The sequence below is a fragment of the Pinus tabuliformis genome, chromosome 3_1, assembly GCF_031772625.1.
Source record: "Pinus tabuliformis cultivar Carrire ecotype Pingquan chromosome 3_1, CPIR1, whole genome shotgun sequence".
Lineage (NCBI taxonomy): Eukaryota > Viridiplantae > Streptophyta > Pinopsida > Pinales > Pinaceae > Pinus > Pinus tabuliformis.
Window position 1 is genome coordinate 658,659,311 of NC_142301.1, and position 63,502 is coordinate 658,722,812.

Here is a 63,502-nt window from a genome sequence, read left to right on the forward strand (position 1 = left end):
ACGTATGTGAAGATTTTTATAGCTCCTGCATTGTGCTATATTCAAATCATTATTGCACTTCATTGCATTACCTGTGACAAGAAGTTAAAATAGATACGCATAATGGAGACCAGAAAGTGGATGTGCATAATTAGTCTGAAAATTTTTGTTGAGATAAGTTACTACAACATGGCTTGAATACGCATGTTTGGGATAGAATATGGTCAGTTCTCTCACATCACTTTATCTCTGCTGGAAGCCACCATGATGAGAAGATTCTTATGTATTCATTGACTCGCTAAGACAACTTCATGATCAAATTAATGGCTGGGAGCATCAAATCTAGCTGGAGAATTGTGTTTATGACATTTATAGTTGCAGCTGAAGGTGCAGGAGAGTTAACGGTTGTGCTGGTAAACATGCTCATCGTGTTGGTGAGCGAGATGCAGAGGCAAGGGCTTCTATTGTTGAGGGAAGAAACCAACAACTGCATTATTTGTTCAAAGAGGAGAGAAACTTTGTGTTCGAGTTGAAGGGAGAAGCATGGTTTTTTTTGTGCATACTTGGGTAAACATTTTTTTGGAGAAGTATTTTTTTTTTGGAATTTAAATTGATATACATATTGAGATTAGCCACCTCAATATGAAGTTATTTTGTTAGAATTGGCTATTCTAACAAATGACAGGTTCATGGAGTTCCAAGAATTTATTTGACAAAGATGCCCAAGATGTCAACTATGAAATGATGGGATAAAGGAGCAGCAACAACGTTTATGGTGGACAACAAAGTAGATGTTTGTTTGAATTAGTGTGGTTTGTGGAATAGACTCCCTAGCATGTTATAAACAAGTCCAGTTGTTGTAATGGTCATTGTATGTACCCCAGAAACTCCAAAATGTGGAATGAAATGTAAATTTTTTTAAAGGCATCTGAGAGTTCGTGGTGATATTAAAACCACTTTGTAATGGATTGCCTTTGTGGCTGGTTGGTGGTGAGCCAAAAACCATCCATAGAGCCTTAGTGGCTATATAATTTGCCCGAATGTGGCACATTTAAGTTCCGAATTTGCCCGGTGGTGGTAGTTTGGACTTGCCCGGAGGTGGCACATTTAAGTTCTGGATTTGCCCGGTGGTGGTAGATCAGACTTGCCCGGTGGTGGCATAGCCTTAATGGCTACAGGATTTTCCCGATGGTGGTAGATCGGACTTGCCCGGTGGTGGCATATTGAAGTTGGCAAATTTGCTCGGTGGTGGTAGATCGGACTTGCCCGGTGGTGGCATATTGAAATTGGCAGATTTTCCCGGTGGTGGTAGATCGAACGTGCCCGGTGGTGGCATATTGCGTGAGTGGCTAACGTGTACACGAGAGCTTTGTGCTCATAAGAGCAGGTGGACTGCAGTAACACCTAGATCACGGTCTCAGATATTGGTGTGTCTGAGCATAAGAGGGTTGGTGCACTTTTCTATCTGACAGTTGCGTCGAAAGGCGCAATTAGCGCAACTGTTTGCGATTGTTATTTGGACATGAATATTTGGCTTAGAAAGGCACTGATCTCTCTTTGTTTTTGGGAAGTTTTGCACATGCAATTCCCCCGATGGTGGTGGATTTGTAGGTACATATATGCAGTGATAATGGTCGACATAATCATGTATGCACAAGGACTAGCGGTTGCAACGGTTGGTACCCATACATTCCGGTGGATGGTTGCTCTTTTATGGACGTCGACATATTTTTTTTTATGTTTGACCACATCCAGACTTTGTGAATCACTATCATGACAAGTAGTCATTAAGGGGGGAGTTAGAAATAATTAATTCCTACTTGTCTATGGTTGTAATTCTCCATTTGAGGAGTTTGTTCCTACATAATAGGAATTTAGTTTCTCCTAGTTTAATGTGTGGTTGAGAGAATCTCTCAACCACACTACTGTATGTCTAAGATATAATTCCTATCTTGAGACTATTGATTGTATAAATATGTGTGTAATTTCCTCATTCAGATTATAGAGAATATATTTCTGTGTACAATTTTATCTAAAGTCCCATCAAAAGGTTTATTAGGGCCATCCTTAAGTCAATTGCAGATTCCCCGAATATTCGGGAATCCAACGGACATGGGCGTGGTCAATTTTTTGACTGTGCCCATGTCCGTCAAATTCCCGAATATTCGGGAAATCTGCAATCGGCTTAAACTCACCAGTTTATTAGTGCATCACATAATATCCTCAATGGAACTCAACTTGTCTGATATTGTATTTTCTTTGTCACTGGATGATATAGATCTCCCGAGAGCAAGGATAGTGTCGACCTCCAATTTTCCAATTTTCTATTAAAGTATATCTGGCCACATTAATAATAATTGAAATTAAAAATCAAAACATTTATTAAGAAACAACATAACTTAAAAACTGTGTTGGGCAAGGATGCGAGTAGTGCATGTATCTAATGTGTCTCAACTCTTCTCTTTTAGAAGGAAGGAATGACACTGTAGAGATTTTTGTACGAGGAGGGGCTCTCATTAAATTGTCCTCCCTGTATCTAAACAAATTATGAAGTGAACACGTGGACTATGGCACCCTTGCCTATAGATTTCAAAGGATGTAATATTAGAAAACGTAAAACCATACATGAGAGGATTAGATTACCGTTCAGATGATTCTCCGGGTATTGAGCTCACCATCATTTTCTTCAATCTAGAAAACTTCTTTGTGGGTTTCTTCCAATTTTTTTATTAATTAAGAAATTATTGAGAGAGAAAAAATGCATTTTAAACACAAATATATAGAGGAAAATGCACATCACTATTCAAAAGTGAAATTGTGCATTTTCGCAGTTCCAATTTTCATCCTTTGCTCAAATCACTCCCGAAATTGAACATTAAAGAATCTATAATAGGAACAAATGAAAATTTATCTTTTTATCTTGTCATAGAGCCAAAGAATCCATAGCATTTTAACTTGTTGTCAGTTTACTTGTATTCTGGTTAGCCTGTGATTGAAATGGGGCTTTTAGCCAAATTACATATGGTTGGTTTTAGTTTCATTAGAATATTTGATCTTTTGCTTTTATGGATTTTTTGAAGGTCTTTTTTGATAGTAGGATTTTTCATCTGAAGTTGAGATTAAGTAATAATGCACCTTTTAGTTATTTTTCGACACCAAGTTGTGTTTAGTTGAAATTTCTATTGATACTGTGTTTTTATTCTTTAATATGCAGTTCTTCCTAGGTTATTTTTAATTTACAAAGATCAAATAGATTGTTTTTTTTTTTTTTCTTCTTTCTTTCTAATAGTGCACCTTGAGGGGTTGCACCACATAGAACATATTTCCATTGAATTAGGTGTTAAGTATCTTAGTCACCATTCATACCATCCCACATAGTATTCAACTTGTTGGGGTAGTTTATGGGGATGCATTATTACATAGCATTACTTTTTTAATTTATAATAATTACATCCATAGTTAGAACTTGTGAGTCTATCCAAATTGTGTCAATTTGGTTGATTCAATTCAATGCAACAGTGCAAGAGTCAAATTTTTGGCATATTTTTGTGGCTTCAATTCAATGAAAAACACATGAATTGATTATATATAGAATTCTCTCATTTATGATGGTTAAAAAAATGCATTGGTTTACTGAATTTCCATGGATTATGGGGATTCTATTATGTAGCATATCTCTCAAAAACAAATCAATGCCCAAAGCTACGCATGATTCCCAAAAGGTTAGTTTGGAAATATAAGAAATATGCAAGCCCCTCTATCGAGCAGTGAGTTTCGCTAGTTCACAAAGAGAAAGTTGAATCAAGCAAAGCTATACCAACCTTCCTAGCCCAATCACAAAGCTCACCTCAACTTAAATCCCTATTATTAGTTGGACTAATTGCGCAAGATGAATCCATCAAAGCGATACCATCCTTCCTACCCCAATCACAGAGGTCACTTCAATCTAAAGCCCTACTATTAGCTGGACTAATTTCACTTATAAGAACAAGGAAGGATGACCCTAATACATGGAGAAATTACCAGATTACTCAAAGGATATTAGGACCGAGGAACATCCTTAGCACCTTGAAATTGCTACAACTCATGCATTCAAATCAAAAGTTCGAGTTGCCTTCGATACCATGAAAGAGTTGTTTAAACCTGCTTAAGCAGCCTTACCTTCCAACTACTAGCCTTTATTTTAAGCTTTTATGTGAGTAAGGTTGGAGTCCCCTACTACCCTGGCTAATTATCGTGAGTAAAGGTAAGCTCACATTATTTGTAATTTTTAACAGCAGTGCCATAGGTATCCATAGTATTAGCTTGGAAGATGGAATACTAGAGTCTATTTAATCGACATACTAACTAGTGGCTTGATTAGGTTAGAAATAGAGAATCAAGCATAAAATCATGACTAATCAATGGTTGATTTATGTTCTAGTTTGGCTCTTTCTCCCATTTGGGTCTCATTCGCATGAGCTTGGTTTTGGTTTTCTTTGGTGTACTATATATATCCATTCATTGGTTCCTTTCCTCTATTCTTGTTCAAACCAAGGAATAAAGTGGAGCTAAATAAGAAAATGAAAGTATAGAATTAATAACAACACTCGTTGAGGAAAGGCCCACTCAACCCAAACCCAAATTATAAATAACAGTCATTCAACAAAGGCTCTCTCAACCCCAAACCCGCAAGAGTTCGCCTAACCCCAAACCTCACCAATAACAGTCGTTCAACAAAGCCTTGCTTAACCCCAAACCCGCAGAGTTCGCCTTTTCCATCTGATGCTAAGTGTTAGGGCTAATCCTGATAGGATAATAAACAATATTACACACAATATTCATACAAAATAATAGAAAACAAGGTTACACAAAATCTTCATACAGAATAATAGAAAAGAAGATATTTCAAGTATTTATATATTTTATTTATTTATTTTCTTGGGTTTGAAGGTCAGTATTGTCATTCAGTAGTTGCTTGCTTGTGGCTAGATCTACAACTCTACTTTGTTCATTCAACTTGCTAAGCTAGAGGGTTGTACATACCTGAATCTTCTCTTTGCCTAGTCGTGATGTTGCAACTTTCTCTAACTCCAAAATAAGTCAAACACCTTGCTATTATTACTCTTAATAGCATAAAAATAATCTAATCCAAACAAAAATTTGTAGATGGCAGGAAAATATGGTTAGTATCATACGTAGGTCTTAAACGTGTCACAAAAATATTATATTATATAATGTTTAGATCTTCTAGAAACTTAAGTTAGGATGCATGTAATTAGACATTTATTGTCTATACTTTAATGTTAATATTGAAACAACAATAATCCACATGAATATTTAGATGACCGTCTCTTTTATTTATCTAAGTTTTGCTATAAAGAATACCATTTAAATTTTCTTTGGCCTCGATATGAGGTCAAATAAAATAATAAATTTTTTTATTGGTTAAAATGAAAAATCTTATTTATTTGATTTGTTAAAGGGAAAAATCATTTTATTAATATAATTTTTTTTTGGTTAAATGGGAAAAAAGATGGTAGGTTTCCCTGTCAAGCTAATGTGCGCTGAAAGTGATAACTATAGTCCTTGCAACCCCGAAGGGGCAGTGTCACGCCCCCAATTCTTTTTTCGTTTAATTGAGCGGGTGTGACATCGCCTAAGTTATTAATATGTTCCATCGTTAATAAACTTTACGAACTATGCCTTAACAATAAATAACCATCATGAATTTATATTATTAATGTGTGGAAACCATTAACAATATACAATAATAAAATCAACTCGACAATATAATAATAATCAATCTTTTTATTATATGTGCAAAGTTACAAAACCGGGAGGGCGCCCGCTCGTGCAAGAGTGCACGGCGGTCTTGCCAAAACTCCACCGAATACAAGTTTACAACATATAACATATACACCCTTTGTGTTGTCGAGCGGGCGGGCGCGCTCGTGCACGAACCCACCGCCAACACACAACAAGATATAGTAACACAAGAACGCACCAACTCGGCGTTGGGCGGGCGAGCGCACCGTGCACGACCCTCACCCACGCCACAACCCAATCCAAGTGCGATACCCGTATGTGCCACCGGATCCTCTACATGACCCTCGCCTGGCTCGGCGGGCTCATCCACCCGAGCTGTGGTAAACTGTGCCTTCTCCAAGTGCGCTCTACCTTGTGCAATGAGGAGCGATGTCCGATCGGTTGTTCGATGCTCAAATGAACCGCAGGTCGCCCATGTTTATATGCACACTCCTTGTGTGTTGTCTCCTGGCCGACGCTACAAATGTTTAACTATTCGCCACCATTCGCTCCATCAACCGTCGTCTTGCCCAACGTATGACTTGCCCTTGGTCGGCTTTTAAGACATAAGGCGAGCTGCCTTATAAGTAGGCGAACGTCATCCATTATTACGCGCGCATTATCACTTATGCTCTCGGCGTTCCATGGAGTGCTCACACCAACACTTAGTCAATTTCGTGAATCGGAGGAGCGCGCGCCCGTGCACGACCGCAGGGCGTTACATCCTCCCCCACCAGAAGTCATTGTCGTCCCGACAATTCCTGCTCTCCTTCTCAACTTCCTGTCGTACTTCACGATCTTGTTCTTCCATCTCCAAAGTGAATCCTCCGTCTCCCAGCTGTCCTCCTCCGGTGCATCCTTCCATCTGCAAAGAAATTCTTGTCGCATGTGGCAACCAACTCCCGTAGTTCTGAGACTCAAAATCTTCTCCAACTCTAGTCCTGGTCTGTCCACAATCCCGGCTGGTCCTCTCATCGGTTCAACCCTCTCTGGATGGTCTGAATCAAGTCTACATCTCTTCAACTGACTCACATGAAAAACTGGGTGTTTCATGTTCATATGGCGTGGAAGCTCCAGCTCGTAAGCAACTTCCCCCACTCTCTTCTTCACTCGGAATGGTCCCTCATATTTCCGTGTCAGTTTACTCGTCGTCCCCTTGGTTGGCTGAAACTGCTCCCCGGTAATCCTGAGAAACACCATATCTCCCACACTGAAGTGTGCCTCCCGTCTTCCATGATCAGCATACTTTTTCATCCTCCTTGCATCATCGTGCGAGCGTAACCGTGCTAACTCCAAGGTCTCCTCCCAAGCCTTCATGAATCTCTTCGCATGAGGACTTCTCAAGAAGCCTCCCGTCACTACGGTATACGGTGCAACCGGCATCTGTCCATTCACCAACTCAAATGGACTATACCCCGTCGCAGAACTCTTTTGAATATTGTAGCTAAACTGAGCAATATCCAAGAGTTCATGCCAATTCTTCTGATCAGCCGTCACATAATGTCGCAAGTAGTCCTCTAGCAATGCGTTGATCCTCTCGGTTTGCCCATCTGTCTGTGGATGGTAACTCGAACTCATTAACAACTCTGTCTCGACCAACTTGAACAATGTGGTCCAAAATCTCCCTGTAAAACGCGGATCTCTATCTGACACAATACTCAACGACATACCCCAATACTTCACTATGTTCTTAAAGAACAACTCCGCAGTCCGCTCGGCTCCACAAGGTATCTTTGTAGGAACAAAGAGAGCATACTTGGAAAAACGATCAACCACGACCATAATCCCATTATACCAATGAACCTGTGGTAACTGAGTGATGAAGTCCATCGAGACACTCATCCGTGGCCTCTCTGGAATCGGTAAAGGCTGCAACAGTCCTCCTTGTCTCTGAGTATCCGATTTGTCCTGCTGACAAATGATGCACGTATGTACATACTCCTCCACATCCTCTCTCATCTTCTCCCAAAAGAATCCTCTCTCCAACGATGCCAAAGAACGACGCTGCCCTGGGTGGCCAGCCCACGGAGAATCATGGCACTCCTTCGAAAGGTGTCTCCTGAGTCCGGATGACTTTGGAACATAGAGTCGGTTTCCAAAGAACAAAAACCCATCTCGTAAAAAGAACTTTCGTGTCTTCCCCTCCTTTATCTGCTTCACTATATTCTGCGCCAAAGTATCGGTTTCAACACTTCCCTTGATCTTGAACTTTCGGTTTAGTGAAATCAGTCACTCAACCATCTCATCATCATCATGTCATGAGTCCCTTCACCATAGCTCCTCCACCAAAGTGTCCATCAAGACTATCTCTGGGTCTCGGCCATGAGAAGTCCACCCAAAATATCACAAGTGTGTGCCCTCCTCATCTGTCCATGAGTCATGCCGGGCACTTAGCCAATTCATGTGGCTAAGCATGACTCATTCTTCCACAACGATCATAAAGTTCCACCCTTGTCCCGGGTCCTTGCACCTTCCATCATAAGGTCACAAGTAACCCCAACAAGCTTTCCAACAACTGACAATCGATAAGGTGCTTTAGCCGGGGGTTGCTTTCCTGGCTCAAGCTCAATGCTGTGGTCCACTACACGCCTTGGTGGAAGTTTCTTCGGAAGCTCATCAGGCATCAAATCCGCATACTTGGTAAGCACATCAGATATCTCAGCTGGAACAGGCGTCCCCACTCCATCACCTTCAACATCCTTGAACATCACTGCATATGTCTCCATATTTGAATCCTTCATAGCCTTCTCCAAACTTAGTGCCGAAACATGCTGCACCTTGACTTCCCTCCTTTGCCTATGAGTGGGCAAAGTCCAAGTTTGTGACTGTCCAACCAGCACCACCTCATCACAGAAGGGGACAACAATAGCCTTGTTGCCCTTCAAGAAATCCTGTCCGAGTATCATATCAAAGTCGTTCATCTCCATCACCGTGAAGTCCAACTGACCTTTCCAGTCTTTTATCTGCACAGGTACATCGTGTACCAAACCCGCCACCTTAGCTCTAGAGTTCACTGCCTTGACCTCCATATTCGATGGGGTGATCGTCAGCCCAGCCTCTTTTGCCAACCGTGTCGTCATAAAGTTATGTGTGGCACCCGTGTCCACCAGAGCTTGAATGGTCTTGCCATGAACCATCAAGTCTACGAAACCCAGACTGTTCATCCATGATTTCTCCATAACCTTATCAGCTTCACCTGTCATGAGCAACCCTGCTCTATCAGGCTTCACCATTTCACCTTCGTCACGAGCAACCTTTGCTCTGATACCAACTGTCACGCCCCCAATTCTTTTTTCGTTTAATTGAGCGGGTGCGGCACCGCCTAAGTTATTAAGATGTTCCATCGTTAATAAACTTTACGAACTACGCCTTAACAATTCATAACCATCATGAATTCATATTATTAATGTGCAGAAACCATTAACAATATACGATAATAAAATCAACTCAACAATATAATAATAATCAATCTTTTTATTATATGCGCGAAGTTACAAAACTGGGAGGGCGCCTGCCCGTGCAAGAGCGCACGGCGGTCTTGCCAAAACTCCACCGAATACAAGTTTACAACATATAACATATACACCCTTTGTGTCATCGGGCGGGCGGGCGCGCCCGTGCACGAACCCACCGCTGGTCTTGCCAAAAATCCATCGAATACAAGTTTACAACATATAACATATACACCCTTTGTGTCATCGGGCGGGCGGGTGCGCCCGTGCACGAACCCACCGCCAACACACAACAAGATATAGTAACACAAGAACGCACCAACTCGGCGTTGGGCGGGCGGGCGCACCGTGCACGACCCTCGCCCACGCCACAACCCAATCCAAGTGCGATACCCGTATGCGCCACCGGATCCTCTACACGACCCTCGCCTAGCTCGGCGGGCTCATCCACCCGAGCTGCAGTAAACTGCGCCTTCTCCAAGTGCGCTCTACCTTGTGCGACGAAGAGCGATGTCCGATCGGTTGTTCGATGCTCAAATGAACCACAGGTCACCCATGTTTATATGCACACTCCTTGTGCGTTGTCTCCTGGCCGACGCTACAAATGTTTAACTATTCGCCACCATTCGCTCCATCAACCGTTGGCTTGCCCAACGTATGACTTGCACTTGGTTGACTTTTAAGACATAAGGCGAGCTGCCTTATAAGTAGGCGAGCATCCTCCATTATTACGTGCGCATTATCACTTATGCTCTTGGCTTTCCATGGAGCGCTTGCACCAACACTTAGTCAATTTCGTGAATCGGAGGAGCGCGCGCCCGTTCACGACCGCAGGGCGTTACAGGCAGGGACTAATAAGAATTCCATGTTAGACGTCAAACTTTGATATAAATTGATTGATTATAATATATAAAATGCTAGAACATACTCGATATTAATCCGGGTGAAGAAAAATTCTAGATGTCAATGAGGTTAATTTGGTCACCCTATTTGGAATTGGATGTTTCGCTAATCTTTATGCGATATATTTTATGAGAGCCTTGATATACTTTAAAGCTGTAAATAAATGAGGCAAGTAATATAATATGGTATTATTAATATCTAATTTTAAGGTCACAATTAGGTTAGAGACCAAATTGGTGTATAAGATTTCCTTGTTTATGGAATAAGGGATCCACTTCCACGCAACGATTTGACTAGTAAGTTTACGCAGATATACATACTCTATTCCCTCTAGTTTTTGAACTTGTGACCTATTAGGAAGAAACATGTTCTCTTAACCATTAGGCCCACTTAAACTGTATACTTAATTTTTATTAATTTTTTTGAATTTTTATTTAGTAATTAAAAAAAAAATTACAAGAATTATTTTAAATAATATTTATAATAAAATTAAATAATATATAAGTTAATTAAAATGTATTTTTAGTTATTAAAAATAACTTAAGTTTTAAATAGGAATTTGATATGAGCACATCAGTTATGCCAAACTTCAATGTAACATTAATTGAAAATAATTACATTGAAGGTGTTCTTCCACTGGCTTGGCTTGGATAGATCTCGCAAATCACATCTTTAGATGTTTGTCCTTCTCAATCCAATCCACTTTTACTATGTGGCTCCTATGGTCATCAGACGTTCGATTCTCTGCGTGCGTTGATACTTTTCCCACCCACATTCTGCACAACGTCGAAATAATCCATGGACAACGTCACCCCATCACTGCGTCCAACCAGAATCTACTATGGAAAATTTTAGGGGTTAATATTCGTCTGGTGGGCTCATTTTCCATGATTTTTCTTAAAAAAAAGATTCGCCAATTTCCAACAACTCTTGTTAGTATGAAAAAAACCATTGTATTTCCATGCAAGCAGTTGTAAAGCTTCATGACATTTGTTTTAGGGATATCAACACTGCTCTTTTTAAATTATCTTCTTCACATGGGATCAAAATTTGTGAGATACTCATCGAGGTTTCAATCTTTTTGTAATGTGAGTTCATGATGTTGGTTGGATAATCTCACTCCATTATTACAAAATTGTATCCTTATGGTCTTGAAAGGTGGCTAGTGTCAATTATAGATGTTCTCATCATTAAAGAAAACATGTTCTAAGGGTTCTCCTTAGATAAGAAATATGAAATATATTAATATCCATAATTTGTAGGGGGAGGTCCTAGTAATTATTCTTCCATGCTCATGCCCTTGCAATGATAAAGCTATTCATCATATGGGGAAATATATGCACGAAAAATATTGTATATTTCAATAGTTAGAGTAGCCATCACAAAAATAATGAACTGTACATATGTGATGCATGTATTTGTAGAGGTGCTAGACTATCATACTTCAACAAGAAGTATGGATACATTTGCATAGAGAGGGGATAAATGATTGTTTGAATATAATCAACACCATTTTTGGAGGTTTTATCAATGAGAATACCAAATGCACACTCTATAACAACTTATAAGTCCTTAACAAATGCTATGTCACCTATATTTGAAAATACGGCGTCAAAATCATGAGTAGACTAACAATTGTGAAACTATTCTCATTGAGGTAAGGTATGGTGAATGTTAGGTTTCAGTAAGCAATCCCCAGACGAGGATCACCATCCCTTTTTTGGCGGGAGTCCCCTGGTTCTGCGGGGCTTCAAATGCCCAAAAGCCAAGATCGGCGTTGACGTCGGGGTTCTCAAAATGGCACTCTGAGCAGTTGAAATCCTGCAACTCGAAGCTTCTCTACTACTCACGTTCCTTAACCGACTTGAAATACACAACTTAAGATGAGGAGCTATGCTTTGGATCCAAATTATTTTTGAAAATATCTTTTACTATTGAGTTTTTAGAAATCTTGTAGCCTTGCAACTCGAACCTTCGTTTACCAGATTTGGATTACAAAAAACATGACTACGAGATTTACTTCTCACATCAATTCTTTTCTTCACAAACACTTCCTATGTCAAGCGTGCTTAATCAAATCTTAGGGCCTTGTGACTATAATATTTAAGAGTTTTCTTTATTGCGACTTTTTCCACTTTTCGGTGTCGGACTCAGGCAGAAAAATTTGAGGTGAAATCTTGATCTGTGTTATTTAAGCTAGTTTTTTTTACTGTGTATATGGATTCAACATCCTAAAAAATCCCTAGGGCACTTCGATTGTGCATGGGTTAACCATCAAGCTTGTGATTTCAATAAATTCTTTTCCAGATTTTAGAGAAATTAGACCGGAAAAACCCACTGGAAAAACTTTAAAATACTTTCACTAGCGACAACTCGATAACCTTTGTCTACTCCTTCTTTCGCTTAACCAACCTGAATTACAAAAAGTGGAACTAGAAGCTTTGCTCTGGACACAAGTTCTTGATCTTACCTAACTCTTCCATTGTCCAGCCAGAGAAAATATTACAGCCTCACACCGTGAACATTTTTCTGCTCCTCCTTTCACTAAATTGACTTCAATTACTCAAGATAAGATGAGAATATTTTCTATGGACACAAGATCTTAATCAAGCTCTTCTGCTAGCAAGCTCGTGAAAATCTTATTGGAAAATTTGATATACCTTGTGCACATCCATTTATCAATGAGCTTTATTCATGACAAGATCATCTTTCCAAATCTTTTATTCCTTCCGTATACCTTTATATATTTAAAAACAATTGCTAATATATAAAAAATTAAAAAATTAATCTTAATTACGATTTAAAAAAAAATGTTTTCTCCATAGTTAAATTGACTATGTTGTCAAGGATGACACGTTTTCACTGTCAAACCCTATAAGGTATAATTTGTGAAATTCCAAATACGATTGAAAGTCTGCATACATGTAATATAATATAATATCTTTATAAAAATTAAGAAATATTTTTATTTTTATTTTTATTTTTAATATGTGATAGGTTTTTTTTATGGTTTTAAAAAACTAAAATACATTTAAAAACAATTGCTCATATATAAAAAATTAATATTAATCACGATTTAAAAAATGTTCTCTCCATCGATAGAAGTTAAATTGACTATGTTGTCAAGGATGACACGTTTTCACTTTCAAACTCTATATGGTATAATTTGTGAAATTCCAAATGCGATTCAAAGTCTCGCATACATGTGATATAATATAATATCTCTATAAAAATTATATATATATATATATATATATATTTTTTAATTTTTAATATGTGATAGGTTTTTTTATGGTTTAAAAAACTAAAATAAAAATTATTTTTAAAGGTTAGTTTAAGTATTTTGTATATAATATTTTCTAAACATTATATGGTTTGGTTCAAAGATTTTGGTCGATTATAAATATTTTTGATTAAATTTATTTAAAATTGGTTTTTTCTTTTCAATATGGATTTAACACTTTTAGAAATTCCTATCACCATACAAATTGTGAAAAATTTATAATTCAAACTTTAGTTAAAATTCATATTTCTAATTTATCTTTCCAACCCATCCGAACCAAATTCTACACAAATGAGACTAAAAATACAACCAAAAAACTTCCCATCCTATAACTAATAACAGAAAAATAGATAACCAATAACACGAAATAAAAAAATGCATATACATCGTCAAATTTTTTTGATAAGGATGTCTGGTAGTGTATGCCCCACCCAGCATTTGCTGAGATAGAATTTACGTGATCTTCAAGCAAGAAACTTAAAAGTTCACGTCTTTGGTATATAAATATTAGAAGCGTAGTTCTACGTCCAGGGCAAAGCTCTCATCATGAGGACTTATATGCGTGACTTCTTCATCAACGTGCCTACTTATCTTCCCACTTAAGAGAAATGTTGGAGCTATTATCACTCCACCATTCCTCTCGGTTCACTCGAACCTGCCAATAAAGAGACCGAGCCTGACACAAAATCGCTACTTTCACCAACAATTTCCTCTGAAATTGAAATCGTAGAAGCACGATGATCCTCATGTTTGATAGCCTCTTTCAGCTCTGCAACTACCTCACTCACGCTCGGGCTACCCGACGGTTCATCGTGAACACATCTCATCGGTACTTTGGCAACACCAGTGATAAACATCATGTCGTAACCTCCATCCAACTTCTTGTCAATGATTCCTGCTATTTTGCCAGGATTATCATTGTCCATTACGTAAGTTGTCACCTATAGATACGCCGATAATTATTGTTAGTCTTGGAGAAATGCACTATAGGAATTCCTATAAATATTTATTGATGGTAAAATTACTTACCCATCTAATGATGTTCAGTTGCTCTACAGGTAGTTTTAAATCTATGGGTTGTCTACCACATATGACCTCCAGCAAAACCACTCTAAAACTATACACATCACTCTTCTCCGTCAACATTTGAGTTTTGAAATACCTGTCAAGTGTCTCACAAAAAATTAGGGAAGTACAATGGAAAAGCAAAATGAAATTGTCTCTACTCATATAATGCCATGAATTTCTTAGCATCAGAGCATTGCAAACAGGTGCAACCTATATATGTCCAACATACTCTGGATCCAGGTATCCTGCAGTTCCTTTTACGGCAGTCGTAACATGAGTGGCCTCCACATCATCAGTCATCTTTGAAAGGCCGAAATCTGCTACTTTTCCATTCAAATCACTGTCTAAAAGGATGTTGGCGGTCTTGATATCCCTGTGAACTATTTTTGGGGTGCAACCGACGTGCAGGTATTCCAGTCCTTTGAATAGAAACCACAGGTGTATAACTGAGATATGCCGTTTCTCATTATTTGTCCTTTGTAATATTAAGTAGAAATCTAGAAATTTAGGGCTATTTTATTATTCTCGATACTTTACAACGCGCATTTAGATAAAAAGAATCAATGTGCATCAAATTAACTAAGAGAAAGAGTAACCTTGTGCTGCATCTAAAGCTATTTTGAGCCTGGTTCTCCAATTTCGTTGGGAACAATGTGCATTAGGACCTGGAAAAGAATGCGTGTTTATTACCTTGGCTATTTTATCAACTCAAATAAATATATATCTCTCAGCAGAAGCATTTACCATAAAGGTTATCCCTTAGGGAGCCTCCTGACATGTACTCGTAGATAAGCATAACTTCTCTTGATTCGTTACAATAGCCCATTAAAGAGACCAAATTTCTATGATTGATTCTCGAAAGAAGATCAACCTGTTCATCAAATAACCGCTCGCGTGAATTTTACAATACATAGATTACTCATAAATGGATTTAAACTATGATTCTGTGGTAACACATTTTTGGATTGAATCCAAATTGAACCATATTGTTGGGGATTATCTGGTAAAATCCCAAAAACAAACAAACTGAACACACAGAGGGAATGCTCTGTTTCCTTCTCTCCACAGGATCTTTTGCACAGGGAAGTTTAAAAAAATTTATTGAGAACAGAGTATTACACACCCATAAAAGATTTGTATTCATTAAAACATAATTCCTGATACAAACTTCATCCTTTTCACTCAGAGGGATTCACCAAAATTACATTTCAACCAACAAAAAAAACTGTCTCCTCTTGAGATTTTACAATGCTGTGTGTAAAAATCTCATTTACATTTACTGCTGTGAAAACCTTTTACAGCTGTAAAATTTCTTACATTACATTCACTGTGAGGTGAAAAACCATTTCTTTACTCACAATTTACACTGTTGTGTAAATTTTCTCATGCGCTACTGCGTGCTTCCTTTACCTTGCTTTCTAACGAACCACCACAATTTCTCTGCAATGCTGTGCATTACCAAGAGAACTCTGTCTCTGCTAGGAAAAATCAACACACTGTTGTGTGCTCACAACACACTGCTGTGTGCTCCCTCTTGCTATCTCTCAACGAACTTCCCTTACATTCACACTGCTTGTGCAATTCTTTTCTCCCCTTGAAGCGCTATCGCAGATTCCTTGGAAATACATTACATTGTTTATGCAATGAACAACATAAAACCTTTTTATCACACTGCTGCGTGTATTTCATTTCATGATCTACAAATCAAGACAGGGCAATACATTACCATCGCGCTGCTGCGCAGTCCATATGCATTTCAGAATGAACAACTAAAAACTTCCTTTACGCTGCTGTGTATTCCAAAAGCTATATTGTATTCACGCTGTTTTTTTTCGTTTTGCACTGCTATGCATTCTACCTCTTTCACGCTGCACCTGTTCTATATATTCTGCCTTCGCACTGCTGTGCGGGTCTTCTTCCTTTTTTTTTTATTGCAATGCATATACAATGGATAAAAAAATATAACATGTGAATACGGATTTTCTATGGCCATACCTTTCGCTGATAGAAAAATAATAAAATTAAAATCCTCACCAACAAATTTACGAACCGCTGTAAAATCATTAAATTGCCTCGCTGAATATACTGCGGTCAAACACAAAGCTTTTACGACACATCAAGTTCATTTGCTGGCAGCTTGGTTGCAATCGACAGTGGATAATGATGAACTCAATCGGGCGGTTGTGAAGGATATCGAAAGCCCTTACTTGACCAAGCTTTACGTTCCGATGGAGCAGTGGTTTTGCAAACGTACAGAGGACGCGTGGAGAAATCTTATTGCATCGGGCTTGTGTGTACGGAAACAGCTTCACAACAAAAGGCGGTCCGATGAGTGTCATGTGGTTTTGCTGAAGTGGTTTTCCTGTTGCCGTCACTGTCCCAATCCGCGTCCGCAGACTCTGCCTGCAGTTGGAATTAATATTCCAACACTCCCCCTTAATTTCAACTACTGGGTGTTTAGTCATACCCAAACACTTCATCAAAAATTCAAAACTTTTATGATCCAATGGTTTGGTCAGTGTATCTGCTACCTTCTCCTTCTCTGCTCTCATGGAAGTTTTAACTTCATACCTCTCCCCTATAAGAAGATCCATATGATAGAGTTCTACCAGGGTCTTCATCAAATCTTCAATCTCTTCCTCTGTCATATTGACAAGGGTGTTGGCAATGAAGCCCATCTCAGAGGTCTTGGCAAGAGTTACATATCGAACTCTATATTCTTTAAACAGATCTTCAAGGAACTTTAATTCCTTTCTCCCATTCATGGGTTCTGTCCATTTCTTATCTTTAACTCCATCTTCTAAATAAACAGGGTCATCAACATGACTAGATAAAGCAAACAAAGAATTCATACCTTCATTTGTTGCCTCTTGTTCATTTCTCCTCAAGGGTGTCTCTTGCTGCCCTTGCGTTGGCACTGCTGTTTGGGGATGTACTTCAGCCATCTCCTCATCATCTTCATTATGAGTCAAACAGTTTTTATCATTCACTGTTTTCTCTAAGCTTTCATCACAAGCTTTCTCCTCAATGAACTGAGGTTTTGCTGTCTTCACTTTCTCCATGCCTTGATAGGCTGTCTTGAGAGTTTCCCATGCTTCTTTGGATGTCTTAGCTGCTGCTATCCTTGGAAACACACTCTCATCCACTGCTCGATACAAGAAGTAGAGGGCCTTAGCATCCTCCTTCTTATAGTTCTTCAACAGCTCTTTCTCTGCCTGAGTTAAGCTATTAAACTCATCATCATTTGCTGGTTTTTCAAAACCATCTTCAACAAATTCCCATAAATCTTCTGAGAAAAGAAAAGCTCTCATAACTATTGCCCAATAGTCATAGTTTTTCCCATTGAGTAGTGGGAGATGAGTATTAAAAATACACATGCTAGTGCTGGTGCTGGCCATTCCTTGCACTTCTTAACTATGCTTTAAAATGCATGACTGTGTATTAAAATAACTCACTGTCTTCAACAGTAACACATAAAACTTGAGAAATACCTGGATCCTTTTGTTGAGTCTTCACACTGTTGGAGAAGCTGCTGGAGCAAAGAAACATTCCTTCAGCTTCTTTGACACCTTCAAAGAGCCTAGACTAGCTCTGATACCACTGTTGGGGATTTTTATGGTAAAATCCCAAAAACAAACAAACTAAACACACATAGGCAATGCTCTGTTTCCTTCTCTCCACGGGATCTTTTTCACAGGGAAGCTTAAATTTTTTCTTGAGAACAGAGTATTACACACCCATAAAAGATTTGTATTCATTAAAACATAATGCCTGATACAAACTTCATCTTCTTTCACTCAGAGGGATTCACCAAAATTACATTTCAACCAACAAAAAGAAACTTTGTCTCCTCTTGAGATTTTACACTGTTGTGTGTAAAAATCTCATTTACATTTACTGTTGTGAAAACCTTTTACATATACTACTGTAAAAACAATTCTTACATACTCTGTAAAATTTCATACATTACATTCACTGTGAGGTGAAAAACCATTTCTTTACTCACAGCATTTACACTGCTGTGTAAATTTTCTCATGCGCTGCTGCGTGCTTCCCTTACCTTGCTTTCTCAACGAACCACCACAATTTCTCTGCACTGCTGTGCATTACCAAGAGAACTCTGTCTCTGCTAGGAAAAATCAACACACTGCTGTGTGCTCCCTCTTGCTATCTCTCAACAAACTTCCCTTACATTTTCACTGCTTGTGTAATTCTTTTCTCCCCTTGACGTGCTATCACAGATTCCTTGGAAATACATTACATTGTTTATGCAATGAACAACATAAAACATTTTTATCACACTCCTGCGTGTATTTCATTTCATGATCTACAAATCAACACAGGGCAATACATTACCATCGCGCTGCTGCGCAGTCCATATGCATTTCAGAATGAACAACTAAAAACTTCCTTTACGCTGCTGTGTATTCCAAAAGCTATATTGTATTCATGCTGTTTTTTTTCGTTTTGCACTGTTGTGCATTCTACCTCTTTCACGCTGCACCTGTTCTATATATTCTACCTTCGCACTGCTGTGCGGGTCTTCTTCCTTTTTTTTTATTGCAATGCATATACAATGCATAAAAAAATATAACATGTGAATACGACTTTTCTATGGCCATACCTCTCGCTGATAGAAAAATAATAAAATTAAAATCCTCACCAACAAATTTACGAACCGCTGTAAAATCATTAAATTGCCTCGCTGACAATACTGCGGTCAAACACAAAGCTTTTACGGCACGTCAAGTTCATTTGCTGGCAGCTTGGTTGCAATCGACGGTGGATAATGATGAACTCAATCGGGCGGTTGTGAAGGATATCGGAAGCCCTTACTTGACCAAGCTTTACGTTCCGATGGAGCAGTGGTTTTGCAAACGTACAGAGGACGCGTGGAGAAATCTTATTGCATCGGGCTTGTGTGTACGGAAACAACTTCACAGCAAAAGGCGGTCCGATGAGTGTCAGGTGGTTTTGCTGAAGTGGTTTTCCTGTTGCCGTCGCTGTCCCAGTCCGCGTCCGCAAACTCTGCCTGCAGTTGGAATTAATATTCCAACACTCCCCCTTAATTTCAACTGCTGGGCGTTTAGTCATACCCAAACACTTCATCAAAAATTCAAAACTTTTCTGATCCAATGGTTTGGTCAGTATATCTGCTACCTTCTCCTTCTCTGCTCTCATGGGAGTTTTAACTTCATATCTCTCCCCTATAAGAAGATCCATATGATAGAGTTCTACCAGGGTCTTCATCAAATCTTCAATCTCTTCCTCTGTCATATTGACAAGGGTGTTGGCAGTGAAGCCCATCTCAGAGATCTTGGCAAGAGTTACATATCGAACTCTATATTCTTTAAACAGATCTTCAAGGAACTTTAATTCCTTTCTCCCATTCATGGGTTCTATCCATTTCTTATCTTTAACTCCATCTTCTAAATAAACAGGGTCATCAACATGACTAGATAAAGAAAACAAAGAATTCATACCTTCATTTGTTGCCTCTTGTTCATTTCTCCTCAAGGGTGTCTCTTGGTGCCCTTGCGTTGGCACTGCTGTTTGGGGATGTACTTCAGCCATCTCCTCATCATCTTCATTATGACTCAAACAATTTTTATCATTCACTGTTTTCTCTAAGCTTTCATCAAAAGCTTTCTCCTCAATGAACTGAGGTTTTGTTGTCTTCACTTTCTCCATGCCTTGATAGGCTGTCTTGAGAGTTTCCCATGCTTCTCTGGATGTCTTAGCTGCTGCTATCCTTGGAAACACACTCTCATCCACTGCTCGATACAAGAAGTAGAGGGCCTTAGCATCCTCCTTCTTATAGTTCTTCAACAGCTCTTTCTCTGCCTGAGTTAAGCTATTAAACTCATCATCATTTGCTGGTTTTTCAAAACCATCTTCAACAAATTCCCATAAATCTTCTGAGAAAAGAAAAGCTCTCATAACTATTGCCCAATAGTCATAGTTTTTCCCATTGAGTAGTGGGAGCTGAGTATTAAAAATACCCATGCTAGTGCTGGTGCTGGCCATTCCTTGCACTTCTTAACTATGCTTTAAAATGCTTGACTGTGTATTAAAATAACTCACTGTCTTCAACAGTAACACAGAAAACTTGAGAAATACCTGGATCCTTTTGCTGAGTCTTCACGCTGCTGGAGAAGCTGCTGCAGCAAAGAAACCTTCCTTCAGCTTCTTTGATGCCTTCAAAGAGCCTGGACTAGCTCTGATACCACTGTTGGGGATTTTTCTGGTAAAATCCCAAAAACAAACAAACTGAACACACAGAGGCAATGCTCTGTTTCCTTCTCTCCACAGGATCTTTTGCACAGGGAAGCTTAAATTTTTTTCTTGAGAACAGAGTATTACACATCCATAAAAGATTTGTATTCATTAAAACATAATGCCTAATACAAACTTCATCTTCTTTCACTCAGAGGGATTCACCAAAATTACATTTCAACCAACAAAAAAAAACTCTGTCTCCTCTTGAGATTTTACACTGCTGTGTGTAAAAATCTCATTTACATTTACTGCTGTGAAAACCTTTTACATATACTACTGTAAAAACAATTCTTACATACGCTGTAAAATTTCTTACATTACATTCACTGTGAGGTGAAAAACCATTTCTTTACTCACACCATTTACACTGCTGTGTAAATTTTCTCATGCGCTGCTGCGTGCTTCCCTTACCTTGCTTTCTCAACGAACCACCACAATTTCTCTGCACTGCTGTGCATTACCAAGAGAACTCTGTCTCTGCTAGGAAAAATCAACACACTGCTGTGTGCTCCCTCTTGCTATCTCTCAATGAACTTCCCTTATATTCGCACTGCTTGTGCAATTCTTTTCTCCCCTTGATGCGCTATCGTAGATTCCTTGGAAATACATTACATTGTTTATGCAATGAACAACATAAAACCTTTTTATCACACTGATGCGTGTATTTCATTTCATGATCTACAAATCAACACAGGGCAATACATTACCATCACGCTGCTGCGCAGTCCATATGCATTTCAGAATGAACAACTAAAAACTTCCTTCACGTTGTTGTGTATTCCAAAAGCTATATTGTATTCACGCTGTTTTTTTTCGTTTTGCACTACTGTGCATTCTACCTCTTTCACGCTGCACCTGTTCTATATATTCTGCATTCGCACTGTTATGCGGGTCTTCTTCCTTTTTTTTTATTGCAATGCTTATACAATGCATAAAAAAATATAACATGTGAATACGACTTTTCTATGGCCATACCTCTCGCTGATAGAAAAATAATAAAATTAAAATCCTCACCAACAAATTTACGAACCACTGTAAAATCATTAAATTGCCTCACTGACAATATTGCGGTCAAACACAAAGCTTTTACGGCACATCAAGTTCATTTGCTGGCAACTTGGTTGCAATCGACGGTGGATAATGATGAACTCAATCGTGCGGTTGTGAAGGATATCAGAAGCCCTTACTTGACCAAGCTTTCCGTTCCGATGGAGCAGTGGTTTTGCAAACGTACAGAGGACGCGTGGAAAATCTTATTGCATCGGGCTTGTGTGTACGGAAAGAGCTTCACAGCAAAAGGCGGTCCGATGAGTGTCAGGTGGTTTTGCTAAAGTGGTTTTCCTGTTGCTGTCGTTGTCCCGATCCGCGTCCGCAAACTCTGCATGCAGTTGGAATTAATATTCCAACACATATTACATGATTGAAGATATATTTGAAAATCACCTCATTTAGGAACTCTTTAACTCCTTGTCACGAGGACTGCGAGAGCACTTTGACGGCGATGTATTTTCCTTGGGGCAATTTACCCAAAAACACCGATCCAAATCCCCCTCGCCCGATCTCTTGGCTAAAGGTCTGTGTGGCCGCTATCATCTCATCTAGAGTGAAGGCTTGGGATTTCGTTGAACTTGGCACCATAACCATCGAATAATCTGTAATCAATGAAGGGAAAATAAAGTTATTGAGAATCACAACATCACTAATCAATCAATCAATCTAACCTAATATAAGCTAATTTCATTTACAGGGATGAATACCATTATGTATCGTACTATAATATATTTAATATTATTAGTATTTATTAACCTTGGTACAAGAAAGATCTCGGTTCCATATCCTGCCCCCTTCTTTTGTCAGCAACACCCTGTTCTTTACTCCTGAATTTGTTGTAATACACAGCAATTGCCGCTACCATTGCTGAAGCGATGATTAGAATACCGCCGACTATCGTTACGAGCAAAACGTTCCCTTCGTTCTTATTTGTAGTATGCAGAATGCATTTCCCCTTATGCATAGGTAAGTAGGAGTTTCCACAGTAACTGCAGTAGACCAAAGATAGAGATTATCCATGAACGTCCTCCAGTACGATTAATGAGAATCTGAGCTGGATTGATTATTGTCGTAATTTCGATGACATTTCTTTTATACAAAGTAGGAAAGAAAAATTGAAATCTCTAATGATTTATGTCAAAACATAAGGAATATAAAATACGATATGGTTACCTGAATTTCAATGAACCATTAAGAATTTGGATAGGAATTACACCACTAAAATTATTATTATTTATATTCCTGTGAAAATAAACACTGCGATATTTACTACTTCGATCGTTTCTAATTGTGAATAAAATTGTGGAAATAAATTTGGAATAAAATGTGTCAAAAATTAAATAGAATCAGAAGAAAAATGGCAACGTACAACTCTTTTAGGTTTTTCAGATCGTATAACCAGTAAGGAAGAGTGCCGCTCAAGTTGTTGTTTTGTAGATATCTACATAATTAGCAAAGTAATTTTGGTTTTATGAAAATGTATATGCTCACTAAAAATAGACAAATTGAAAGTTGAATGTTGAAAAAACAAACAAACTGAAAATTGAAATGTTGAGAAGAAACTTACAATCTCTCCAACTTGGTTAAACTGGAGAAATTTGGTAGATTCCCCATAAAAGAGTTATTATCAGAGACCTGCCATTTCAACACAAATGATGTTGCACATATATTATGATTTGATATATAATATTCAGACACAAATTGTGTTCCCCTCCATTAACCGCATCCAGAATTCTTTTGAGTCCAACTAGGCTTAAAATATGGTTAATTTCTTCTTACACATTAATTAATGTGGTCAACTGTCCAATATCATTAGGCACCAATCCTGTAAGGTTCTTCCCTAACAGATTGCTGGCAACAAGTTTTAGTCAATATAAAATTTCACGATTGAATCTGGACAGTCATACGATTTCAACTCGAAACATATCGAAGAAATTAACTTACATTTCCAAAATTCTTATGGGCATAGTAGTACAACTCTCACATGCAATTCCATTCCACGGGACCATAAAGCAAGGATCAGAAATCCAACCTTTCATGCCAAACCTGTTTTTGATAGACTCAAGCGCTTTTACTGCATCATCAAAAGAACTTGGTTAGAAATTGGATCATAATATCAACGATTCCAGTCTCAAAACATTAGGAAGGTAACTTACGATCTTGTGCATATGTTGCAGGTTCGGTGTCAACTACTTTGTAAGTCTCAAAAGCGTTGATTATAGGATTACTAGTAGTGGCACTTGTGTTGACCAAAGTAAAATAGCAGTCATCTATTTGATTATTAATGAATGTTCGTTCCAAGGTAGAATAATTGCTCAATGAAGTAATTTCTTCAGACCGTATTTCGCTGTTTATTTCCACGTAAAAAGATCTCGATTGAGAGATATTTAGCTTCTCGATCTCTGCAAAATATAAGACCAGTAATAATTTATGACCGTTGGTCGATCCTACTGTGAATTGAAAACCAAATTCCGTAATAACCGCTGTCGTTTGCATCACAACAAATGGAGGATGTTCGCTGGTATTATTTGTTGAAATGGGCTCTTTACACCTTGCAAACTGTAAAGAATAATTATTAGAAATACTGACATATGATTTATATGTCCAGATCCGTTCAAGCTCGTCTTCAGGATACCTGTTTAATCCATACGAGACCATTCAACTCATCATTACTTGGAAGAAGAAAAAGAGTATGTTAAAAGTGATTTTTCTTTCTTTGTCAGAATTCGGTGATCTAAGTAGTCAGAATATTTGGTGCTTTCGAAACACCCATGTATCTGGGTCTAACGCGTAAAACTGTTGGGACAAATTTTTTCGACCCACGTAACATTGGATTATCCTAAATTCACGCTACTTTTAAAATTTTGGTTCTATTTATAACCAATTTTTTGAATCTCTTTTAGCCCCATTTTATTTGAAAATGGAATTTGTTTGCTATAAAATAAGCCAATTCGAAAAATATCTCAAAATGGTGAACATTACTGCATCAAAATTATCTCTCGTATTGAAATTCATTCAGCCTTATAGTATTGGTGGTATAGAGATATATTTTTTTTAGAAGTTTATAACGGGTAGGATAATGGATTACAATGAACATTGGCATGACTAACTGGTTAATTATGACTCGAAGTTTATATATATTTATATAGAGGAGGCTTAATGTTATCATTTTTGAATAGAAAGGATGGGAGGCGCATGAGGACATTAACAAGACAGTAGCTTGCTTGTTACGAGACCGTAGCCAATTTAACGAAATTGGGCCGAGCCAATGAAGGGAAGTAAGAGAAGTAAAGGTGGCAGAAAATTCAAGCTTAGAGAATTATGGCAATTATTTTCAGTAGATTTTTTTTTATGGTGTTTATGTTGGTAGAGCATGTGGTTGTGGAGTAGTTATTTATATTAAGGTTGATAAACTCTATTATTTCGGTGGGAGGTGGGAAAGGCTGTAATAGTAAAACAAAAATTATAGCTTTGTGGGGGAGTATTGAAAGTGGCCAAATAATTAACAATTAATCAGATATAAATCTAGTGTATCTAGATTGGGTTAAGCTACCAAATGAATTCAATCCTCCAATTTCAATCAATTAGATGAATGGCATCAAAACTCTGACAAGGCACTTTCAGCCGGCACTATCAACTACTCGTAAAAGCAAACGCGAATGAAAGGTTTTTTTGTTGTGATCTGGAAAGTGATAGCAATTGAAACGATTTTTATGCAACAGAAATAGGAGTATCAAGGTTTTTTAAAAATATTTCAATTTTGAACTATCTGTTTTGTACAGTAAAGGATGTCAAACTCAAAGATACAATTACAGATATTTTCAGATAAAGTTTTAATATTACGAAAAACTTGGATAAATTATATAATCCAAGATGGAAAGATAGAAAATGTCCCACATACTACCTTTTTATTAATGAAACAAGTAGCGTTTTATACCACTACTTCTTTAATTAGAGGTAAATATATACAGTTGGAAATATTCACCTAACCGTAGAATTTCCGCCAACATCATATCTCCATACTGACATCAACATCGTTCCTGGCTTAGCGTGTTCATACATGCCTGGTTGGAGCGTCCTCAGTTCAATAGCAGAGATAAAGGGATCATCGACGTCCGAGGTTCTGATCAAACAGATGTACAGCACTATGCCAGAACTAACAAATATTGTTTCATTATAAAGTGCTTTAACTGGATTTGAGATCGCTATGTTTCCCATAGCTAACAGATCCAGTGTCTCAATAGAGAAAGCGAACCTTGGAAATTGTCCGGATCCACTGTAATTTCCAAACTGAAACCACAATCTTAAGAGGTAAGGTATATTAGGGGTCACAGACAACTGATAGCAGCTTTTGTTCAGAGGCTTTGGGAAATATCGTAGAGTATACAACTCCTTGTAAGAACCTGTTGAAGCCCCGAAAATAGGGTCGACAACAAGGGGGATACCCACCCGGTCCGGACCTTGGCTGGCAGCTCCTTATCCGTTTGGTATAGCAGGTCCGACTGGGGATAATGGGACCAGTTTCCCAATCTAAGGGTGTGTGTGTGTGTGCAGAGTTGGATGTTGCTGATCTAAGAATACTTAAAGCTAATCTAATTCAAACTTTTAAACTAACTCTATGCTATTGTAATCTAGTGAAAAACAACACATCTAATCTATGCTAACCAGGGGTGTATTTCTTCTATTATGTGATCTAAAAAGATTTCAAACAATAACTGGTAATAAAGATCATTCTGCTATCATAAGAATGGAAATCAATTAAGATAAACCACTTTGCATAAAAAGTTAGGCAAAACAGTTGTGAACAGCATATCACATAATTAGTTATTCATATATCAGACGTAAATAAATGGCTCCACCATACAAAAGTGCCAAATGGTAACTCACACATTCATGTAATAACATATAAACAACTAAAAACTGTATATCACTTTAAGAATATAAGCAGAAATGGTCAAGAGATAAAAGTACCATTTATGATTGGTTCTACTCATAAGCTTCAAGAAACAATGATTTATCTCTCCTTGCTCTAACATCTACTAAGAGTACAGAAGTGCAACATCAGTAGCAGATATAAAATGCAAACATTAATAAACCTTGATCCATCCATTCATCAAAACCCCCTCCGAGGGTGCAAAAGTGCATGTTCTGAGGACAAGTTTTTTGACAAATTTCTGGACCCTTCTCCAAATGCATGAGAAGGGTTTAAATACTGCTAACTAATTAAATTAATTACATAAATTTAGGATATGGTTTAAATGACTGCCCTTCTTTTAAAGCAAAACTATTTCTAAAAACTGAATCTAATTCCTAACTATTTCTGTATTTGCTCCTTAGTGCTGCGAGCATGCAACATTCGCCTGGGAAGAGTCGGTTGGTTGCCTTATGCTTTTGTTTGAGTTACGCAAATAGAAATGGCAAGCGCTGGCACCACTTTTCAGTACACTAGAAGATATTTTTGAGAATCATCTTCTGGTTGGGCGAATTTACTGCGTATATACTTGGCAACAACCTAAATTTCCCTCAAACAGCTTCTGCTTTTGCTATTTCGGTTTCCGGACTTGCGAATGACTAAGAAAGTTAGGGACTTTGCTTTCTGAACAAGTTTCTTAGCGATGCGCAATTAGCGCGCATCGAAAACTGCCTCTGTTCTTTGATCCGGGCTTTTCTGGTGCGTTTTCCGCCTTTAGCGCTTTTTCCTTCACTAGGTAGAAGTTTCAAGATTTTTCGTAAACATGCTGCTTTTGTGAGCTTTCTAACCCTGAATGTAGAATCACCTATTGACCTCAGCATCTGTTGAGTGATACTCTGGAATCTGTGGTTCTGTTGCATGCGACATTTGTTTATGAAGGCATCTCTTCTCTATTCTCCGAGCATTGACGCTTTCCCCTTTTCCTTAGATGTTTCCCACTCATTGCTTCATATTGTTTCCTATTTTTCATTCCTGCAGTTCACGCAAAGGAAAAGAGTAATGATAATAAATACTGATACGAAAGCTCTAACCTCTATGAATGTATAAAATCATGACACCCATCGTGAACTGACTCTTCGAAAAACACAAAACTGTCCTTCATTAACACTTCGACGTACGATCATTAATTTCCTTTAAGGCGTGTGCCCAATTTTTGGTTTACGGACAGCTTTTCTTGAATGCTGAGCTGAGGAAATTCGCGATGGGTGATAGCAGCATCGCGTCATCGCATTACCTAGATGTGTCATCGCAATTTTTTTTAGATCAGATTATCGCAGATCGCGTTTATCGCAGATCGCGATGAGCCGTTAAATCATTATGTGCTGCTTATGCGATATTGCAATATGCGATGTCGCATATCGACCGTCAGATATTTCTTAAGATTTTTATTTAGGAGCACTTCTTAATGATGCGATGAATTTTGCATTTTTCGCAGTTTTTTATTATGCTCATAAGGGAATGCTTTATCTTCTCCGCGCGATGCGATATAAATTCAAGGAGTATAATACAAAAAGTTTTACAAAATGTTTTTTGAATTTTTATTAAGGGTCCCCATTTGCTTAGTGTTATTGCTAATACTAAACAAAGAGGGGGATTGTTGGTGGCCACAACAATGGCGATTCACCTGGAAGAACCAATTATCTCTGTTTGTTTTCTATTGAATTTTAACTTCCAAAACAGAAAAATTTTCATAAGTCTAAATTTCGTTATGGACAGAGAGAGTACATTATGCTTTACCCTATTAATGATATTTTGTTTCAACCTTTTTCTATTCTAATCGCTTGCTTCCTCAGGCTTTGTCCTTGTATTTACATCAGCCATTACCTGGTCTTGTAAAGGTAAAATAAAGTCTTCTCTGTGTGCCGGCTTCAAAATATGCTTATTTGTCGTAGGTAGAGCCTCTGCTGCCAGCAGGCGTCCATAGCCTCGACAGGGTTATCTGTTACCCAGCAATGATCCTTTATCCTGCTTAAGGCTATCTACAACATTCGAAGAAAAATCCACATTGACACTTTTTCCTTTTTTATTCTCAAAGAACAATGTCTTGGTTTGGTAGCCAAATTATGACACAGTCATTCACTTGATTTACACTTTCGCTGAACAAGTTGGCTCATGATGAGACCCCTTGCCTTTTGATTTCAACGATTTTGAGTCATTGCCCTGTTTTGATGGACAGTGTTTGGCAAAGTCAACGAGTTATAATATCAATGATCATGATAAGCCGGCTCGTGATGAGACCTCTTATTGTTTGAGATATAGTGCTTCTTGGATTGTTCCTCTGAATGCTACGATTTTCTTTAACAGGGAGGAAATCATCGTTTTCCTTAAGAAAGCTCTCAACGACAATAATAGAGTTTGAAAACAGTAGTTTTACATAGAATCTTTATTTTATTATTGATACCTTTCATTGTGCTGATATAAAACAACTTTTCGCCAAAGGTTGCTTTCATCAATTTTTTTGAAGTTGAAACTAGTATCATATCTAGGCCAAAGTTTTTAACTCTATCTGTTTATAATAAAGATCAGATTTATGAAATTTTTTGTTATTTATACAAGCGAAAAGCTCAAAATCTGAAAGAGAATTGGTGTCTTTTCCATGAATACCTGTAATAACCATTTACAACTGGTTTTATTATGAAAAAGAAGAGAAAAACTATTTTACAAAAAAAAAAAAAAAAAAATAGAAGAATGATCTTCTATGGAAAGTATATTTTGAGAATTTCTCCATTAACATGCAAAGAATCCCTTCTACCTGCTAAATCCTGTAACACGAACATTGATGGGCCTATGACTTCAACAATCTGAAAAGGACCAAGCCACATCTTTTGAAATTTTGTATGTTTGCCCTTTTCTTCATGAGCCTTATCCCATTTCAAAACTAAATCTCCCATCTGAAAAAATTTTCTGGTCATTATGCTTGAATCAAAAGAGGATTTTATTAGCACTTGGTGATGAGCATGGGTTTTCTTATCTTGTTCTCGTTGTTCTTCTAATTTAATTATTTCCATTTGTCTTAGTTGTATGGATGAAGTAGATACTTCATCGATGTATTGTACTAAAGACAAAGAGGGGATGACTAAGTGAGTTGGAAGAACCACTTCCTTCCCATAAACTAAATTAAAGGGAGAAGTGTCGATTGAAGCTTTCTTCGTTATTCTGTCTGCCCATAAAGCATTTACCAAAGCTTTGTGCCAATTCTTTTAGTTCTGGTCAACTGTTCTTTTAATAATCCTCATTAGGTTTTTATTTGTTGATTCATCTAACCCATTACCTTGCGGATAGTAGTTGGCCGAATATTTCAGTTTGAACCCTCTTTTAAGTGCAAACTCAGTCATTGCATTTCCAGAAAAGTATGATGCATTATCAAACATTAAAGCCGTTGGCAATCCAAACCCAGTGATTATAAATTGATCTATGAATTCAATAATATTTTCAGAGTTAGCTGTCTTGAGAGGAACTGATTCTACCCATTTAGTAAAATAATCTGTTGCCGTGAGGATGTATCTATGCTGCTTAGAAGAGTGAGGAACGATCTCACCTATTATGTCCAAGCCCCACTGACTAAATGGTTACTCGATGTTTACCGGCTACAGTGGCAGGGACGGCTTCTTTTGTCTTCCAGCAGTTGTTTGGCAGACTTGAAATTTCCCTACGTAACTGTGTGAGTCTTTGAATAGCCTAGGCCAGTAATATCCTGCACATAAGATCTTACGTGCAGTAGCATCTCGAGCATAGTTTCCGCCTGCTGGTCCGTCGTAGAGTTCCTCCAAAACTTTTTCAGCTTCAGTTTTCTCAAGACATCTAAGAAGAACAGAATCATAATTCTTTCTAAAAAGAACATCATTTATGAGCTAATATTGTTTAGCTTTCAATCTCAGAGCTCTTTTCTTAGTGTGATCTAGGTGTGATGGAGCATAAATGTTCTTAAGATAATAAATGATGTCGGCATATAATGACTCTGCATCGTTTAGGCTTACCTCACACAGTTGTACCTGTTCAGATGAATTTTCAGAAATCTGCGATGCTCCGGCCAACATTTTGCAGAAGCCTTGACCTCTTACAATGTTTGCTGGCTTGATCTCAAGGTCGTATTCCTGTAAAGCAGTGATCCAATTTGCTCTTTTCTCATCCAGATCCTTCTGTACTAGAAGATTTCTTACCGCTGGGAACAGTACTATGATCTTAGTATGGGTTTTAAGTAAGAAAGGTCTGAAATATTTGACTGCTTTGAAAATAGCATAGGCCTGTTTCTCCACGTGTGAATAATTGAGTTCAGCACCTTGTAAATTTGAGCTAAAAAATGCAATTGGAGCTTCCGCTTTTTCTTGATTTTCTTGAGTTAGAATTGCAGCATATGACTTCTCTGAGGAAAATGTGTATAAGATAAAAGATTATGAGAAATTCGGGGTTGCTAAAGATGGAGCATTAATAATAGCTTGTTTGATCAGGTTGAATGCTTCATGTTCATCTTGACCTCATTTAAAATTTGAATTCTTTTTAATCATGGTTTGCAAAGGAGACACAATTCGTGAAAAATCTGGGACAAATCTCTTTACAAAATTGATTTGACCAAGGAAAGATTGCATGGCTTTTTTATTATGAGGTAGGGATATTTCAGAAATTTCTTTGATTCTGTCAGGCTCAATGTGAATACCAGATTTTGACACTATGAATCTTAGAAGTTTTCCTTCACTTAATCCGGAAAAAGATTTCTTTGGGTTAAGTGAAATCCCATACCTCAAACATCGTTGAAAGATCTGTTTTAAGTCTCTGAGATGGTCGCTTCGCTTCTTGGAGTACACTGTTATATCATCCAAATAAATTACTACGGATTTATTGACTAATCCCTTGAATGTGATGTCCATGGCTCTCTGAAATGTAGCACCGGCATTGATCAAACCAAATGGCATCTTCTGATATGCGTATGTGCCCCATTTAGTTCTGAATGTGGTTTTCAACTGATCATCGGGATGTACCAGCACTTGATTATATCCTGAAAATCCATCTAAGAAAGACATCAGTTCTGAGCCTGCTACTGCCTGAAATATTTGTTCCATAGGTGGGAGAGGAAAATTGTCTTTTTGACAAGCTTTGTTGAGATTCCGAAAATCGATACAAATTCTAATATCTCCGTTTTTCTTTCTAATGGGTACCATATTGGAAACCCATTTGGAATGTCTGACGGGGAAAATTATTCTGGCTTTTAATAACTTATTTAGCTCGGTTTTTATCTGATTTTCTAAATTGGGGTGGATCTTTCTCAATTTATGTTGGACAGGTTTTTCGTTGTCAATCATAGGAATAGTATGTTGAATGATAGAAGTGTCGTATGTTTTCAGCTCATCGTAATTCCAGGCAAAAACATTTTTATACTGTCTTAAAAGACGAATATACGCTAGTTTTTCTTCAGGGGCTAAGCCAATGCCTAGATTAATGTTTTGTGGTTTATCATCGGTCCCTAGGTTTACTAATTCGTAGTTCAGAGTTGAACTGTAGAGCTTTGAATTGGCAGACCTTTTAAACCGATTTTTCAAATCGTATAAGTCTTCTAACTTAACAACCGATTTAGGTATAGCATTATCAGTGCCATTTTTTTGTATTTGTCGATCGTGATGGTCTTCGTCAATTATCTGATTGGAGTAGGATCCTTCGGAAGTGAGGAAATTTACAATATCAGGATCGTCGTTGAATACTCTCCAATTTGTAATGTTGTCAGGGATGGATGGTCTAAAGATTAATTCTATTGAGAATCTATCTGGACTAAACTCTTCAGAGGGAATAAGCCTAGAGGCTACGTTAGACAAAAGGTCTACACTTGCATTTTGGAGTCTCGGGATTGAAGAAATATTGAATGCTATGAAATGCCCAGTCAGATCTTGTACTAAAGATTGATAGTGTTTTAAATGACTTGATAGGCAATGAATAGTGTTATGTACCTATTTGACGACAATCTCAGAGTCTCCGAAGACTTGAAGATACTTGACGTTCAACCTGATTGCTTTGTATAGGCCTTGCACCAAGGCCTCATATTCTGCTGTATTGTTTGTGCAATCGAATTCGAGTCTGCATGTAACCATGGTCTTATTTCCTTCTGGACTAATCAGAATGCATCCTGCTCCTGCTCCTTCATTAGATTTAGAGCCATCAAAATATAATTTCCAAAACAAAGATGTATTTACAGGTTTATCTACAAAATTAACAAACTTTGAATTATCATTTTGGGAAAAAATTTCGACTTGGGACAAAACTAAATTTTCTAAGTAAGGTGATGGATGAGCATTGAAATTGCCGAGAAAAGAATCTACCGAGTAATTGGCTATGATACTGCTGTTATACGCTATTGCTTCATTTTCTCCCTCCAATTCCGTTACTATGTACTTCTGGTGTAATTCTCGTTCAACCTTTATTTGATTCGGTTTACCATTGTAGGGTAACCACATGTGTGACCAGTCGGTTGAAAAGTATCCATGGAGTTTCTCGGACCAATCCCTGCTAAGAATCAAGCCATAAAATTCTAGGATATCAGCCACTAGAATGTCAATAACCTAACATACCTTCGGGTTGGATGACAATCTTATGGTTACTTGATTAAGTTCACCAATCACTTCGACTTGAGATCGATCAAGCTGAACTATTCGCACTGCGGATTTTTGTGGTTGAACATTTAACTTGGCAGATATTGATCTGGGTAAAATATTCGTTGAAGCACCAGAATCTACCAAACAATTGTGCACATTTTTATTGAAAATTTCATAAGTGAGAAGAAAAGGGGGAGTGTGAGACCTTGATATTCCTCCAATTAAGGCGATGTCATTTGGATCAATCTTATTGATCGTGTTGGTTGGAGGTATTCCCATGTTGTGGGAAGCTACAACTATAGGCAAAGATGTAATAGGCATGGCATGTAATTCTTTCATCATTATCTTCTGTTGATGTTTCAATTTGCTCAATTCGTAAAGGGTAATATTAGCCCTAGTCTTTTTCATGTCGTCAATAATATTGTATTCCATTTCATCCGTCACAATTAGTGTTTTTGATGGAGTTGTTTGATCTGATTGGACCGGGCTAGGTTGAGTCGCTTTAGTGGTCGTTTTTTTTGTTGCGACTTTCTCTTTTATTGCAGAGCTTGCGCTTTTCTGCTTAGGGGTAGTTTGGGGAGGATCAAGTTGATTTTTGCTTTGTGTGCTAACCGGAAATGCTTCTTTATCTTCTTCTTGTGGGAGGATGAAATCCCACATTCCTTGTAATTCCACAACTTCTTCGTCATCAGTTTGTCCTTCAGTGGTACTTTCTTCTTCTTCCTCTTCTTCGGATTCAACATTTGAAATAGCGTTGGGTGGCTTCACATCGATTGAATGACCTCTTCTAAAAGCTCTGTAGGGCTTTTTTGAAGAAGTTTCTGCTACTTGTTTTTTTATGTCAATCATCTCATTGGACATGGTTTTTAATACTTTATGTAATCCTTCCAAATCGAAAGGGTCTTTCGTTGTTTCTTCTTGGAGTCTTCATTGAAGGTGACTTTTTTAGACTTGCGTTCCTCTATCGCAGATCTCTTTCCAGGGCTATTACGCGTTTCTCTACTGCTATCGCCTCTGTCAAGTTTTCAACTAAGGTTGTCTTATTTGCCCTATCCACGAAGATTGCTAAGTTTGATGGGTTGGGAAGCAGTGGGAATTTCGCTGAGGATCTTATTGAACCGTAAATTGAAATCTTTGATGGGTTCTCTAGCCTCGGCTTTAAGATTGGATAGGTCATTGATTAACGTTGCCGTTGATCTGTCATCACCAAACTTGGTAAGGAATTGACTTTGGAAAATGTCCCAACTTGTGATAGACCTAGAGGGTAATGAAAAGTACCATGACCCGGCTGTTCCTTGCATTGTATAGGGAAAACGCCGAACAAAAACATCTTCGTTAGTAACTCCGTTGAGATTGACAGAAAGCATGAAATTGTTTATGTGTTCTTCTGCTAGCATGCCTGCTTCTGGATTGAATTTGGGTAGCCATTTCTCAGGATGGGCTGGTATTTGACTCAAGGGTGGAGGCACTAAAACTGCCCCATGATTGTTCCATGAAGATTGGGCCATCGTTGAGTTGCTAGTGAATGAAAGTGTAGGAGATGATCCCTGTGGCTAGGAAGATGAGGACACTATGATCGTAGATGGTTGAAGAGGGGTTGTGGGAGTTCCAGTAAGCGGATGGATGATGGTTTGGAATGAAGATGTGGGTGGCTGACTTCGCGGTGAGGGAGTTGAAATGGACGATGTAGATGAAAGAGTCTCACTGTCAGAATCTTGTGGTGTTTTCCTTGCTCTTTTCCTAGTGGGGAGAGGGAATTCAGTTGGCTGGATGCCAAATTTTTCACTTTTTAATCTGGTCAGGGGATGAGTAGGATTGTACTGCGAAGTCACGCTGCTTTGAGATTTATCAGACCTCTGGGTAGAAATGGAAAATCCCTGGAGTTTGTGAATCAAAGTTTGAACTTCAGGGGGTTCAATGGTAGATTGGTCTGAAATATTAGGGTGTGTAGCAGTGGTTAATACTCGAGCGACTTCTAACTCTGGATTTAAACGTATTGGGGAAGTCGGGGGAGTTGATGAGGGCGATTTACTCTCAGAATGGTATTTAGATTTTGATTTAGGTGCCATTCATAGTTCAGGCCCTCCTTCTAGCGCCAAATATGTTGAAGCCCCAAAAATCGGGTAGACAACAAGGGGGATACCCACCCGGTCCGGACCTTGGTTGGCAGCTCCTTATCCGTTTGGTATAGCGAGTCCGACTCGGGATAATGGGACCAGTTTCCCAATTCAAGGGTGTGTGTGTGTGTGCAGAGTTGGATGTTGCTGATCTAAGAATACTTAAAGCTAATCTAATTCAAACTTTTAAACTAACTCTATGCTATTGTAATCTAGTGAAAAACGGCACATCTAATCTATGCTAATCCGGGGTGTATTTCTTCTATTATGCGATCTAAAACGATTTCAAACAATAACTGGTAATAAAGATCATTCAGCTATCATAAGAATGGAAATCAATTAAGATAAACCACTTTGCATAAAAAGTTAGGCAAAACAGTTATGAACAACATATCGCATAATTAGTTATTCATATATCAGACGTAAATAAATGGCTCCACCGTACAAAAGTGCCAAATGGTAACTCACACATTCATGTAATAACATATAAACAACTAAAAACTGTATATCACTTTAAGAATATAAGCAGAAATGGTTAAGAGATAAAAGTACCATTTATGACTGGTTCTACTCATAAGCTTCAAGCAAAATACAATCCACACACTAAACTTACTCTCACTCTACTCAATCCTTGCCTAAATCTTTCCTCTCTGGCCTGATTCTAAAAATTAGTGGCCTCTGTTCCTAATCTGACCATAGGCTTACAATTCCCTCATGAATCCTCTCTTTCTATCTCTCTGTCTCGAATCCATCTTCAGAAAAGAAAGGGAATTACATATATGTCCTATCTAACAGTTTCCTTCACAATTGAAGTGATAGACTACATATTTATAAATCAAATCCTATCCTAATCTGAACAATTCTAACTACTTGGCTTGATCTCCACGCACGGAGGATCACTTGCCACTTATCCTCTAATTTCCATAGTATTTGTAACAATATAACTACTTAAATACTTTACAATTAATAAAATTAAACAACCAAGTCTTCCTCCAAACTTTCATTAGCCACAACATGTGACCACACCATCACATTGCTAGCTAGGTCTAGATGCTCCTGCATCAGACTTCCAAGGTTAAAAATACTCATGATCTCCTGATCATGTGCTTCTGATCTGTGTCCTCCTGGATCCCATACTTTGTTCAGTAGTCTGTTCTTGGTTATTGTTGTTGTTTTTTGTTCTTTAGGTCTCCATACTTTATGCTATATTGCCTCATTATCTATGCTCTCACTGTCTGCTACTGTCTTTTCCATATATCTTATTGCTTTTTGCTCATCATCATAATTTATGTCAGAATTCCACACTTTAATTTGAAACTTACCATTACCTTCACCTATTCCATTCTTTCCAGCCAATCTTCCTTCTTTCTTTTGTCCTCTATTTAGTTTATTGGAATGTTGTTGTATGAGTCTCCACAACTCATCAATTTCTTTGTCCACTTCACTTCTCAGATGATGAATACTATTCTCCTGCAACTGATTGTGTTCCTCAATAAGAACATCATAATCCCTATGCCAATATTTTTCCATATACATTTCTGAAATGTACAAATGCCTTCTCCATTGACCCCCTGCAACAATTTCAGTTCTTTCTTCTGGTTTCTCATTCATGTCTTCACCACATTTTACTTCAACTTCCAGTATACTTGTAATTCCACATTTTTTCTGAAAACTAAGAGTTATTCCCGCTTGCTTAGGTACTTGGAATACCTCTTCTTCTAGTAGCTTAATTTCCACACACTTAATGATTATGGCATTATATTTGTCTGCTTCTGAAATGTCATATTCAGCCTCTTCTTCATCAATAACTCCCTGTTGCACAATAGTTTTCTTGTTACTATCATCTCTTGAACTCATCTCTATTTCAATAATTCCATACTGTAAATTCAACATCATTCCATATTTTTGAGACATTCTGATCTCATCCTTCCTCACTTCGATCTGATCTTCAGAATCAACTCCTTGTTTCAGATTGACTTCACATTGCCTTGTTCCTGCACATAAATTTTTACCAGAATCAATCAATTCATCAAACACAAATGCTTACCCTGTTTCTTCATTATTCCAACATTTCTGACAACTTATTTTCCATATTTTTCATCCATGACAACTTCATTCTCATTCAGTTATAGTCTACAAATGGAAACTTCCATTTCTGCCTCTGCTTCTCTGAGGTTTTCCATCAACCACTTTACCTGGCTTCCTCTTCAAGACCCAACCTTGTCTTTGGTTTTTCTCTAGCAACATTTCTAACACATCGAGTTTTTCTCTTATCTCGGCCATTTCCTTGTCAAGCTTTACTTGACTCATCTGTTTCCTATGGATTGTTTGAGCACCTTTCTCATCCATCTTGCAGCCTTCTTCTGAACCTTCCATATGACTTTCCATAGCCATCTTCTCTTCTATGTGAGCTCTACACCTGCAACCAATCAACTTCCTTCTAAGTTGATCTTCTCACCAAGCTTCTCCTCTGCCTCGTCTCCAAGTCCTCTTTCCTTAGAACTTGCACTGATCAATCTTACTCTCTCTCTCTCTGGTTGCTCCACTCACTACTCTTAAGGACTCCTTTATTCTTATCTATTCCAAGCCTCAGCTGGAATGAGGTTCTGCTACAATCTCTAAGAAGTTCCCAAAAGTTCTTCTACAATCTTACTGCTGTAGTCCTGTGCCCAACATTTCCATTCATTCAACTGCTGTAACTTTCATACCTTTTGTATCATAACTTTCATAAGCAAGAAATCCTTCTCGCACGACACTTCTTCCCTTTTCCTGCTCTGATACCAAAAATGATGCAACCATAAGGCTGCTACACCCTCACACCTTATAGGGACTATTTCATCCTTAAAAGCCTTTAAATTTCATGCCCACATATATATATCGGAAGCGTAGTCTTGGTGCTTTTTCTTTAAAATCGGGACCATTTAAACTATCAGGACTCCACAACACTATCAGAAATGTTTATTGAGGCTTTAAACCTTTAAACCGTGGACTTACACTTTATCGAAGCCATTACACTATCAGGAGCATATAAATATGCGTTTAGCCTTTAAAACCCCGCTTTTACCATAAAAACCCGAGAAAATACATATATTGGAAAATAACAGAAACAAAGGAAATACAAAGTAAAATCCCGCCAGAACCCTTGGGCCGGATCTCAAATTTTATAAGCCCGCTTCTATAAATATCGGCGGGTCCGTCCTTTGGAATATCGCCTTCCTATTGCGTGCTTCGATCACTGATCCCCGATCGGCTGATATCCACCGTCTGATTCTTCATCAATCTAACGGTCCACATTTACTCCTGGATTTAAACTGACACCAATTCTACACCGTCGATTTGCGCGTAGCGAATCCGACGGTACATATCATATTTCGGCCGAACAATTAACTTGGGGTTTAACCGCCCAATAAACAATTTTCTCTCTCTCGTCCTTCCACGTGTCGAATGTTTAATGGAATTGACCGTCTATCCTTCAAAACAGCTTACGACTTTTCACTTGCCCAAAAACCGCTTCACTGTTACAAAACCACTTCTGCGATCCAACGGTCACGATTGATGGCGATCCAATGAAATCGCAACATCCACTTGGTTGACTCCTCCTGCTCCAATGCAAAAATCCGATCAGTCTTTCGGACCTGATATGGATATAAGCCATCCTTTATAAAGTTTCAAGTCCGGATTTCAGATCTGACTGTGTTTTGCGCCCATTTTTAGTGTAATTCGAGTTTTTAGCTTGTGAGACCAAAACCATGTAAAAAGACTTTGCCGAACCGTATCAAACAATGATATTTAAAATAATGCCCCCAACTTCCATCAAACATACGTTTAGGAGTTAAAACATAATAAAACTAAGGAATAATCACCCGGTCTGAATGTAAAGAATCTGAAAGCATACAAGGCTTTCTGCAAACCCGATAATCAATCATAAACACAACAATGTCATTCACTCAACATGAAAGGATTACAGAGTCTCGCCTTGTCCTGATTACAGGAATGAAAGATCTTTGATATCAAAATACAATCCACACACTAAACTTACCCTCACTCTACTCAATCCTCGCCTGAATCATTCCTCTCTAGCCTGATTCTACAAATTAGTGGCCTCTGTTCCTAATTTGCCCGTAGGCTTACAATTGCCTTGTGAATTCTCTCTTTTTGTCTCTCAGTCTCGAATCCCTTTTTAGAAAAGGAAGGGAATTACATATATGTCCTATCTAACAATTTCCTTCACAATTGAAGGGATAGACTACATATTTAGAAATCAAATCCTATCCTAATCTGAACAATTCTAATTACTTGGCTTGATCTCTACGCAGGGAGGATCACTTTCCACTTATCCTCTAATTTCCTTACTATTTGTAACAATATAAATACTTACATACTTTACAATTAATAAAATTAAACAACCAAGTCTTCCTCCAAACTTTCATTAGCCACATCATGTGACCACACCATCACATTGCTGGCTAGGTCTAGATGCTCCTGCATCAATTTCTTTGTAAATTGTTTACAAAATTAATATGCTTGAAATATATGTAAGTTTAGCCAATATGTATTGGTTGGTGTTTGTCATGCAGAGGCACAAAATGAAGAAGGTCGATAAAAGTATTTATATTAGTGTAGAAGAGCATATAAAAAGATTACAAAATGATGAATCAGGTGAATGAAAAAATACTATCCAATATGAGATTTTTTTTGAATTTTCATTAATAATATACTTAAGAATATCAGATAACATGTTTAAGGAAATCTATTAGTTCATATATGTTTAATATTGTACAAAGAGAAACAATGAAGCAAAAGATCAAAGTTGTTCTAAGGAAAGAAAAATTATAGAACATGTAAATGACAGTGAATTGGTTCTTAGCTCACCTGGAGTGGTGCTGGAGGTTAATGAAAGGGGGATTTTTTTTTACAAGACTATGAGGGATCTAGTGGAAAGAAAGGGGGATTTTTTTTACAAAACTATGAGGATCTAGTGGAATGAATGTATAGACGTACTTTCCACTTACAATGCAAAAATCAATCCAATGATTCTAAGAAACAAATTATATCTAAACTACAAAAAGCGTATATAGATTGTTATATTTATTGGTTATGTTCGTTTAATGCAATAATAGATACAAGGAAATAGGTTGTTATATTAATTAGGTTTGTTCGTTTTTTTTTCTGAACACATTGGTTTTTTTTGAAATTCTTTTGACAAAAAAATATCACATATTTAATTTGTACATATTAAATGTTAAATAAACATTTAACACAATTTATTTTTACATATAAAAGGTTGTCAAAAGAGAAAAAGTTATTTTCACATTTGAAGAAATAACACAAATTCTATATTTGCACATTAAAAGTTATATGATTCTATCTTTTTTATATATGAAATGTCTTATAAAAGAAAAGCTTAAGGAAAACATTGAAATGCAAATAATAACTAAGTGCAAGGAAAATATCTTTTTTTATACATGAAATGTCTTATAAAAAAGGACCTGCGGAAAACATTGAAATGACAATAATAACTAAGTGCAAGGAAAGTAAACATCGAAATGCAAATAATAACTAAGAGCAAAGAAAGTAATGAATGCAGGTAAATTTCTGATTGGCCTTGCATTTTAATATAAATAAATATTCTCATGATGATGATGATGATGATGATGGCTAACGTCCGCTGACACCAAAATTTGGTCTATTGGACCTAAAGAAACAAATTATTTAGTTTGATTTAAGATTTTATTCCTATGCTCAAAAATCTTGGAGAGAAGCCTCCCGAGCTCACTATAATTTTGACATTGTAAAAGGCTAGGAAGGTTAGTATTGTGACAAAGATTATGAAATTGAGATCTAATGTGGTTGTAAGTGGGGCACTCTAAGAAGAAGTTGTTTTCATCCTCGATGTTCCTATTCTCACATAGATGGCAGATCCTTTCCATCCATGGTGTTTTAGGAACCGCCCAACGACCTGTTTCACTATGGAGCTCATGAGAATTCGTTCTAATCTTTGCTATATTAATTTTCTTCTTTGAGCTAGTTAAAATAGAGAGATACTTTTGATCTTCTAGGGTGGGGTTGATGACCTTCTTATAATAACTTAATTTTCTTTTAGTTGCTAAATCTTTCTCACACCACATTTTTTCTTTGAACTTAGAAGTAACAATATCTTTAATGTTATAAATGTTTTGCAATGCATCATTCTCGTTGATCTCCCAATAGTTTAACTAGGCCCTCGTGTCTTTATACCACCCCCGTTTGAGCCTTAGGTGGTTTTGGCTGGAATTTAAAGCTAGCTTAGGAAGTCTATGATCTCCTATGTTATTGAGTTTGTGCTTGTACAGCAGAAGCCTAATCATAGCTAGGCTCTTGATAGGGGAAAGAACTATTTCTATAAGGAGAATAGGATAGGGTGTATTCCTTTTAATTTTCAGGTTGTACGTTATAAAACGCTTCTGATTTGCTCAATCTTTCTCCAGGATTCTCTAGAGATGCTGCAACCCCAAACCTCACATCCATATAAGATAACATGAGTGACTAAAGTTTCAAAGAGGAACTTCTTTTTATCCCACATTACGAGGTTTGTTGTTTTACAATTATTTTCAAGACCAAAATAAGCTTTCCACCACCCATTAATCCTTTTCTCAATGTTATAGTTCCAGTTGAGCTTGTGATGAATATCAATTCCTAGGTACTTGTAAGAATACACTTCCTCCAAGTTATTATTGTCATACATAAAATTAGCATAAGTTTCCTTCTTGGATTTGATAATCATAAGTTTTGTTTTGTTAGTGTTAACAGTCATACCCATGGTAGAGCAGAAATCCTTAAGAAGCCTGAGTTGCTTATCAAGATCAGATGGGCACCTTGCGAGAAGAACAATATCGTTAGCATAGAGAAGAAGGATGATGACTATCCCAGCAAATATCATGCCAGCACATCCCACTTCCTCTAAATAGCCTTCGATCTTGTTGATGTAAATGCAAAATAGGGTAGGGGAGAGGGGGCAACCTTGTTTAACTCCGATATTACACTTAATATCTTTCAACCACCCCTCATTGCTCTTTAGCTTGGCAATTACATTCTCATATAACCTTATAGCGACAACTCTCAACTCGAAAGGAACCTTTAGCTCTTCTAATATATTCCAAAGGTTGTATCTAGGAACCGTATCGAAAGCCTTTCTAAAGTCCACAAAGCAACAAAAGAAATTGGATTTATCATTACGACATTCCCCCACAATGATCCTAAGCGTAATGAGGTGGTCTGTTGTTGAGTGATGCCTTCTGAAACCTGCTTGACCTTTAGCCCGCTTACCTTCACTTTCAAGCCATATGCTTAACTTCTTTTCCAAAATACTACCATATAACTTGGCTAAGAGAGGGCTGATCATAATTGTCCAATAATTAGAGGGGTTATTTGTATCCCCACTTTTAAAAATAGGGATAATTAGGTTTTCAGTCCAAGGTTTAGGGAACCCTTGCTTGACTGCTTGATTGAAAAGCTTGTGGATGTGGGGGATGAGGACAAGACCTCCAATTTTTAAGATTTCCGCCTAGTAACCTTCAATGTCCTTAGCTTTCCCATTAGCCAGGCGATTAACCCCAAACTCAATGTCTCCTAAAGAGAAAACTTCTTTTGTTGTGAGCAGGATTTCCAAGTTATCCATGACATTTGGAGATTCATAAATCTTTTTAAGATAGGAATTCCAATCGTGAAGAGCAATTTTATTATTATCTTTAGTTTTCCTAGTCAGAATCTGCCTCCAAAATTTCTTAGGAGCTACCTTAGAGAGGTGTAAGAGATTCTCCTATCTTTGACGAATGTGCTGCCTCTTTTTCCTTTTAGTTAGGGATTTGTATATTTTTATCTTGTCCATTTTAAGAGATACATCAACAGCTTCCTTGATTGCTCTCCTCGCATTTTTATAACCTTTGTCATACCATGGGTTGGTTTTGCTATTTCTTTTATTATTTGAAACTTCAATTGAGAACTTGTTAATAGAATATGAGAGGGTTGTAGTAAAATTATGATACAGGTATTCTATGTTATCTATACTAGATAAAGGAAGCATATTAATTTTTAATTCATTTAGAAAGAGATCGTTTTTATTTCTATCAAATATTAAGTTCTTTTGGCTATAATGATTATTTTTTGTGGGATCTCTATGCATGAAAAAATTGAGAGCTATAAGTAAAGGCCTATGATCAGAGTCAGGCTCGTGCTCATTTAAGATGTCAAAATTTATTATTTCGTTGTATAATGGGAGGTTGGAAATAACATAGTCTACCACGCTGCTACCAAGTCCATGGATGCAGGTCATCTTGCCAGAATTGGGCCACTTCTTTAGACCGTTGCAAATTATGAGATCTTGAGCACTACAGAGCTTGACTAGATCCGACCCAAACAAATTTTCTCCGAGGTCTTCAGAGCTCCTTTTGTACCTACTAGCCAGAGTAGGGTCTTTGTCTAACGAAACAGGATTAGGGTTGGAATGACTTCTTAGAATAATAGCTTGGTTGCTTGAAGTTCGAGCATTAAAGTCACCTATTAAAAGGATATTACCTTCATTCCTTAGGCTAGAAATATTATTCTCTAAACCATTGTAAGGGTTATTTTTATCTAGATTCTTCTTCTTATAGAAGTTAGAATTGATGGGGGAGAATAACATATTGCTATGTAGGTCTTTTTATTATTAATGTCACTAATCTCTATCCAACTATATTGGTTGTGAGGGTCGTTTTTATAAATCCTAGCATGGGGGGAGATGTTCTTCTTAATGTAACAAGCTATTCCCCCAATGCCTCTACGGGAGGATCGCTTGTTCCGGGTAGACCATAGGTTAAAGCCATCTATGTTAGGGACCTTAGATTCTTCGTGCTCCCAAGCTTCAACAAGCAAAATAATATCAACGTCATTTGAGATCCAACTTAGCTTGGGGCCTTTGTTCCATGGAAAGCCCCGACAGTTCCAAGAAAGGATCCAAAGCATGTTGAATTGCTATTTATTATTATCTTTTTGGTTTCTATCTCGAATAAAGGCTTTTTTATTTCTGATTATTGCCCATTTTCCTTCCTTTCTAGCTTCTTTTACCTTTTGAACCTCTTTTCTTAATTCTGCTTGATCTTCTGGAATGAGATCTTCATTAATGAATATTCCCATTCCTTTTAGACTTGAGGTTTTACTAAATAGTGATAAGAGTTTGTGCAAGTAAATTCTTTGTTGGTCTTGCATTTTGATATAAAAAAATATTTTAATGTATTGGTTGTTGTTAATATTATTGGATATTAAAAATGTGATGTATATCAAAGAAATTTTTAAGTTGTTTTATAATATTTTAAATTAATTTTATTAAATATTATGGAATTAAATTTATAAATTTGAAAAAAAACACACACACATTATTTGTATATATATGAAATGTTAGTAAAAAAAGGTGTATGGAAAACATTAAAATACAAATAATAACTAAGTGTGGGGAAAACATGATTGCCAATAAATTTTTTGTTGCCTTTGCATTTTGATATATAAAAAATTATTTTAATATATTAGTTGTTCTTCACATTATTGGATATTAAAAATGTGATGTTTATAAAAAAAAAATTAAGTTGTTTTATAATATTTTAAATTAATTTTATTAAATATTTTGAAATTATATTTATAAATTTGAAATAAAAAAAAAACACATTATTTATATATATATGAATATAAGTAAAAAAATGTGTATGGAAAACATTAAAATACAAATAATAATTAAGTGTAGGGAAAACATGACTGCAAATAATTTTTTTATTGGCTTTGCATTTTGATATAAAAACATATTTTAATATGTTAGACGTTGTTAACATCATTGGATATTAAAAATGTGATGTATATTAAAGAAAACTTTAAATTGTTTTATATTATTTTAAATTAATTATATTTAATATTTTGGAATTATATTTATAAATTATTAAATTTGAGTTTTTTAATTATTTTTGTTTAAATATATTATTTTATTTTATTTTTGTGTAAAAATATTTAAATATAATATAACAGAAATCTCTTCTATACAGGATAAAATAACTGTCGTTAATTTTGGATTCTGAACATATTATGTTGGCATACTATTTAATGATAGATTTATGATATTTATAACCTTAACTGTTTAGAGTTCTTGCTGCAATCCTGAGTTAATAGATTTGATGATTGTTTTCTATTCGTCTTGCACTTAAGAGATTTTGAATGTTTGAATGTTTTCCATACAGTAATCGGATTATCTTGCAAATTAGTTTATTTAACATTCTTCCTGTTTCTGCACTTGTGGACATACTACTAGATTTCATTATGGCCTTCTGGGACTGGATAGGAGGTCCCTGAAACAGCTTGGCCTCTGGCTAACCCAGTAACAGTCTAATAGTAAATGTTATGATTTCGACAATTTAAGATTATAGGATGAATCTAGGACTAAATAATGATTTATTTTTTTTTAAATCGCTCAGAATGATGAAAATGTTGAAAATGTAATTTCAACGCAGCGAGACCACTGCCAGAAAACGTTCAGCCAACCAGCCGGAAAGCTCTCGGGTTGATTTCAGGCAGAAGGAATAATCCGGCAAGGAGCTCCGATACAATTTGGAGCTGACACGTGGTTCAGCCCTGACGTAACGCAATGTAAGAATCTCGGGGGTTAATGTTCAGCACTTGTTGGCCTTCCGATATTCTCCTCCTCCGTTCGATCTACTCCACCCTTTTCGTCCGTTGATTGCCCAAACCTGCATACGAACATACATTAATGACTTTGCGTGGAGTGAATTTCATTTTTGGTTGACCGCGGTAAAATAATTAATGAATTAATTGTTACCGTAGAGAATAGGTAAGGTGATTTAAATTTTAATGTTTTTATATGTATCGGAGGTATGGTGGTGCATTTAAAGAAAGGCATGGGTGTTAAAAATACTTACGGCACGTAAAAGTAATTGTGTTTTTATTTTATTTTATTTTGTTTTCAAAAAAAATGAAAAGGGCTCGTGCATTGACTATTGTAAAAAAAAGAGAGCAGTGAAAAACGTGCTCTGCATCTCTGTTTTGTTTGGCACATGGGATATAAGGTTTTTGTTGTTGGTCATCGTAGAATAGTGGTGCAGCGAAAAACCATGTGTGGTATGTATTGAACACACAGCAGTGTGTAAAAAGATAAGAACCAGGTGATGTAATTTTTGGAGTTGTAAGAAAACCATGTGTGGTTTTGCACAGCAGTGCATAAAGAAAATGGTGGAGCGTATTTGTATGCATATGTAAATTTTATTACAGCAGTAAAGTGAATGTAAAAGGGGATTTACAGCAGTAACCCAGCTCAGTGAATTCTCAGGTGAAAACACAGTGAATGTTTTTTTTGTTGAATGTTTTTCTTGTGGTGAATCCCTCTCAGTAACAGAGGATGAATATGTATGAGGAAATATATTTGTGAATAGAAATGTTTTGTGTCAGTTTAATGGTTTGATCTGAGTCATTTTGTTTCTAAGAGGTTTTCTGTCAAAAGATCCTGGACAGAGTAAACAGAGCATTGGCTCTGTGGTAAACATATTGTTTGTTTTTGGTATTTTGCATTAAAAATACCCAACAGTGGTATCAGAGCAGGCTTAGGCTCTTTGAAGGAGACAAAGAAGCTGAAGGGAGAAGGTTGTTGCTGCAGCAAAACTTCTCAGGCAGACAGAAGACTCAGACATCAAAGGATTCAGGTATTTCAAAAGTTTTTTTTGTGTTGCTGAAGAAACAGTCCGCTGTTTTAAACACAGTCAAGGATTTAGAGGCAGAGATCAGAATACAAGGAATGGCCAGCACAAGCACTGGTATGGGTTTGTTTAACACCCAGCTCCCACAGTTTAATGGGAAGAACTATGACTACTGGTCAATAACTATGACAACCCTGCTTGCTTCCCAAGATTTATGGGAAATAGTTGAAGAAGGTTTTGAAGAACCAGCAGATGAAACTGAATTCAATGCACTAACTCAGGGAGAGAAGGATCTGTTGAAGAACAATAGGAAGAAGGACTCAAAAGCCCGTGTGTTGTTGTATCTAGCAGTAGACCAGAGTATGTTTTCAAGGTTAGCAGCAGCTAAGACAGCAAATGAAGCATGGCAAACCCTCAAGACAGCCTATCAAGGCATGGAGAGAGTGAAGACAGCAAAGCTACAATTGCTGAGAAAGGATTTTGAAAACTTGAACATGAAGGAGTCAGATAACATTGACTCATTCTTCACTCATGTGATTGGTGTAATCACACAAATGAGAACTCATGGAGAAACCATCGAAGATAGAAGAATAGTGGAGAAAATATTGAGGGTCTTACCCTCAAAGTTTGATGCCATAGTCACCACCATTGAAGAGACAAAGGATCTCTCAAACTATTCAGTTGATGAGCTACATGCATCACTGATAACACATGAACAGAGGTTGAGTAGGAATGAAAACTCATCTCTTGAGCAAGCCTTCAAGACCCAGATGTCCTTTGGAAGAGGAAGAGGTCAAGGAAGAGGAAACCGAAGAGGAAGAGGCAGAAGCCAGAACAGAGGTGGAAGGAATAACCCAGCAAATGCACAAGGAAGAGGCAGCAATCCAAATCAGAACCAAGGCCAAGGCAGCAGCCAACAAGGAGGACAACATCATGCTCAAGGACAAAGGTATGATAAATCTAATGTTCAATGCTATTATTGCAAAAAGTATGGACATTATGCTAGTGATTGTAGAAAGAAACAACATGATATGAACAGCAGACAAAATGCAAATGTTACAAGAGAAAACAACAGTCAAGACAATGTCCTGTTAGCTTGTAACATGGCTGAAACACATAGTGAGGACATATGGTTTTTAGACTCAGGTTGCAGCAACCATATGACAGGGAACATAGCCCTCTTTTCAGCCTTAAATCAGAATTTGAAATCAGAGGTCACACTAGGAACTGATAGTAAAGTGTCTGTTATGGGAAAAGGGGAAGTAAAAATATTTACAAAACAAGGAGAAAGGAAAACCATAGTAGATATCTACTATGTCCCCGGAATGAGATGTAACCTATTGAGTGTTGGACAGCTTATCCAAAAGGGTTACAATGTTTACTTTGAAAATGATGTGTGCACCATCAAGGACATACCACCCAGCAAAAGATGCATTGCTGAAGTGAAGATGACAAGGAACAGGATGTTCCCTCTCCGGATCAGGGCAGACTTGAAGAACAAAAGGGAAATGGCAGCAGTCACCCAAGAGGCCTTCCAAAGCGTGCCAAAGGATGAGAACTGGTTATGGCACTTGAGATTTGGGCATCTCAATTTTGGAGGTCTAAATTTGTTGAGTAGGAAAGGAATGGTAAAGGGATTACCATTGATAGAGAAGCCGGACAGCCTTTGTGAAGGTTGTATATTGGGCAAACAACATAGAGAAAGTTTTCCATCAGGGAAGAGCATAAGGGCAAAGACACCCTTAGAGATTATCCACTCAGATTTGTGTGGACCAATGCAAGCTCCATCGTTAGCTGGCAGCCTATATTTCTTGACATTCATTGATGATTTTACAAGAAAGACTTGGATATATTTCCTTAAAAACAAAAGTGAAGTCTTTGAGAAATTCCAAAACTTCAAAGCACTTGTGGAGAACCAAAGTGGGCTGCACATAAAAGTATTGAGAACTGATAGAGGAGGTGAGTATATCTCCAAGGAATTCCTAAGATTCTGTAGAGAAAATGGAATTCACAAACAGTTTACAACTCGGTACACCCCACAGCAAAATGGAGTTGCTGAAAGGAAAAACAGGACCATTATGGATATGGCAAGGAGCATGTTGAAGGCAAAGCATTTGCCAAATGAGTATTGGGCTGAAGCTGTACATTGTGCAGTTTATATATTGAACAGGTGTCCTACAAAAGCAGTCATGAACAAGGTGCCAGAAGAGGCATGGAGTGGGAGAAAGCAAGGAGTCACCCACATGAGAGTTTTTGGATGTGTGGCCTATGCACACATTCCAGATCAGCTAAGGAGGAAGTTGGACAGCAAAGGGGAGAAATGCATCTTCATTGGATACAGTGATGAATCCAAAGCCTACAGGTTGTATATTCCATCTAGCAAGAAGTTTTTTGTCAGCAGAGATGTTCAATTCATAGAAGAGGAAGCTTGGGATGGAAGCATAGAGAAAACAGTCAATGTCAAGAACTGTTTGTCTCATGATGAAGATGAAGAGGAGGTGGCTGAAATGCATCCCCAAACAGCAGCGCCAACACAAGGACAGCAAGGGACACCATTGAGGATAAATGAGAGTGCTTCTCCAAGCACACCACAAGGAGGAAATTCAAGTGCATCTTCAAGCACTTGCACACCAAGTGAACGAGGTAAGAAGTTTAGAAATCTAAGTGACATTTATGAAGAAGGAATGAATTCCTTATTTGCCTTGTATTGTCACGTTGATGATCCTATTCATTTCGAAGAAGCAATCAAAGATAGGAAATGGATAGAAGCTATGGATGAGGAGATGAATGCCATAGAGAGAAACAAAACATGGGATTTGGTTGAGCTACCAAAAGGCAAAGAAGTCATTGGTGTGAAATGGGTCTACAAGACCAAGAGCAATGCTGAAGGCAAGATTGAAAGGCATAAGGCAAGGCTGGTTGTCAAAGGCTACAAGCAGCAATATGGGAGAGATTATGAGGAGACTTTCGCACCGGTTGCAAGAATGGAAACCGTGAGAGTAGTGCTGTCCATAGCAGCACAAAACAAATGGAAAGTCTACCAAATGGATGTGAAATCAGCATTCCTAAATGGAGTGTTAATGGAAGAGGTTTATGTGGAACAGCCTCTCGGATATGAGAAGAAAGGAGAAGAGCACAAAGTGTGCAGATTGAAGAAAGCTCTTTATGGGCTGAAGCAAGCGCCAAGAGCATGGTACAGCAGGATAGATTCATATCTATTGGATAATGAATTTGACAAATGTGAAGGAGAACCCACAGTCTACATCAAAGAAAAGGATGGTAAGATTTTGATTGTGGTCTTATATGTTGATGATGTTATTTTCACAGGTAATGATGATCAGCTCATTAAAAATTTTAAATCAGTCATGAAGGATGAATTTGAAATGACTGACATGGGTTTCTTGAGATACTTCTTAGGCATAGAAGTAGATCAAAATGAAAAAGGAATTTTTATATCTCAAGCAAGATATGTAAATCAAATTTTGAGCAGATTTAAGATGGAAGAATGCAAGGCAGCAATCACTCCCACAGTGATGGGATTAAAACTCAGCAGAGAGGACAACAGCAAGGATTTTGATCCTAGTTTGTATAAAAGCATTGTGGGTAGTCTTATGTATTTAACAACAACTAGGCCTGATTTAATGTATGCTGTTAGTTTAATTTCCAGGTTCATGGAGAGGCCAAAGGAGGCACATTGGCAGGCAGCAAAGAGAATTTTGAGGTATGTCAAAGGTACCAAAATGTTTGGAATTTTGTATCATGCCTCAGAACATTCAGATTTGGTTGGATACACTGACAGTGATTGGGCTGGAAGTGTAGATGATCGGAAGAGCACTTCCGGTTATGTTTTTAATATGGGTTCAGGAGCCATTTCATGGGCTTCTAAGAAGCAGTCCATTGTAGCATTGTCTACAGCAGAGGCTGAATATGTGGCAGCTACAGCAGCAGCATGTCAAGGAGTTTGGATGAGAAGAATGTTGAGAAGCTTAGGCCAAGAGCAGGCAAAAACGACAGTGATCTTTTGTGACAATAGCTCTGCTATTGCATTGTCAAAGAATTCAGTGTTTCATAAGAGAACGAAACACATTGATACAAGGTTTCACTACATCAGAGAATTGGTGAACAATGGAGAAATTGTCCTAGAACATTGCAGGACTCAAGAACAGGTTGCAGACATCTTGACAAAGCCACTTGATCAGAAGAGCTTTGAATTTTTGAGAAAGTGTCTGGGTATGACTGAATGCCCAGCTGTTGAAATTAAAGGGGAGTGTTGAAAATGTAATTTCAACGCAGCGAGACCACTGCCAGAAAACGTTCAGCCAACCAGCCGGAAAGCTCTCGGGTTGATTTCAGGCAGAAGGAATAATCCGGCAAGGAGCTCCGATACAATTTGGAGCTGACACGTGGTTCAGCCCTGACGTAACGCAACGTAAGAATCTCGGGGGTTAATGTTCAGCACTTGTTGGCCTTCCGATATTCTCCTCCTCCGTTCGATCTACTCCACCCTTTTCGTCCGTTGATTGCCCAAACCTGCATACGAACATACATTAATGACTTTGGGTGGAGTGAATTTCATTTTTGGTTGACCGCGGTAAAATAATTAATGAATTAATTGTTACCGTAGAGAATAGGTAAGGTGATTTAAATTTTAATGTTTTTATATGTATCGGAGGTATGGTGGTGCATTTAAAGAAAGGCATGGGTGTTAAAAATACTTACGGCACGTAAAAGTAATTGTGTTTTTATTTTATTTTATTTTGTTTTCAAAAAAAATGAAAAGGGCTCGTGCATTGACTATTGTAAAAAAAAGAGAGCAGTGAAAAACGTGCTCTGCATCTCTGTTTTGTTTGGCACATGGGATATAAGGTTTTTGTTGTTGGCCATCGTAGAATAGTGGTGCAGCGAAAAACCATGTGTGGTATGTATTGAACACACAGCAGTGTGTAAAAAGATAAGAACCAGGTGATGTAATTTTTGGAGTTGTAAGAAAACCATGTGTGGTTTTGCACAACAGTGCATAAAGAAAATGGTGGAGCGTATTTGTATGCATATGTAAATTTTATTACAGCAGTAAAGTGAATGTAAAAGGGGATTTACAGCAGTAACCCAGCTCAGTGAATTCTCAGGTGAAAACACAGTGAATGTTTTTTTTGTTGAATGTTTTTCTTGTGGTGAATCCCTCTCAGTAACAGAGGATGAATATGTATGAGGAAATATATTTGTGAATAGAAATGTTTTGTGTCAGTTTAATGGTTTGATCTGAGTCATTTTGTTTCTAAGAGGTTTTCTGTCAAAAGATCCTGGACAGAGTAAACAGAGCATTGGCTCTGTGGTAAACATATTGTTTGTTTTTGGTATTTTGCATTAAAAATACCCAACAGAAAAGATGATACACGCATGGAAAAAGAGGAGCCTAGAAGAGGGTAAAAGATTTTGCATAATGTAATTATTCATTTTCTACATTTAAATGACATTTGGTTTACTCATCTTTAATTTCAATAATGATGATGTTATTTCAATGATTTCAATGATGATGATGTTATTTCAATGATGATGATAATGATGATGATGCTGGTGCAATTACTAATTTATCTTTCCAACCAATCCCAACCAAATCCCACCCCAATAAAACTAAAACTACAATTAAAAAACTTTACTCTTATAACTAATAACACGAAAATAAATAACCAATAACATGAAAATAACAATGCATGTACATCGTCAAATTTTATAGACAAGGATGTTAGTGCATGCCCCACCCAGCATTTGCCGAGATGGTTAGAATCAAGGAAGAAACTGAAAAGTTCCACGTCTTTGGGATATAAAATTTAGAAGCGTATTGAATGTTTGACTTCTTCGCCAACGTCCCGACTTATGTTGGAGCTATTATCACTCCACACCATTCCTCTAGGTCCACTCGAACCTGCCAATAAAGAGACCGAGCCTGACACAAAATCGCTACTTTCACCAACAATTTCCTCTGAAATTGAAATTGTAGAAGCACGATGATCCTCATGTTTGATAGCCTCTTTCAGCTCTGCAACTACCTCACTCACGCTCGGCCTACCCGACGGTTCATCGTTAACACATCTCATCGCTACTTTGGCAACACCAGTGATACACATCATGTCGTAACCTCCATCCAACTTCTTGTCAATGATTTCTGCTATTTTACCAGGATTATCATTGTCCATTACGTAAGGTGTCACCTATAGATACGCCCATAATTATTGTTAGACTTGGAGAAATGCACTATAGGAATTCCTATAAATATTTATTGATGGTAAAATTACTTACCCATCTAATGATGTTCAGTTGCTCTACAGGTAGTTTTAAATCTATGGGTTGTCTACCACATATGACCTCCAGCAAAACCACTCCAAAACTATACACATCGCTCTTCTCGGTCAACATTTGAGTTTTGAAATACCTGTTAAGTGTCTCACAAAAAATTAGAGAAGTACAATGGAAAAGCAAAATGAAATTGTCTCTACTCATATAATGCCATGAATTTCTTAGCATCAAAATATTGCAAACAGGTGCAACCTATATATGCCCAACATACTCTGGATCCAGGTATTCTGCAGTTCCTTTTACGGCAGTCGTAACATGAGTAGCCTCCTCATCATCAGTCATCTTTGAAAGGCCGAAATCTGCTACTTTTCCATTCAAATCATTGTCTAAAAGGATGTTGGCGGTCTTGATATCCCTGTGAATTATTTTTGGGGTGCAACCGACGTGCAGGTATTCCAGTCCTTTGAATAGAAACCACAGGTGTATAAGTGAGATATGTCGTTTCTCATTATTTGTCCTTTGTAATATTAAGTAGAAATCTAGAAATTTAGGGCTATTTTATTATTCTCGATACTTCACAACGCGCATTTAGATAAAAAGAATCGATGTGCATCAAATTAACTAAGAGAAAGAGTAACCTTGTGCTGCATCTAAAGCTATTTTGAGCCTGGTTCTCCAATTTCGTTTGGAACAATGTGCATTAGGACCTGGAAAAGAATGCGTATTTATTACCTTGGCTATTTTATCGACTCAAATAAATATATATCTCTCAACAGAAGCATTTACCATAAAGGTTATCCCTTAGGGAGCCTCCTGACATGTACTCGTAGATAAGCATAACTTCTCTTGATTCGTTACAATAGCCCAGTAAAGAGACCAAATTTCTATGATGGATTCTCGAAAGAAGATCAACCTGTTCATCAAATAACCGCTCGCGTGAATTTTACAATACATAGATTACTCATAAATGGATTTAAACTATGATTCTGTGGTAATTACATGATTGAAGATATATTTGAAAATCACCTCATTTAAGAACTCTTTAACTCCTTGTCGCGAGGACTGCGAGAGCACTTTGACCGCGATGTATTTTCCTTGGGGCAATTTACCCAAAAACACCGATCCAAATCCCCCTCGCCCGATCTCTTGGCTAAAGTTCTGTGTGGCCGCTATCATCTCATCTAGAGTGAAGGCTTGGGATTTCGTTGAACTTGGCACCATAACCATCGAATAATCTGTAATCAATGAAGGGAAAATAAAGTTATTGAGAATCACAGCACCACCAATCAATCAATCAATCTAACCTAATATAAGCTAATTTCATTTAAAGGGATGACTACCATTATGTATCGTACTATAATATATTTAATATTATTAGTATTTATTTACCTTGGTACAAGAAAGATCTCGGTTCCATTTCCTGCCCCCTTCTTTTGTCAGCAACACCCTGTTCTTTTCCCCTGAATTTGTTGTAATACACAGCAATTGCGGCTACCATTGCTGAAGCGATGATTAGAATACCGCCGACTATCGTTCCGAGCAAAACCTTCCCTTCGTTCTTATTTGTAGTATGCAGAATGCATTTCCCCTTATGCATAGGTAAGTAGGAGTTTCCACAGTAACTGCAGTAGACCAAAGATAGAGATTATCCATGAACGTCCTCCAGTACGATTAATGAGACTCTGAGCTGGATAGATTATTGTCTTAATTTCGATGACATTTCTTTTATAGAAAGTAGGAAAGAAAAATTGAAATCTCTAATGATTTATGTCAACACATAAGGAATATAAAATACGATATGGTTACCTGAATTTCAATGAACCATTAAGAAGTTGGATAGGAATTACACCGCTAAAATTATTATTATTTATATTCCTGTGAAAATAAACACTACGATAGTTACTACTTCGACCGTGTCTAATTGTGAATAAAATTGTGGAAATAAATTTGGAATAAAATGTGTCAAAAATTAAATAGAATCAGAAGAAAAATGGCGACGTACAACTCTTTTAGGTTTTTCAGATCGCATAACCAGTAAGGAAGAGTTCCGCTCAAGTTGTTGTTTTGTAGATATCTACATAATTAGCAAAGTAATTTTGGTTTTATGAAAATGTATATGATCACTAAAAACAGACAAATTGAAAGTTGAATGTTGAAAACACAAACAAACTGAAAACTGAAATGTTGAGAAGAAACTTACAATCTCTCCAACTTGGTTAAACTGGAGAAATTTGGCAGATTCCCCATAAAAGAGTTATTATCCAGAGACCTGCCATTTCAACACAAATGATGTTGCACATATATTATGATTTGATATATAATATTCAGATACAAACTGTGTTCCCCTCCATCAACCGCATCCAGAATTCTTTTGAGTCCAACTAGGCTTAAAATATGGTTAATTTCTTCTCACACATTAATTAATGCGGTCAACTGTCCAATATCATTAGGCACCAATCCTGTAAGGTTCTTCCCTGACAGATTGCTGGCAACAAGTTTTAGTCAATATAAAATTTCACGATTGAATCTGGACAGTCATACGATTTCAGCTCGAAACATATCGAAGAAATTAACTTACATTTCCGAAATTCTTATGGGTAGAGTAGTACTACTCTCACATGCAATTCCATTCCACGGGACCAAAAAGCAAGGATCAGAAATCCAACCTTTCATGCCAAACCTGCTTTTGATAGACTCAAGCGCTTTTACTGCATCATCAAAAGAACTTGGTTAGAGATTGGATCATAATATCAACAATTCCAGTCTCAAAACATTAGGAAGGTAACTTACGATCTTGTGCATATGTTGCAGGTTCGGTGTCAACTACTATGTAAGTCTCAACAGCGTTGATTATAGGATTACTAGTAGCGTCACTTGTGTTGACCAAAGTAAAGTAGCAGTCATATGTTTGATTATTAATGAATGTTCGTTCCAACGTAGAATAATTGCTCAATGAACTAATGGCTTCAGACCGTATTTCGCTGTTTATTTCCACGTAAAAAGATCTCGATTGAGAGATATTTAGCTGCTCGATCTCTGCAAAATATAAGAGCAGTAATAATTTATGACCGTTGGTCGATCCTACTGTGAATTGAAAACCGAATCCCGTAGTAACCGCTGCCGTTTGCATCACAACAGATGGAGGATGTTTGCTGGTATTATTTGTTGAAATGGGCTCTTTACAACTTGCAAACTGTAAAGAATGATTATCAGAAAAACTTAAATCTGATTTATATGTCCAGATCCGGTCAAGCTCGTCTTCAGGATACCTGTTTAATCCATACGAGACCATTCAACTCATCATTACTTGGAAGAAGTTCAAGAGTATGTTAAGAGTGATATTTCTTTCTTGGTCAGTATTCGGTGATCTAAGTAGTCAGAATATTTGGTGATTTCGAAACACCCATGTATCTGGGTCTAACGCGCAAAACTGTGGGGACAAAGTTTTTCGACCCACGTAACATTGGATTATCCTAAATTCAGTGTATTTTTAAAATTTTGGTTCTATTTATAACCAGATTTTTGAATATCTTTGAGCCCCATTTTATTTAAAAATGGAATTTGTTTGCTATAAAATTAGCCAATTCCAAAAATATCTCAAAATGGTGAATATTACTACATCAAAATTGTCTCTCGTATTGAAATTCATTCAGCGTTATGGTATCGGTGGTATAGAGATATCTTTTCTTTAGAAGTGTAAACGGGTAGGATAATGGATTACAATGAACATTGGCATGACTAACTGGCTAATTATGACTCGAAGTTTATATATATTTATATAGAGGAGGCTTAATGTTATCATTTTTGAATAGAAAGGATGGGAGGCGCATGACCACATTAACAAGACAGTAGCTTGCTTGTTACGAGACCGTAGCCAATTTAACGAAATTGGGCCGAGCCAATGAAGGGAAGTAAGAGAAGTAAAGGTGGCAGAAAATTCAAGCTTAGAGAATTATGGCAATTATTTCCAGTGGTTTCTATTTAGGGTGCTTATGTTGGGAGAGCATGTGGTTGTGGAGCCGTTATTTACACTAAGCTCTATTATTTCTGGTGGGAGAGTGGGAAAGGATTCAATAATAGAACAGAAATTATAGCTTTGTGGGGAGTATTGATAGTGGCGAAATAGTTATGAATTAATTTGATACGAATCTAGTGTATCTAGAATGAATTAAGCTACAAAATAAATTCAATCCTTGCAAGAATAACTTCGGCGTAAATCACATGTAGATAAACATTTGTCGACGTGTTTCGAATCAATTAGTGTGGTTCATTGTTAGGACAAGTTGGTTGTCATGACGATGAACCACACTAGTTGGTTCCAAAGGCGTCGACAAATTTTTATCTACATGTGATTTACACCGAAATTATTCTTGCAAATATTATGGATCAGAGAAGCCTCAATTCAACTATTGATTCCTTGCACGATAAAGCCATTCATTGATGTGAGAGGACACGCTTGCAGGTCTCGAAGTTGAAGTCTAATCTAACTTTTTTGAAAAAATTCAATCCTCTACCTTTTAATTAATTAGATGAATTCAATTCTCCAAATTCAATCAATTGGAAGAAAGTCATCAAAACTCTGACAAGCACTTTCAGCCGGCACTATCAACTACTCATAAAAGCAACCGAGAATGAAAGTTTCTTTTGTTGTGATCTGGAAAGTGATAGCAATTGAAACGATTTTTCTTCAACAGAAATAGGATTGGTAAAAGTTAGTAGAATTTTGAACAGTTTGTTTTGTACAGCAAAGGATGTCAAACTCAAAGATATTTTGCGATAAAGTTTTAATATTACGAAAAATTTGGATAAATTATATAATCCAAGATGGAAAGATAGAAAATGTCCCATGTGCTACCTTTTTATTAATAAAACAAGTAGCGTTTTATACCACTACTTCTTTAATTAGAGGTAAATATATACAGTTGGAAATATTCACCTAATGTTCCGCCAACGTCATCTCCATACTGACATCAACATCGTTCCTGGCTTAGCCTGTCCATACATGCCCTGTTGAAGCGTCCTCAGTTTGATAGCAGAGATAAAGGGATCATCAGCTTCCGAGGTCCTGATCAAACAGATGTACAGCACTGTGCCAGAACTGACAAATATTGTTTCATTATAAAGTGCTTTATCTGAATTTGAGATCGCTATGTTTCCCATAGCTAACAGATCCAGTGTCTCAATAGAGAAAGCGAAGCTTGGCAATTGTCCGGATCCACTGTAATTTCCAAACTTAAACCACAGCCTTAAGAGGTAAGATATATTAGGGGTCACAGACAACTGATAGCAGCTTTTGTTCAGAGGCTTTGGGAAATATCGTAGAGTATACAACTCCTTGTAAGAACCGTGGCCGTAATTTAAGGCGTCCACGACCTCTGCTGTCTGACCGAAGTTTATAAAAGTTGTATCGGTAACCCAGCTTACATTGTTTTTTCCGGTTCGATTGGTTTTCCCTCCACAATCGATACTTAAGAATCCTTCGACACGACCAGAAATTACTTTTAATAAAACCATATCTTGTCAACCAAATATGACGATTCATCAAAAAGACATCAAATGGTGATTCAAGCAGACACTCAAATGACGATTCCGAAAGTTAAACACAACGGAAAAACTACAACATTCCCGGCAACTGTGAACTTAGGTTCCATAATTAGTACATACCTGGTTGAGGAGAAGTAAGAGGCAATAAACTCAAGAGCACGCCAACTAGCGCTATGCAACCTATCCATTTGCCATAACGAAATTTGTCCATAGTCAAAACCATTTAGAAAAAGGTCCTCAGGCGATATAACAGTAGAATGAAAGGAGGAGGATTCAGACAAACAGTTGCCTGTTTCCAAGGAATTTGGAAGTGTTCTTTACATATTATTTCTTGGCTTTTGGCTGTGCGAGACCTCTCTGGGAAAGTCCAATAACAACTTTCTTGTCGACTGTTTGCGTGACTGTCTATGTAATGTGTATGTTCAACATAATTGCAGCCCTTGTTGACTGCGAAATTTTTTTCCACCTACTTGCTAGTCAAGTCTTTTCCATGTACAACTTTCCGTATCCAGACTGTTGTTCTCATCCCACTTGCGAGTTAAGGTCTAGAGTTTTGTGTTCCCCCAAATTATAGTTGCGAGTCGTCTTTTCCATTTATAATAGAAAGTGGCCGTAAAATCCCCACGGTAGAGCTGTGAGATATGGTAAACTTATATTTTTGTTTTATTGATTTTGAATATTTCACTTATTAATAAAATTTAAATTTTAAATATTAAGAATTATTTTTTCAATAGGATATCATTGTAGGTTTAATTTTACTATTTTTTTAAATATTATATTGTAATGAATTTTATAAAGTAGTCTAAAAACACTTTAGCCTCAATCTACTAAGCATTAATCAATTTTTTTAGTGCAAAATTTGAAAAAAAATTTGCATCTCTAGAAATTTGAAAGTTCACCATATTAAAGTTACCATCTCACAGTTAAATCAAAATTATACTTGTAAAGTTTCATATTCAATTTATGTAAACTAATTGATTTTTTTATATCATAAATGATATCTAAAATTGTGCTGTAAAAAAATGAAAATCTTGATAAGATTTTGATAAAATCCTTCAGTAATTTTTAAAATTCTAATTGACAATTATCAAGCTTCAAGATTTTGAACGTCTTTCAAATTTTTTATGATGTTGAATCTATTTCTACCATCATAAATAGGATTCAAACACTTTCACTATAATTTTTTTTTTACATTCCCATAATTATAAAAATAAAAACTACATTCCCATTTCGACCTAAGCGTTTCGTCTGGTTACTCTTTCAGATCTTATGCTGGTTTAGTGCTTTTTATTTTATTTTAACAAATAATAATAATAATTATTATCTAATCTTTAATGTCATTGTTAAATTAGGTATCAAATTAGTATATTGGATTAGATTTTTTATTATAAGATAAAGAAGCTATTTGATTATTTAGTCTAGCAAAGCATACATATTCTAGCATTTGACTACTAAATTTATTAAGACATACATTTTCTATCTTTTTTGGTTTAAAACCCCTTAATAAAACACATGCTCTTACCTATTAAACCTACACAATCTGTATAGTACATGTCAACTATTATACATATCATTGTTTCTAAAGTGTACATCATGACCAGCCCAATAAAATAAAATGTGTTTTTCTTTAAAATGGGTAGAAGCCATTTAGCCAGGCGTAGAAGGCGGCCATAAACACTAGACACTACAACCAATACAGTGCAGCATCGAAACTCGGAATTCGTTGGACATTTTCAATGCAACATCGTCATCTCTGGAAGCTGAATCCGAATCCGTCCAAGTTCAAACGACATTTTAAATTTAAACAGGCGATTGTATATTGCAATCAATAGTAAGCCATCTCCATACAATATGGACCAGTCAAAATGCCCATCCACCTCCATCTCTGTCACCACGTTCTGCCTAGGAGTGTCCTCACAGACATGTTCTTAAAAATGACAAAAAGTTCATTGAATAAGAGCCGCGCTCAGAGGAAAAATCGACTGTCCAATAAGGATGTTGCCATTGGCCCGGTGCTTTACAATACCATCAGTAAATGTTTTTATTAAAATAATGTACGAAAGATTCTAAACATTTCTTATTAGCCGTCCATTCCCAAACTTTTGTTATTAGTCGTCCATTCCAGGTAAGATTTTAGTAATGTATTTGCTTGGTTTATGTTGAGCATTGACCATTGTTTTTTACAATATTTGTAATATTTGAATTTTAACCATAAATATTTTTTTTTGTATTATTAAAAATTTATTTTTCAAATATTTAATTGGATTATAATTTAAATGTTTTATTATAAGTTTTGTTTACAATATAATATTATGTATATACAAACAATAATTATGTCACATATTTTATGTCATAATTTATTGATATGATTGCAATATTTATGTATTATTTTTAGATATATGTGTAATGATTTTTTATTCTTAAGTTTTGAATGAAGTAAATAATATATTGACAATTAATTATTTCTCACCATAGTTTAAGTAGTCTTTGAACATAATATATAACATATTTATCATCAATTATTTCTTAGCAGAATTTAAACAAGTGTTTGCATAAACAAAATAGAAATTATTTATGTTTTCTCAACACTTATATAGGAGTAAAACTGTAAATGTGTAGACTTACTAGTGGTTATTGCTCACAAAAATTTATGCAAATCCATGTGCATGAGCAAATAATTAATTTATTCACTTCACATCTCAATTTATTAGTTCCTCTCTGAAAGCAAGACTATAGCATTTCATTGACTTATTAGTCACTATTAATTAATTTAGTTAACATTAACTAATATAAATTATAATTTTTAATGCAATTTTGTCCATAATATAATTTTTGAATTGAGTGGCAAGGCTAGGCTGCCCTACAACACTTGTTTGGTAAATAACCATTCATTTTTATTATTATAAATATTTTTCTCCTCTTTTTATTTTTTGATTTTATTAGCCTACAACAATTGTTTGGTAAATAACCATTCATTTTTATTATTATATATTTTTTTTTATTAGCAATGCATCCTGTACATAATTTTTGTTTTTTTGAGTTTTAAAAAATAATTGAATGTTTATTTTTTGATTTTATTGCCAAATACGTCGTTTGGCAACAAGAGGCAATTATTGAACAATAGTTTCAATAAATTTTCGTTGTATTTCATTAGAGTTGGTTTATACATTTTATTATTTTACTCATTTTACACCATCCTTGTGTTGAATACTTGTCCATTGCATAGTGAAGTCCAACAGAATATGTGTCCACTGCATTGTGAAGTCCAGCGAAAAGTCACACTTAATTATGGGACCCATCACAAACAATAAGAAAGGAAATTCATTCCTTGTGATTACTAAAAAAAATCATTTTTTTCCCTGGTAAAGAAATATCATCTCACTTAATTATGGGACCTATCACAAATAATAAGAAAGGAAATTCATTCCTTTGTTTTTACTAGGTATCACGGTGTTCTCACTTTTTAAATTGTAAGTCTTTTTCACGAGTAGAGTGCTTCATATATATATATATGTAAGTCTACATCGAGTATAATGCTCAAATAAGTCTCAAGTAACAAAAATACTGACCAATATTCCAATAACACATAAAAAAGTAGAGAAGGCAAGTTCTGATGCAACCGTAATGCTGTTACACCATCACACCTTACTCGGACTATTTCACCCTTAAAACCCTTTAAATTTCATGCCCACATATATATCGGAAACATAGTCTTGGTGCTTTTTCTTTAAAATCGAGACCATTTAAACTATCGGGACTCCACGACACTATCGAAAGTGTTATTGAGGCTTTAAACCTTTAAACCGCGGACTTACACTTTATCGAAGCCATTACACTATCGGGAGCATATAAATATGCGTTTAGCCTTTAAAACCCCGCTTTTACCATAAAAACCCGAGACAATACATATATCGAAAAATAACGGAAACAAAGGAAATACAAAGAAAAATCCTATCGGAACCCTTGGGCCGGATCTCAAATTTTATAAGCCCGCCTCTATAAATATTGGCTGGTCCATCCTTTGGAATATCACCTTCCTATTGCACGCTCCGATCACCGATCCCCGATCGGCTGATCTCCACCGTCCGATTATTCATCAATCTAACGGTCCACATTTACTCTGTGATTTAAACTGACACCAATTCTCCATCATCGATCTGCGCGTAGCGGATCCGACGGTCCATATCATATTTCGGCCAAACAATTAACCTGGGGTTTAACTGCCCAATAAAGGATTTTCTCTCTCTCCTCCTTGCCACGTGTCGAATGTTGAATGGAATCGGTCGTCTGTCCTTCAAAACAGCTTATAGCTTTTTACTCGCCTGAAAACCGCTTCACTGTTACGAAACCACTTTTGCGATCAAACGGCTATGATTTAATCGTGCGATCGCAATCGCAACATCCACTTGGTTAACTCCTCCCGCTCCAATGCGTCGATCCGATCAGTCTTTCGGACCCGATATGGATATAAGCCATCCTTTATAAAATTTCAAG

At 36.9% G+C, this 63,502-nt stretch overlaps 2 protein-coding genes across 2 annotated transcripts; both read right to left on the reverse strand.

Moving 5' to 3' along the window:
• Positions 1 to 14,027: 14,027 nt before the first annotated feature.
• LOC149188794 (putative LRR receptor-like serine/threonine-protein kinase At5g48740) lies at positions 14,028 to 37,862 on the reverse strand. Its single transcript, XM_089410059.1, has 17 exons — positions 37,688 to 37,862; positions 37,024 to 37,462; positions 25,787 to 25,924; positions 23,958 to 24,436; positions 23,746 to 23,875; positions 23,581 to 23,652; positions 22,558 to 22,790; positions 22,278 to 22,403; positions 22,029 to 22,129; positions 19,414 to 19,504; positions 19,097 to 19,186; positions 17,044 to 17,272; positions 16,727 to 16,875; positions 16,468 to 16,557; positions 14,702 to 14,891; positions 14,434 to 14,566; positions 14,028 to 14,345 (listed from the first exon to the last, which is right to left on the reverse strand). Exons 1-17 carry the CDS (start codon positions 37,860 to 37,862, stop codon positions 14,028 to 14,030), a joined length of 3,183 nt encoding a protein of 1,060 aa, XP_089266185.1.
• Positions 37,863 to 52,998: 15,136 nt separating this feature from the next.
• LOC149188795 (putative LRR receptor-like serine/threonine-protein kinase At5g48740) lies at positions 52,999 to 59,231 on the reverse strand. Its single transcript, XM_089410060.1, is given in 15 exon segments — positions 52,999 to 53,379; positions 53,468 to 53,600; positions 53,736 to 53,925; positions 54,103 to 54,171; positions 54,251 to 54,377; positions 54,491 to 54,699; positions 54,854 to 55,086; positions 55,271 to 55,339; positions 55,467 to 55,538; positions 55,665 to 55,733; positions 55,878 to 55,949; positions 56,043 to 56,172; positions 56,255 to 56,733; positions 58,401 to 58,941; positions 59,129 to 59,231. Coding segments are annotated over 15 exon segments (2,877 nt in total).
• Positions 59,232 to 63,502: the final 4,271 nt, after the last annotated feature.

Excerpts from the sequence above, each read along its gene's own strand:
- LOC149188794 (XM_089410059.1), bottom strand. The coding sequence starts at position 37,862 with ATGGCTATGGAAAGTCATATGGAAGGTTCAGAAGAAGGCTGCAAGATG. Across the intron at positions 23,876-23,957 it reads TGCAACATATGCACAAGATC|TAAAAGCGCTTGAGTCTATC; the intron begins GTAAGTTACCTT and ends TTGATGATGCAG. Across the intron at positions 22,130-22,277 it reads ATTTGGATCGGTGTTTTTGG|AGTTTGCGGACGCGGATCGG; the intron begins GTAAATTGCCCC and ends AACTGCATGCAG.